Raw genomic sequence first — 72,089 nt, forward strand, 5'->3', positions numbered from 1 at the left:
GGTGGGATCCGTTACATCGTAAGCAAAGGTGTCGAAAATGACACCGTTGCCCAAGGGGGCGCGTGACATTGTTGAACGCGAAACACTTCCCCTTCGCCGGCGTCTGCTGCGGAGAACGGGCCGCGTTCCAAGGGTGGCGCGGTGGAGCCTCAACCGCTGGTCGAAACTGACTTGCCGTTGCGGCCTGGGCCACTGACGCCCCCTTAGCCACCATCTTCACATCCTGCGCTCGCGTGACCCGAAGCCATACCTCCACATCTTTACATCCGAAGTCAATGACGTGTAGGCAATCGTGCTTCTGACGGAACTGCTTGTCGTACTGCAGCCACGAATCGTCCTTAGACTGACGCTGCATGTCATGCATGAGGTGAATATACCTGATGATGTTCATGTGTTCATCAGGGCGATCCTCCAAGTAGCACGCCGCGAAAACACAGAAACCCGCCAACCAGTTGTCATACGAGCGAAAGGCCTCCGTCCCAATACCGCCGTTCGCGAGCGCTTCCTCACCTTCCCTCTTGGTGTCCTCCGTCAACGTGAAGAGGTCGACGTATTCCCCCCGTCTAATCTTCCTCCTGCAACTCTCCTGCAATCCCCGCAAGACTGCCGAGTACTCGCAGCGAACCACGCCCGGCAAATTACGCCTACTCCTTTCCCGGCGAGAACTACCACTACTCTTCCGAGACCACTTATCCCGGTGCCGCGCCTCACGCCGCGCGTACCTGATAGCCCTCTTCCTAGCCTTTGCGGTGCTACTAACCGCAGACTGGCACGACGAAGAAGAGGAAGATCTACTCGACCTACTGCCGTACGAGGAAGAAGAGGACCCTAACGACATAGCAACAGTATCGGCTTCCCACTCACCGGCGGGCCCGCTTCCGGAAGGCGATACGTCAGCCACGACTGGCTCCTCGTCCCGATCGCTATCCGGATCCGCACCAGAAAAAGAAGGGACAACCGCCCCCGGAGCCGAAGCCCCCCTGGCGGGAATGAAAGCAGACGCCCCCACGGGCGATGGGGTAGTGCTACCCAGCAACGCAGCGGCGGAGCCCAAACTGCGACACGCCTGTAGAAACTGCGCCATGGCTGGGTCAGACGCACCCGGGAAAACGGCAACGTCGACCGAAGAGGGAACCAAGGAAACGCCACCCGGGGACAAAGCCGCACAGGTCGGCCCCGCCGGGGACCGGCACTAGCCGCCCCGATAACCCCTGTTCTCTCCTGCGGTGCATCTCGAGCCACCGAGCCGCTCTGACCACCACTGGCCACGCCCACCGGGAGAACCCGCTGCCTTCCGCCACCAGACGTAACCCCCCCACCGGCCCCCCGCCATCACCACCAGAGGCCCCCAGGAGCCCCCCCCACCAGAGTGGGGAGAGCGCCCCGGGAGTCCAGCTGCCCCACGGGCGTGTGCGCACGCCCGCGATCCGGAATGCGCCAGCCCCACGGGACAGCCCGTGGAAGACTCACAGTCCCCCTCCATAGAGGCAATACCCTCATGCTCTGGGGAGCCTCTGGTGACTCTCAGCGGTGGAGGGCGCAGGGAACGCGCGTCCCCGCACCGCAGCAACCGGCGGGGAATTCACGCCAGCGGGCACCCCGGCTGGCTCTCCCTGCCGGCTGCCTGCTCCACCCCGCTCACGTCCGCCGCCTTGCCCCACGTCAGCCGCCGGCGCGCCGGAGGGATCCCCCGGCGGCCTAGCCGGTGAAGGGGCGGACGCACGCGCCGCCGCGTGCGCCCGAGAATGAGCGCCAACAGCAGCACCAGCAGCCACAGACCCGGCCGTGAGCAGAGTGCTCCGGCCCGAGGCACCGGACGCCGGCTCCCGAGTAGGGGCCGCATCAAGGTAGCGGGCAGGGGGGGGTCAGAGGAGCGGCGGGGATGGGGCATGGCAGGCTATAATGTAATCCCAGGTAATGGGGACAAAGGTGGCACAGTAACAGCACTTATGACCACAGCAGCAGCACTCAAAATTAAGATGGCAGCAGCACAGCAAGAGGCAAAAGGGGGGAAAGCACTCACCCTCACCACGACAAAAGCAGAAGAGGCTGACCCAGCCCCTTTCCCAGGCTTAAGAACCCATTCCACCAACCCCCAACATTCATTCCTATTGGCTAACCATAAAACTCCCATAATGCCTTACCGTCCTGCCCCCAGACTAGCTGAGGTTTAACCCACTCCTCTCCTATTCTGTCAATTCGTTCTCCAAATTATTAGTAAATAAAATGTAATATATGAGATGCAGTGGTATTAGGTCGCCCATGGTAGAGCAGGAGAACTGTTGTGTCCCTTTTCATCCATGATGATCCACGCCACTTGGGAAGGATAATCCGCAAGAACTGTGGAAGAGAATAGTATAGTATGAGGTTCCAGGTATTGGAAATAGCGTCACCCTTCTAGGAAAAGACAAGGTACAAGCGACACTTTGACACAAGCAGGTAACAGCGGCCTTTGTCCCAAATGCAACCCTACGGCACTTGAGAAACTACACATCCAAGCATGCCCTGACACAGCGTAAGCATTGCTGTCAGGGCATGACTGGATGTGCAGTTTTGCAAATGCCGGAGGGCTATACTTTGGACATGCCGGGTTGACTTGGACAGGAGGGAGTTTTGGGCAGTACATCTCACCTGAGGGGGTTGTCTGCTACATGGCGGAGGTTCAGGTCCACATCACAAGTAGGTCGCCCATGCCATGGTACATCAGAAGAACTGTTGTGTCTCTTCACATCCACGCCACTTGGGAAGGATACTCCGCAAGACCTGTGGAAGAGAATAGTATGAGGTTCCAGGTATTGGTAATAGTGTCACCCTTCTCTGGAAAAGACAAGGTACAAGCAACACTTTGACACAAGCAGGTTACAGCGGCCTTTTTGTCCCAAATGCAACCCTCCTGCACTTGAGAAACTACACATCCAAGCATGCCCTGACACAGCGTAAGCATTGCTGTCAGGGCATGATTGGATGTGCAGTTTTGCAAATGCCGGAGGGCTGCAACTTGGACATGCCGGGGTGACTTGGACAAGAGGGAGTTTTGAGCAATACATCTCACCTGAGGGGGCTTGTCTGCTACATGGGCAGAGGTTCAGGTCCACAACACAAGTAGGTTGCCCATGGTAGAATTGGATAAACGGGTCCAATATTTGCGGCAACCCAACAACATGAGAAAACAGGGGGTAACAGGTCGTCAACAGGACGAAACTTGGAAAACAGGCCTGGGAAGGTCCGTCGACAGGACATAAAACTCTGAAATACATAAAGATTTTTTTTTAGAATATTACAATCTCAGTTTACACGATAATACAAATGTTACAAGTATAATCACAGGCAGTGTAAAAAAAGCTTTGGATCAATGTCCGTCGGGAATCATCTCCTTCGTCAATACTGACCGATAGCGCTGAAGAACGGTTCCCGCGTCGGAAATCACTGCGACGAAGAGTCACCGGCAAACGGTTTGCGATACATATGTTGTGTAAAATACAACATGCATTTACCATGCCGCAAACCTTTGCCGGTGAATACAAAAGAGCACCACCGGAAGTGTCAAAACATCTAAACCGGCTTTTAAGTACATCGAAGGCACGCTCAATTATTTGCCTCGATGCTTTGTGTGTCTCTTGGTAACATTTTTCTGCTCTACCAACAGGATTAGACAATGGGGTTAAGAGCCACGATTTGTTGGGATAACCCGCATCGCCTATGGAAATGAAAAAAATGGTGGGTAATATAAAAAAAATAAAAAAAAATAAAAACAATTAAAATAAATACCTAACAGCCAGCCACCCGGCATGTTTCCTGTTTCGAACTTCTCAAACAGTGATGACTGGCTTAGGATGAAGGAGTCGTGAGACGATTCAGGAAATCCCACAAAAATATTCAAAAACTTCATGTTGACATCACAGACCGCCTGTATATTCATAGAATGGAAATGTTTTCGGTTCCGAAAACATTCTTCCGAATTCCGTGGCGGTCTGATCTGCACATGGGTACAGTCAATCGCGCCCAGAACATTGGGAAAATTGTATTTGGTAAAAAAGCTTAATTTGATCTCACGACATCCGCTGTCCGTATCTGGAAATGTGATGAACTGGATCGTCAATTTGCGAAAAGCCCTAATTACCTGGGTTATACAGCGCGACAGTGTCGACTGTGAAAAACCGCATGTTTGAGACAGTGTACGCTGGAATGTGCCTGACGCCAAAAAATGTAACGTAGCCAGCAGTTTCTGGAAACCGCTGACTGCGCGATTGGTCCATGCCCGAGGTTCCAGGTCGGCCTCCAACAGAGCGTACAGCGAATATATGTCGCGAGTCAATAAGCGATAATTTTGAATCACCTCGAACTCGCTGAGATCCTCCAGTTCACGCCTAGTGCGATACTGGCGTGGACGTGGAAATGAAACACGCACTACTGACTCACCCAATGCAGACATTTGCTGACTTTGATTCTGATGTTCACCAGCCCTTTCTTCCTCCATGCTTGCAGCCAGCATGAACATCACAATCTGGTCAGAAAAAGGCTCCATTATTGTAGTCTGTACAAAAAAAGGATTGTGTTTTAAAATGCAGGGATTGTCCTAAAAAAATGATTCCACAAGAGAGCTAACTGTACTGGCTCCTCTCCCATGAGTCTCAAAAACGGGAGTGAGGAGATAGGAGGGGCTTTGCAGAAGTGTATCCTGGGTAAAACTGTGGAATCATGGGTAAATTTCCCTCAGCAGAGTGAAGAAAAAAATATTCTTTTAAAAAAGCAATTAAATAGTACTTGTGAGTCAAAAAAAGACAAACCAAGTAGATAATCCCTTCAAATATAAATAGATATGCTATTAGCAATACAAATAGCAAAAAAAAATAATGAATTTTTTTTTTATTAGATCCCGCCAGCAAAGTGAGGCGTAATCAAATTGACGAAATTGCTGTCGAAAAGCACTGTTGTCGAATCGACATTCTTCAATTGAATATACTTTTGTCGAAAAGCCGCATTTTGACCATTGCAGACATGTTGAATTTTGAAAATGTCGATTTGAAAAAAGTCGAATCTGAAACGGAAGGAATTTTGACGAAAAGTACTGTATTGCATTGACGAATCCAATTCGACATGTTTTTTGTTGTTGAAAATGTCCCATTTTTCGACTTTCACGGCAATTCGACCGCAATTGCATATACCCCATAGCCATAATGCATGCATATGGGAATCTTCCGGAACTTTTTATAAGGTAAGACATGCGAATACGGTGTTCACTCCACGTTCATTATAGAACAGGTCTGGCCAAACTTTGGCTCTCCAGGTATTGTGAAACTTCAAGTCCCAGCATGCTTTACCAACTGATCAGTGGGAGAGTGTACTATATGTAATTGGCCACCCAACCAGCAGTCAGATGACAAATGGAAGTTGGTAAAATTTACAATGGGGCACCAATTATCTCAAAAATTAGAGCCAATCTAGCAAAACCAATGTCATATTGAAATCAGTACCACAAAGTTACCCCAAAAGTGTTCTAATATGTATGGCTATAAAATTAGTGTTATCCAGTGTAATCGGTAAATGGGTTTTGAATAGGAAAACATGTTCGGATACCAGCAGTGTCACACTGACTCATCTCAGAGCTGGAAATACAGTATAGCAGGTAGTGGGAGTTTAAGTGTTAAAATGTCAACACTTACAAAGGCAACAGTGAGGTCAAACATGGAATGCCGACATAATAATGTGATTTACAGAATGTTAAAGATCATATTTGAAATTGTAAAGTTAACAATGTTAAAATGCTTCACATTATTAATATGTTGGCATGTTGGGTTCGACCAAGCACAGTCTCTATTGTGGGGCTTGACATTTTAGCTGTCAAACTCCCATATCCAACCTGGAAGTAAGTCATTTGACATTCAAGGAAAAGAACACTCACGGCATAATTTCATGGATGCACCCCACTCCAGCTGGCCTGTCATGCCTAAATGTTACTCTTTTGTGTGTTCTGATAACTCTACATGAATCTAACAAGCAATGGGGAAATGAGGACAATCTTATAGTTTGATGCAGACCAGGGGCATTTTATCAGAGGAAGGGGCCCATGTGCACCTCCGGGTAGGCCCTCTCCTCTGTACATCGCAGTAGTCTCCAGCATTGAGCCAGAGTCTACTGCGCATGTGCAGGTCTCCGGAAACATTGCGCCCTCCATGTTCCAGAGACCAATTTGGCTACTGTGCATGCACGGCAGCCATTTTGGCAGCGATTTTCACCGCGACTGCAGTGCCAAATGCTGGACTCAGGAAAGGTAAGCATCAAAAATGGGAGCAGTGTGTTCGGTTTGGGCTCCCCCTGTACCCGAGGGCCCATGTGCACCACACACTTTGCACCAATTATAGAATCGCCTATGATGCAGACATTCAACAGAATTTTCCCATGTATAATTTGAAGCAGAAAAAAAGTATAAAACATTTTTTTATGTGGCACTTGTATATCACAAAGGGTTTGCAATAGAATATTTTGGGACTGTGGGAGGAAAGCACAGCGCCCAGAGCAAAATACTATACACAGGGGTGTTAGTAACCTACAGTCTTACCAAGTATCCTTTGTCTTTTAACTACTAAAGTCTTTCTTTTGGAAGCATTCAATTGTAGTAATCACCAACAGGCAACACAGCAGTATTTTACTACATTATGCTAGTAGTGTCCTCTTATTTCCTTGTGGCAACAGAGCATAATATTTTATCACTGCCTAAATAAATCTTTGTAAATTATACTTTGCTTTGATTTTATACTCGTGAAGTAAAAGGTCATCCTATTCGGTTTTTGCCTTAATGCCTCTTCACTAGTTTAACATAATGCTTTTCACTAAACTAATTGAATGTGGAGTAATTATACCACCTCAGGAGATTACCTTGAATGTTCTTAGGTGTGACAGTTTCCTATGACTAAAAGCTCAGCAGACATCTTGTAATTTTGCTTTGCAAGTACATTCAGCATGCACAAAGAGCATTTTAAATCAGAAGTTCACATAAAGCAGCCTCTTGAAAACAACATAGTGATTCTGGTTAAAGAAAGCAGACATATTCAAAGACAGTGGAGATTAACACAAAGTTTAACCTTTTACTTGATTCTAAAATGAAAAATGGAATATTAATACTAACATTCAACCACAAAGCTCTTTTGGTCTTTTAGGTTGTTATGCCGGATATTGCAAATTGTAGTATTTAGTAGAATGAAGATGGGTTATTGAATGAGATAATTTGAAGGCCTGAAAATCAAATTCCTATCATTTAAAAGAAGCCTATATAAAAAGATGTTTCTATCCACTTTAATGGATCCTTAATATTATATATATATATATATATATATATATATATAAATTATATATATATATATATATATATATATATAGGAAAAAGAGGTCGCACTCACGTGTAATAGTTTGACACAGCAGCTGGGGTGTCATCCACAGATCCCTTCCAGGGAATCCACTTATAGAGAAAGAAAATGGAGCACTCACCAGTCTTTTCTTGATTAAGTATCAAATAGAAATTTTATTTCCCAAACAGCATAGCATGACTGATTACTGCAGTCCAATGTAGTTGCATAAAAGCCCAAACGTTTTCGGTCATAGACCGTCATCAGGGGTTACAAAGGTCATTAGAGAGCTGTCACATCGTAGTTGGAATACCAGCAGCCGTCACTCCAGGCTGCTGGTATTCCAACTACGATGTGACAGCTCTCTAATGACCTTTGTAACCCCTGATGACGGTCTATGACCGAAAACGTTTGGGGGCATGGTGTATGAGGGGCTACACCTCAAAAGTGAATGGACGTACTGAGCTGAAATTTGGCATGGACGCGTAGAATCGTCACCCGCTGCTGCATGCCAAATTTCAGGGCAAAATAATAAAATTGAGGAATTGGGAGTAACCTAAAGTTTCAACTGTCAGTTTTTTTCTGTGACTTCCTGGTTGGCTATTTGACACCGTTTTCCCATATAGTGAATGAGAATTTTTTTGGAAAGGCATAACTCAGGATAGAGGACGAATTAAGACTTGGGGTTTGTTTTATTAGATAGATCTTGTCTCCTAATGGTTTAAATGAGAATATCTCTTTTGCAAGTTTACGTTGAAACAGGCCTTGCAGCTAGGATATATTGTGAGGCTTTGTATGTGATGTTGGTTTTACATGTAGTTAGGACCTCCTTACAGTCGGTACTTTCTGTATATGTCAGCATTGATTTTATACTATTACTATGATGGTGATTAACTTTGTACTTTTTGTATATGCCAGTATTGTTTATGCTACTATTGTGACAGTGATGTATTTTGTATGTTTAGCTTGTTTCCCGTTTCCATGGTAATGGTGTACGTAGTTGAATGCGCCTTACAGGTGACGTCAATGGATGTGCGGCGACGGGGAGGGTGTGCAGTCCCAGCCCGGGAACCGCTATCTTCTTGTTTGGTGAGCACTATAAAGGTATGTGTTGCACTTATTATTGTAATCCTGACAATATTCTCTAATATTGAAACGTTGATTGATTGAATCACAGTCTCCGCCTGTCATTTTTTGCTGCTAACCGTGGCCCGAGTGCCGCACCTGTGTTTGCTATATATATATATATATATATATATATATATATATATATTATAAGGGCACGGTTGTGCCCTAATATTAAGGCTGAATCGAACAAACAAAATTCTCCCATAGGGAACTTCTGAGATGGGGGCATGGTGTATGAGGGGCTACACCTCAAAAGTGAATGGACGTATTGAGCTGAAATTTGGCATGGACGCGTAGAATCGTCACCCGCTGCTGCATGCCAAATTTCAGGGCAAAATAATAAAATTGAGGAATTGGGAGTAACCTAAAGTTTCAACTGTCAGTTTTTTTCTGTGACTTCCTGGTTGGCTATTTGACACCGTTTTCCCATATAGTGAATGAGAATTTTTTTGGAAAGGCATAACTCAGGATAGAGGACGAATTAAGACTTGGGGTTTGTTTTATTAGATAGATTTTGTCCCAGTGTAGTGCCTTTTGGGGTTTTGGTTTTTCAGAAAGTTATAGTTTTTTTTAATTAAGTAAAATATGCCCCATTATAAATATGGGGCTTTACAATTTGTTGCGGCTGCGCAGTGGCCGCCAGCAGGGGGTGGACACAGATAGGCTACAATTGAGAGCACAAACATGGCCGACCTGTGGTCAGAATTGTGTGACTAAGAAAGTAATTAGACCTGTGTATGGTAATAAATATGGTTGGGGGGTGTTTTGGGGCTGGTTGGGGCTTCCTCAGAGGTGTAATAGGTCTGGCATAATTTGAATAAAAAGTTATTCCGTCAGTGCCTGCTGCGTGCGGCACTACTCAGTTCAAATGACCGCAATGCCACATGGGAGAGGCAAGAAGAGAACAGGAGGATCGCTGCCTGGCCCTCACGGAGTTGACTACTGCATGTAAGTCTGCAGTCCCCGTATACTCCGATAACCGGGACCTACAGCAGCAGCATTGCTCTTTCCTCCCAGCTCCCAGTAGCGGCAGCCATGCCCCCCGCTCTCCCCCCCTACAATGACAGCAACCGCAGCCATGCCGCCCCCCCCCCCCCCCGAGTGTCGGCCACAGTGACAGCAGTCGGCCGCAGACATGCCCCCGCACCCCCCCCCCTCGCACCCCAGAGTCCCGGCTACAGCTGCAGTATCAGGTGCCAACCATGCCCCCGCAGCCATGCCCGTGCACCCCCCCGTAGTCCCAGCCACAGTGACAGCAGCCGGCCACAGACATGCCCCCGCACCCCCCCCCCCCCTGGAATCCCAGCAACAGTGTCAGCAGACACCCCCGGGGCGTTCTCCTGACAGATGTCACTCTCAGGCACAGGCAGCTAATACCCGTCACTTGTAGCAGCAGCCGGGGGTGACGCGTCTCCTGCCGTGAAAATACTAGGGATGAGCGGGTTCGGTTCCTCGGAATCCGAACCCTCCCGAACTTCAGTTTTTTTTACATGGGGCCGAGCGACTCGGATCTTCCCACCTTGCTCGGTTAACCCGAGCGCGCCCGAACGTCATCATCCCGCTGTCGGATTCTCGCGAGGCTCGGATTCTATCGCGAGACTCGGATTCTATATAAGGAGCCGCGCGTCGCCGCCATTTTCACACGTGCATTGAGATTCATAGGGAGAGGACGTGGCTGGCGTCCTCTCCGTTTATAGAGAAGAGAGTGAGACAGTAGAGAGAGACACAGTAGTAATTTTGGGGAGCATTAGGAGGAGTACTAGTAGTTACTTGCTGAAGTGATAGATAGTGTGACTGTATTATCTGACTTGTGGGGGAGACACTGACAGTGGGGAGCAGTTAGAGTCTGAGAGCAGGACTCAGGAGTACATATAACGTACAGTGCACACTTTTGCTGCCAGAGTGCCACACTGCCATTGTGACCACACTGACCACCAGTATAATATATATTGTGATTGTCTGCTTAGGAGTACTACTTGCAAGTTGCTGATAGTGTGACCAGTGACCTGACCACCAGTTTAATAATCACCACCAGTGAGTTTAATATATATATATATATATATATATATATAATTGTATATAATATATATATAATATTGTATACCACCTACCCGTGGTTTTTTTCTTTCTTTCTTCTTTATACATACTACTATAGTAGCTTACTGTAGCAGTCTGCGGTGCTGCTGAGCTGACAGTGTCCAGCAGGTCCGTCATCAGTCATTACATAATAAATATATCTACCTGTCCGGCTGCAGTACTAGTGATATTATATATATATATATATTGATTTCATCTCATTATCATCCAGTCTATATTAGCAGCAGACACAGTACGGTAGTCCACGGCTGTAGCTACCTCTGTGTCGGCAGTCGCTCGTCCATCCATAATTGTATACCACCTACCCGTGTTTTTTTTTTTTCTTTCTTCTTTATACATACTACTATAGTAGCTTACTGTAGCAGTCTGCGGTGCTGCTGAGCTGACAGTGTCCAGCAGGTCCGTCATCAGTCATTACATAATAAATATATCTACCTGTCCGGCTGCAGTACTAGTGATATTATATATATATATATATATATATATTGATTTCATCTCATTATCATCCAGTCTATATTAGCAGCAGACACAGTACGGTAGTCCACGGCTGTAGCTACCTCTGTGTCGGCAGTCGCTCGTCCATCCATAATTGTATACCACCTACCCGTGTTTTTTGTTTTTTTCTTTCTTCTTTATACATACTACTATAGTAGCTTACTGTAGCAGTCTGCGGTGCTGCTGAGCTGACAGTGTCCAGCAGGTCCGTCATCAGTCATTACATAATAAATATATCTACCTGTCCGGCTGCAGTACTAGTGATATTATATATATATATATATATTGATTTAATCTCATTATCATCCAGTCTATATTAGCAGCAGACACAGTACGGTAGTCCACGGCTGTAGCTACCTCTGTGTCGGCAGTCGCTCGTCCATCCATAATTGTATACCACCTACCCGTGTTTTTTTTTTTCTTTCTTCTTTATACATACTACTATAGTAGCTTACTGTAGCAGTCTGCGGTGCTGCTGAGCTGACAGTGTCCAGCAAGTCCGTCATCAGTCATTACATAATAAATATATCTACCTGTCCGGCTGCAGTACTAGTGATATTATATATATATATATTGATTTCATCTCATTATCATCCAGTCTATATTAGCAGCAGACACAGTACGGTAGTCCACGGCTGTAGCTACCTCTGTGTCGGCAGTCGCTCGTCCATCCATAATTGTATACCACCTACCCGTGGTTTTGTTTTTTTCTTTCTTCTTTATACATACTACTATAGTAGCTTACTGTAGCAGTCTGCGGTGCTGCTGAGCTGACAGTGTCCAGCAGGTCCGTCATCAGTCATTACATAATAAATATATCTACCTGTCCGGCTGCAGTACTAGTGATATTATATATATATATATATTGATTTCATCTCATTATCATCCAGTCTATATTAGCAGCAGACACAGTACGGTAGTCCACGGCTGTAGCTACCTCTGTGTCGGCAGTCGCTCGTCCATCCATAATTGTATACCACCTACCCGTGGTTTTTTTCTTTTTTCTTTCTTCTTTATACATACTACTATAGTAGCTTACTGTAGCAGTCTGCGGTGCTGCTGAGCTGACAGTGTCCAGCAGGTCCGTCATCAGTCATTACATAATAAATATATCTACCTGTCCGGCTGCAGTACTAGTGATATTATATATATATATATATATATATTGATTTCATCTCATTATCATCCAGTCTATATTAGCAGCAGACACAATACGGTAGTCCACGGCTGTAGCTACCTCTGTGTCGGCAGTCGCTCGTCCATCCATAATTGTATACCACCTACCCGTGGTTTTTTTTTTTCTTTCTTCTTTATACATACTACTATAGTAGCTTACTGTAGCAGTCTGCGGTGCTGCTGAGCTGACAGTGTCCAGCAGGTCCGTCATCAGTCATTACATAATAAATATATCTACCTGTCCGGCTGCAGTACTAGTGATATTATATATATATATATTGATTTCATCTCATTATCATCCAGTCTATATTAGCAGCAGACACAGTACGGTAGTCCACGGCTGTAGCTACCTCTGTGTCGGCAGTCGCTCGGCCATCCATAATTGTATACCACCTACCCGTGGTTTTTTTTTTTCTTTCTTCTTTATACATACTACTATAGTAGCTTACTGTAGCAGTCTGTGGTGCTGCTGAGCTGACAGTGTCCAGCAGGTCCGTCATCAGTCATTACATAATAAATATATCTACCTGTCCGGCTGCAGTACTAGTGATATTATATATATATATATATATTGATTTCATCTCATTATCATCCAGTCTATATTAGCAGCAGACACAGTACGGTAGTCCACGGCTGTAGCTACCTCTGTGTCGGCAGTCGCTCGTCCATCCATAATTGTATACCACCTACCCGTGGTTTTTTTCTTTTTTCTTTCTTCTTTATACATACTACTATAGTAGCTTACTGTAGCAGTCTGCGGTGCTGCTGAGCTGACAGTGTCCAGCAGGTCCGTCATCAGTCATTACATAATAAATATATCTACCTGTCCGGCTGCAGTACTAGTGATATTATATATATATATATATTGATTTCATCTCATTATCATCCAGTCTATATTAGCAGCAGACACAGTACGGTAGTCCACGGCTGTAGCTACCTCTGTGTCGGCAGTCGCTCGTCCATCCATAATTGTATACCACCTACCCGTGGTTTTTTTTTTTCTTCTTCTTTATACATACTACTATAGTAGCTTACTGTAGCAGTCTGCGGTGCTGCTGAGCTGACAGTGTCCAGCAGGTCCGTCATCAGTCATTACATAATAAATATATCTACCTGTCCGGCTGCAGTACTAGTGATATTATATATATATATATTGATTTCAATTCATTATCATCCAGTCTATATTAGCAGCAGACACAGTACGGTAGTCCACGGCTGTAGCTACCTCTGTGTCGGCAGTCGCTCGGCCATCCATAATTGTATACCACCTACCCGTGGTTTTTTTTTTTCTTTCTTCTTTATACATACTACTATAGTAGCTTACTGTAGCAGTCTGCGGTGCTGCTGAGCTGACAGTGTCCAGCAGGTCCGTCATCAGTCATTACATAATAAATATATCTACCTGTCCGGCTGCAGTACTAGTGATATTATATATATATATATTGATTTCATCTCATTATCATCCAGTCTATATTAGCAGCAGACACAGTACGGTAGTCCACGGCTGTAGCTACCTCTGTGTCTTTTAGTTGTGCCTATTAAAATATGGAGAACAAAAATGTTGAGGTTCCAAAATTAGGGAAAGATCAAGATCCACTTCCACCTCGTGCTGAAGCTGCTGCCACTAGTCATGGCCGAGATGATGAAATGCCAGCAACGTCGTCTGCCAAGGCCGATGCCCAATGTCATAGTACAGAGCATGTAAAATCCAAAACACCAAATATCAGTAAAAAAAGGACTCCAAAATCTAAAATAAAATTGTCGTCGGAGAAGCGTAAACTTGCCAATATGCCATTTACCACACGGAGTGGCAAGGAACGGCTGAGGCCCTGGCCTATGTTCATGGCTAGTGGTTCAGCTTCACATGAGGATGGAAGCACTCAGCCTCTCGCTAGAAAACTGAAAAGACTCAAGCTGGCAAAAGCACCGCAAAGAACTGTGCGTTCTTCGAAATCCCAAATCCACAAGGAGAGTCCAATTGTGTCGGTTGCGATGCCTGACCTTCCCAACACTGGACGTGAAGAGCATGCGCCTTCCACCATTTGCACGCCCCCTGCAAGTGCTGGAAGGAGCACCCGCAGTCCAGTTCCTGATAGTCAGATTGAAGATGTCAGTGTTGAAGTACACCAGGATGAGGAGGATATGGGTGTTGCTGGCGCTGGGGAGGAAATTGACAAGGAGGATTCTGATGGTGAGGTGGTTTGTTTAAGTCAGGCACCCGGGGAGACACCTGTTGTCCATGGGAGGAATAGGGCCGTTGACATGCCTGGTGAAAATACCAAAAAAATCAGCTCTTCGGTGTGGAAGTATTTCACCAGAAATGCGGACAACATTTGTCAAGCCGTGTGTTGCCTTTGTCAAGCTGTAATAAGTAGGGGTTAGGACGTTAACCACCTCGGAACATCCTCCCTTATACGTCACCTGCAGCGCATTCATCATAAGTCAGTGACAAGTTCAAAAACTTTGGGCGACAGCGGAAGCAGTCCACTGACCAGTAAATCCCTTCCTCTTGTAACCAAGCTCACGCAAACCACCCCACCAACTCCCTCAGTGTCAATTTCCTCCTTCCCCAGGAATGCCAATAGTCCTGCAGGCCATGTCACTGGCAATTCTGACGAGTCCTCTCCTGCCTGGGATTCCTCCGATGCATCCTTGCGTGTAATGCCTACTGCTGCTGGCGCTGCTGTTGTTGCTGCTGGGAGTCGATGGTCATCCCAGAGGGGAAGTCGTAAGCCCACTTTTACTACTTCCACCAAGCAATTGACTGTCCAACAGTCCTTTGCGAGGAAGATGAAATAGCACAGCAGTCATCCTGTTGCAAAGCGAATAACTGAGGCCTTGACAACTATGTTGGTGTTAGACGTGCGTCCGGTATCCGCCGTTAGTTCACAGGGAACTAGACAATTTCTTGAGGTAGTGTGCCCCCGGTACCAAATACCATCTAGGTTCCACTTCTCTAGGCAGGCGATACCGAGAATGTACACGGACATCAGAAAAAGACTCACCAGTGTCCTAAAAATGCAGTTGTACCCAATGTCCACTTAACCACGGACATGTGGACAAGTGGAGCAGGGCAGGGTCAGGACTATATGACTGTGACAGCCCACTGGGTAGATGTATGGACTCCCGCCGCAAGAACAGCAGCGGCGGCACCAGTAGCAGCATCTCGCAAACGCCAACTCTTTCCTAGGCAGGCTACGCTTTGTATCACCGGTTTCCAGAATACGCACACAGCTGAAAACCTCTTACGGCAACTGAGGAAGATCATCGCGGAATGGCTTACCCCAATTGGACTCTCCTGTGGATTTGTGGCATCGGACAACGCCAGCAATATTGTGTGTGCATTAAATATGGGCAAATTCCAGCACGTCCCATGTTTTGCACATACCTTGAATTTGGTGGTGCAGAATTTTTTAAAAAACGTCAGGGGCGTGCAAGAGATGCTGTCGGTGGCCAGAAGAATTGCGGGACACTTTCGGCGTACAGGTACCTCGTACAGAAGACTGGAGCACCACCAAAAACGCCTGAACCTGCCCTGCCATCATCTGAAGCAAGAAGTGGTAACGAGGTGGAATTCAACCCTCTATATGCTTCAGAGGTTGGAGGAGCAGCAAAAGGCCATTCAAGCCTATACAATTGAGCACGATATAGGAGGTGGAATGTACCTGTCTCAAGCGCAGTGGAGAATGATTTCAACGTTGTGCAAGGTTCTGCAACCTTTTGAACTTGCCACACGTGAAGTCAGTTCAGACACTGCCAGCCTGAGTCAGGTCATTCCCCTCATCAGGCTTTTGCAGAAGAAGCTGGAGGCATTGAAGGAGGAGCTAAAAGGGAGCGATTCCGCTAGGCATGTGGGACTTGTGGATGGAGCCCTTAATTCGCTTAACAAGGATTCACGGGTGGTCAATCTGTTGAAATCAGAGCACTACATTTTGGCCACCGTGCTCGATCCTAGATTTAAAACCTACCTTGGATCTCTCTTTCCGGCAGACACAAGTCTGCTGGGGTTCAAAGACCTGCTGGTGACAAAATTGTCAAGTCAAGCGGAACGCGACCTGTCAACATCTCCTCCTTCACATTCTCCCGCAACTGGGGGTGCGAGGAAAAGGCTCAGAATTCCGAGCCCACCCGCTGGCGGTGATGCAGGGCAGTCTGGAGCGACTGCTGATGCTGACATCTGGTCCGGACTGAAGGACCTGACAACGATTACGGACATGTCGTCTACTGTCACTGCATATTATTCTCTCCCCATTGAAAGAATGGTGGAGGATTATATGTGTGACCGCATCCAAGTAGGCACGTCAGACAGTCCGTACTTATACTGGCAGGAAAAAGAGGCAATTTGGAGGCCCTTGCACAAACTGGCTTTATTCTACCTAAGTTGCCCTCCCACAAGTGTGTACTCCGAAAGAGTGTTTAGTGCCGCTGCTCACCTTGTCAGCAATCTGCGTACGAGGTTACTTCCAGAAAATGTGGAGAAGATGATGTTCATTAAAATGAATTATAATCAATTCCTCCGTGGAGACATTGACCAGCAGCAATTGCCTCCACAAAGTACACAGGGAGCTGAGATGGTGGATTCCAGTGGGGACGAATTGATAATCTGTGAGGAGCGGGATGTACACGGTGATATATCGGAGGATGATGATGAGGTGGACATCTTGCCTCTGTAGAGCCAGTTTGTGCAAGGAGAGATTAATTGCTTCTTTTTCGGTGGGGGTCCAAACCAACCCGTCATTTCAGTCACAGTCGTGTGGCAGACCCTGTCACTGAAATGATGGGTTGGTTAAAGTGTGCATGTCCTGTTTATACAACATAAGGGTGGGTGGGAGGGCCCAAGGACAATTCCATCTTGCACCTCTTTTTTCTTTCATTTTTATTTGCTTCATGTGCTGTTTGGGGAGTGTTTTTTGGAAGGGCCATCCTGCGTGACACTGCAGTGCCACTCCTAGATGGGCCAGGTGTTTGTGTCGGCCACTAGGGTCGCTTAGCTTACTCACACAGCTTCCTCATTGCGCCTCTTTTTTTCTTCTTTGCGTCATGTGCTGTTTGGGGAGTGTTTTTTGGAAGGGCCATCCTGCGTGACACTGCAGTGCCACTCCTAGATGGGCCAGGTGTTTGTGTTGGCCACTAGGGTCGCTTAGCTTACTCACACAGCTACCTCATTGCGCCTCTTTTTTTCTTCTTTGCGTCATGTGCTTTTTGGGGAGTGTTTTTTGGAAGGGCCATCCTGCGTGACACTGCAGTGCCACTCCTAGATGGGCCAGGTGTTTGTGTCGGCCACTAGGGTCGCTTAGCTTACTCACACAGCTACCTCATTGCGCCTCTTTTTTTCTTCTTTGCGTCATGTGCTGTTTGGGGAGTGTTTTTTGGAAGGGCCATCCTGCGTGACACTGCAGTGCCACTCCTAGATGGGCCAGGTGTTTGTGTCGGCCACTAGGGTCGCTTAGCTTACTCACACAGCTACCTCATTGCGCCTCTTTTTTTCTTTGCGTCATGTGCTATTTTGGGAGTGTTTTTTGGAAGGGCCTTCCTGCGTGACACTGCAGTGCCACTCCTAGATGGGCCAGGTGTTTGTGTCGGCCACTAGGGTCGCTTAGCTTACTCACACAGCTACCTCATTGCGCCTCTTTTTTTCTTCTTTGCGTCATGTGCTGTTTGGGGAGTGTTTTTTGGAAGGGCCATCCTGCGTGACACTGCAGTGCCACTCCTAGATGGGCCAGGTGTTTGTGTCGGCCACTAGGGTCGCTTAGCTTACTCACACAGCTACCTCATTGCGCCTCTTTTTTTCTTTGCGTCATGTGCTGTTTTGGGAGTGTTTTTTGGAAGGGCCTTCCTGCGTGACACTGCAGTGCCACTCCTAGATGGGCCAGGTGTTTGTGTCGGCCACTAGGGTCGCTTAGCTTACTCACACAGCTACCTCATTGCGCCTCTTTTTTTCTTCTTTGCGTCATGTGCTGTTTGGGGAGTGTTTTTTCTGGAAGGGCCATCCTGCGTGACACTGCAGTGCCACTCCTAGATGGGCCAGGTGTTTGTGTCGGCCACTAGGGTCGCTTAGCTTACTCACACAGCTACCTCATTGCGCCTCTTTTTTTCTTCTTTGCGTCATGTGCTGTTTGGGGAGTGTTTTTTGGAAGGGCCATCCTGCGTGACACTGCAGTGCCACTCCTAGATGGGCCAGGTGTTTGTGTCGGCCACTAGGGTCGCTTAGCTTACTCACACAGCTACCTCATTGCGCCTCTTTTTTTCTTCTTTGCGTCATGTGCTGTTTGGGGAGTGTTTTTTGAAAGGGCCATCCTGCGTGACACTGCAGTGCCACTCCTAGATGGGCCAGGTGTTTGTGTCGGCCACTAGGGTCGCTTAGCTTACTCACACAGCTTCCTCATTGCGCCTCTTTTTTTCTTTGCGTCATGTGCTGTTTGGGGAGTGTTTTTTGGAAGGGCCATCCTGCGTGACACTGCAGTGCCACTCCTAGATGGGCCAGGTGTTTGTGTCGGCCACTAGGGTCGCTTAGCTTACTCACACAGCTACCTCATTGCGCCTCTTTTTTTCTTCTTTGCGTCATGTGCTGTTTGGGGAGTGTTTTTTGGAAGGGCCATCCTGCGTGACACTGCAGTGCCACTCCTAGATGGGCCAGGTGTTTGTGTCGGCCACTAGGGTCGCTTAGCTTACTCACACAGCAACCTCATTGCGCCTCTTTTTTTCTTCTTTGCGTCATGTGCTGTTTGGGGAGTGTTTTTTGGAAGGGCCATCCTGCGTGACACTGCAGTGCCACTCCTAGATGGGCCAGGTGTTTGTGTCGGCCACTAGGGTCGCTTAGCTTACTCACACAGCTACCTCATTGCGCCTCTTTTTTTCTTCTTTGCGTCATGTGCTGTTTGGGGAGTGTTTTTTGGAAGGGCCATCCTGCGTGACACTGCAGTGCCACTCCTAGATGGGCCAGGTGTTTGTGTCGGCCACTAGGGTCGCTTAGCTTACTCACACAGCTACCTCATTGCGCCTCTTTTTTTCTTCTTTGCGTCATGTGCTGTTTGGGGAGTGTTTTTTGGAAGGGCCATCCTGCGTGACACTGCAGTGACACTCCTAGATGGGCCAGGTGCTTGTGTCGGCCACTAGGGTCGCTTAGCTTACTCACACAGCTTCCTCATTGCGCCTCTATTTTTCTTTGCGTCATGTGCTGTTTGGGGAGTGTTTTTTGGAAGGGCCATCCTGCGTGACACTGCAGTGCCACTCCTAGATGGGCCAGGTGTTTGTGTCGGCCACTAGGGTCGCTTAGCTTACTCACACAGCTACCTCATTGCGCCTCTTTTTTTCTTCTTTGTGTCATGTGCTGTTTGGGGAGTGTTTTTTGGAAGGGCCATCCTGCGTGACACTGCAGTGCCACTCCTAGATGGGCCAGGTGTTTGTGTCGGCCACTAGGGTCGCTTAGCTTACTCACACAGCTACCTCATTGCGCCTCTTTTTTTCTTCTTTGCGTCATGTGCTGTTTGGGGAGTGTTTTTTGGAAGGGCCATCCTGCGTGACACTGCAGTGCCACTACTAGATGGGCCAGGTGTTTGTGTCGGCCACTAGGGTCGCTTATCTTACTCACACAGCTACCTCATTGCGCCTCTTTTTTTCTTCTTTGCGTCATGTGCTGTTTGGGGAGTGTTTTTTGGAAGGGCCATCCTGCGTGACACTGCAGTGCCACTCCTAGATGGGCCAGGTGTTTGTGTCAGCCACTAGGGTCGCTTAGCTTACTCACACAGCTACCTCATTGCGCCTCTTTTTTTCTTTGCGTCATGTGCTGTTTGGGGAGTGTTTTTTGGAAGGGCCATCCTGCGTGACACTGCAGTGCCACTCCTAGATGGGCCAGGTGTTTGTGTCGGCCACTAGGGTCGCTTAGCTTAGTCATCCAGCGACCTCGGTGCAAATTTTAGGACTAAAAATAATATTGTGAGGTGTGAGGTGTTCAGAATAGACTGAAAATGAGTGGAAATTATGGTTTTTGAGGTTAATAATACTTTGGGATCAAAATGACCCCCACATTCTATGATTTAAGCTGTTTTTTAGGGTTTTTTGAAAAAAACACCCGAATCCAAAACACACCCGAATCCGACAAAAAAAATCCGGTGAGGTTTTGCCAAAACGCGGTCGTACCCAAAACACGGCCGCGGAACCGAACCCAAAACCAAAACACAAAACCCGAAAAATTTCAAGTGCACATCCCTAGAAAATACTTTGTATTTCAATGAGCTCTTTTCTGTCTGCAGGGGGGGGGGGGGGGGGGGGGGGATCTGTGCAGAGCTACATACACTGCACTGGCTCTCCAGCTGTCCATGCCCCGCTCCCCTTCCTTCCCGCTTCCTCCCCCACACAGACTCCTGTCCTCTCTGTGCCCTCACTCCTGCTACCCTACCCAACATCTGCTGTATCCCCAGATCCCCCATCTGCGGGACCACCTCTTCCCCCACACAGACTCCTGTCCTCTCTGTGCCCTCACTCCTGCTACACACCCCACATCAGCTGCACCCCCCGATCCCCCATCTGCGGGACCCTCTCCTCCCCCACACAGACCCCTGTCCTCTCTGTGCCCTCACTCCTGCTTCCCACCCCACATCCGCTGTACCCCCAGATCCCCCATCTGCGGGACCCCCTCTTCCCCCACACAGACCCCTGTCCTCTCTGTGCCCTCACTCCTGCTACACCCCCCACATCAGCTGCAACCCCCGATCCCCCGTCTGCGGGACCCTCTCCTCCCCCACACAGACTCCTGTCCTCTCTGTGCCCTCACTCCTGCTTCTTACCCAACATCCGCTGCACCCCCGATCCCCCATCTGTGGCACCCCATCTTCCCCCACACAGACTCCTGTCCTCTCTGTGCCCTCACTCCTGCTACCCACCCCACATCCGCTGCACCCCCCCGATACCCCATCAGCGGGACCTCCTCCGCCCCCACACAGACTCCTGTCCTCTCTGTGCCGTCACTCCTGCTACCCACCCCACATCCGCTGCACCCCCGATCCCCCATCTGCGGGACTCCCTCCTCCCCCACACAGACTCCTGTCCTCTCTGTGCCCTCACTCCTGCTACCCTACCCAACATCAGCTGTACCCCCAGATCCCCCATCTGCGGGACCACCTCTTCCCCCACACAGACTCCTGTCCTCTCTGTGCCCTCACTCCTGCTACACACCCCACATCAGCTGCACCCCCCGATCCCCCATCTGCGGGACCCTCTCCTCCCCCACTCAGACCCCTGTCCTCTCTGTGCCCTCATCCTGCTTCCCACCCCACATCCGCTGTACCCCCAGATCCCCCATCTGCGGGACCAGCTCTTCCACCACACAGACTCCTGTCCTCTCTGTGCCCTCACTCCTGCTACACACCCCACATCAGCTGCACCCCCTGATCCCCCATCTGCGGGACCCTCTCCTCCCCCACACAGACCCCTGTCCTCTCTGTGCCCTCACTCCTGCTTCCCACCCCACATCCGCTGTACCCCCAGATCCCCCATCTGCGGGACCCCCTCTTCCCCCACACAGACTCCTGTCCTCTCTGTGCCCTCACTTCTGCTACACACCCCACATCAGCTGCAACCCCCGATCCCCCATCTGTGGCACCTCATCTTCCCCCACACAGACTCCTGTCCTCTCTGTGCCCTCACTCCTGCTACACACCCCACATCAGCTGCACCCCCCGATCCCCCATCTGCGGGACCCTCTCCTCCCCCACACAGACCCCTGTCCTCTCTGTGCCCTCACTCCTGCTTCCCACCCCACATCCGTTGTACCCCCAGATCCCCCATCTGCGGGACCACCTCTTCCCCCACACAGACTCTGTCCTCTCTGTGCCCTCACTCCTGCTACACACCCCACATCAGCTGCACCCCCCGATCCCCGGTCTGCGGGACCCTCTCCTCCCCCACACAGACCCCTGTCCTCTCTGTGCCCTCACTCCTGCTTCCCACCCCACATCTGCTGCACCCCCGATCCCCATCTGCGGCACCCCATCCTCCCCCACAATGACTCCTGTCTCCTGTCCTTTCTGTGCCCTCACTGCTGCTACCCACCCAACATCCGCTGCACCCCCCGATCCACTATCTGCGGGACCCCCTCCTCCCCCACACAGACTCCTGCCTCTAGTCCTCTCTGTACTATCACTCCTGCTACCTATCCTATATCTGCGGCACCCCCGACCCCCCGCCCTCCTCCCCCACACAGACTCCTGTCTCCAGTCCTCTCTGTGCTATCACTCCTGCTACCTATCTTATATCTGCGGCACCCCCGACCACCCCTCCCCTCCTCCCCCACACAGACTCCTGCCTCTAGTCCTCTCTGTGCTATCACTCCTGCTACCTATCCTATATCTGCGGCACCCCCGACCACCCCTCCCCTCCTCCCCCACACAGACTTCTGCCTCTAGTCCTCTCTGTGCTATCACTCCTGCTACCTATCCTATATCTGCGGCACCCCCGACCACCCCTCCCCTCCTCCCCCACACAGACTCCTGCCTCTAGTCCTCTCTGTGCTATCAATCCTGCTACCTATCCTATATCTGCGGCACCCCCGACCACCCCTCCCCTCCTCCCCCACACAGATTCCTGCCTCTAGTCCTCTCTGTGCTATCACTCCTGCTACCTATCCTATATCTGCGGCACCACCGACCCCCCCCCCACACAGACTCCTGCCTCTAGTCCTCTCTGTGCTATCACTCCTGCTACTTATCCTATATCTGCGGCACCCCCGACCCCCCCCCCACAGACTCCAGCCTCTAGTCCTCTCTGTGCTATCACTCCTGCTACCTATCCTATATCTGCGGCACCCCCGACCACCCCTCCCCTCCTCCCCCACACAGACTCCTGCCTCTAGTCCTCTCTGTGCTATCACTCCTGCTACCTATCCTATATCTGCGGCACCCCCGACCACCCCTCCCCTCCTCCCCCACACAGACTCCTGCCTCTAGTCCTCTCTGTGCTATCACTCCTGCTACCTATCCTATATCTGCGGCACCCCCGACCACCCCTCCCCTCCTCCCCCACACAGACTCCTGCCTCTAGTCCTCTCTGTGCTATCACTCCTGCTACTTATCCTATATCTGCGGCACCCCCGACCCCCCCCCCCCACACAGACTCCTGCCTCTAGTCCTCTCTGTGCTATCACTCCTGCTACCTATCCTATATCTGCGGCACCCCGACCACCCCTCCCCTCCTCCCCCACACAGACTCCTGCCTCTAGTCCTCTCTGTGCTATCAATCCTGCTACCTATCCTATATCTGCGGCACCCCCGACCACCCCTCCCCTCCTCCCCCACACAGACTCCTGCCTCTAGTCCTCTCTGTGCTATCACTCCTGCTACCTATCCTATATCTGCGGCACCACCGACCCCCCCCCACACAGACTCCTGCCTCTAGTCCTCTCTGTGCTATCACTCCTGCTACTTATCCTATATCTGCGGCACCCCCGACCCCCCCCCCACACAGACTCCTGCCTCTAGTCCTCTCTGTGCTATCACTCCTGCTACTTATCCTATATCTGCGGCACCCCCGACCCCCCCCCCCCCACAGACTCCAGCCTCTAGTCCTCTCTGTGCTATCACTCCTGCTACCTATCCTATATCTGCGGCACCCCCGACCACCCCTCCCCTCCTCCCCCACACAGACTCCTGCCTCTAGTCCTCTCTGTGCTATCACTCCTGCTACCTATCCTATATCTGCGGCACCCCCGACCACCCCTCCCCTCCTCCCCCACACAGACTCCTGCCTCTAGTCCTCTCTGTGCTATCACTCCTGCTACTTATCCTATATCTGCGGCACCCCCGACCACCCCTCCCGTCCTCCCCCAAACAGACTCCTGCCTCTAGTCCTCTCTGTGCTATCACTCCTGCTACTTATCCTATATCTGCGGCACCCCCGACCCCCCCCCCACACAGACTCCTGCCTCTAGTCCTCTCTGTGCTATCACTCCTGCTACCTATCCTATATCTGCGGCACCCCCGACCACCCCTCCCCTCCTCCCCCACACAGACTCCTGCCTCTAGTCCTCTCTGTGCTATCACTCCTGCTACCTATCCTATATCTGCGGCACCCCCGACCACCCCTCCCCTCCTCCCCCACACAGACTCCTGCCTCTAGTCCTCTCTGTGCTATCACTCCTGCTACTTATCCTATATCTGCGGCACCCCCGACCCCCCCCCACACAGACTCCTGCCTCTAGTCCTCTCTGTGCTATCACTCCTGCTACCTATCCTATATCTGCGGCACCCCCGACCACCCCTCCCCTCCTCCCCCACACAGACTCCTGCCTCTAGTCCTCTCTGTGCTATCACTCCTGCTACCTATCCTATATCTGCGGCACCCCCGACCCCCCCCCACACAGACTCCTGCCTCTAGTCCTCTCTGTGCTATCACTCCTGCTACCTATCCTATATCTGCGGCACCCCCGACCACCCCTCCCCTCCTCCCCCACACAGACTCCTGCCTCTAGTCCTCTCTGTGCTATCACTCCTGCTACTTATCCTATATCTGCGGCACCCCCGACCCCCCCCCCACACAGACTCCTGCCTCTAGTCCTCTCTGTGCTATCACTCCTGCTACTTATCCTATATCTGCGGCAGACCCGACCACCCCCCCCTCCTCCCCCACACAGACTCCTGCCTCTAGTCCTCTCTGTGCTATCACTCCTGCTAACTATCCTATATCTGCGGCACCCCTGACCCCCCCTCCCTCCTCCCTCACACAGACTCCTGCCTCTAGTCCTCTCTGTGCTATCACTCCTGCTACCTATCCTATATCTGCGGCACCCCAGACCACCACCCCTCATCCCCCACACAGCACAGAGAGGAATAGAGGCAGGAGTCTGTGCGGGGGATGAGGGAGGGGTGGTCTGGGGTGCCGCAGATATAGGATAGGTAGCAGGAGTGATAGCACAGAGAGGACTAGAGGCAGGAGTCTATCACTCCTGCTACCTATCCTATATCTGTGTTAGGGTCTCCTGCTCTGTGCTGCCACGTCGTCGTGGCAACCGGGAGACAAGTGCTAGCGGAGTAACCTGAGCGTAGCTGATACTCCAGTTCGGGTCTTTTGCTGTGCAATGGTTACAGGCTCTGTGCACGGCAGGGGATCCGGTGCTGGTTTTTGTGCTCACAGTCTGTGAGGTCTGAGTGGGGCGTGGACAGCACCTGCTATATAAACCCTCTTCTCAGGTTAGGCAGATGCTGCTGAATCTTTGTTGGTTAGTCAGTTCCTGAAAGCTAGCTAGTACTGTGTAAACTTTGTATTTGTTTGTTGCTTACTGCAAATAGGCCTTGGGATTTGGTATTACACTCTGCCAATCCAGACCTAGCAGTAAAACTGGAGTCAGTCGTTTAACCTGCTGGGGTTCTTTTGCTACTCTGTGAACCTAGCAAGTTTGCGGCTGTATTCTCAGACTTGCCTGCCAAAATCCTTTCTCACTGTGCAAGGTGTTCAGGTGTCAGTTTAGTGGCAGTAAGCTGAACCAGTGCACTGCAAGTGAGGACTAGGATTGTGGAGACTCTCCTTGTGTCTATTATTCCATCTCTGACCATGGAGTTTACTGCCACACCCGTTGGTAACCCTTTAGGGTTTTGCTGTTGCCCTTAGCAACAGCATTTCGGGTTCTCTACGTATTAAATCACTACATCTCGCTTCTTTCCATCTGAGTATTCCTAATACTAGGGAGACACCCGGTTTCTTAGCCTTTGGGCTTCTCTGTTCACTTTGTGTTTATTTTGTTACCCTATCACCTTCTGTGTATGTAATGTCATATTCCCCAGTCTGTCTGTGAGTTCATTTGTTTTGCATCCCTCACCGTTCAGACACCAGTACATTCCTGCTGGCACTGGTGTGCATAACATATTCAGCAGCCCAATACTCCTGTTGAAATTTTGTAGGAATATGGAGCATACCCCTCAAAATACTTTGCAACAGGTGGTCAATCAGGTGCAGGTCCTGACATGACAATTTAATGATTTGTCCATTAAAATGCACACCTCGCAGGCCGCTGGCAGAGCTCCCGCAGCAGCAGTACCTTCAGGGGTTAAGGAGCCGAAAGTAAATCTCCCGGATCGTTTTTCTGGAGATCGCTCGCAGTTCTTTTGTTTCAAGGAGAGCTGCAAGCTATATTTCCAGCTTAGGCCTCAGTCTTCTGGGTCAGAGATTCAGCGGGTGGGCATAGTGATTTCCTTGCTACAAGGAGACCCACAGGTCTGGGCATATGGGTTGCAGCCTGACTGTCCGTCGCTTAAAAGTGTTGATGTTTTTTTTACGGCACTGGGCATGTTGTATGATGACCCTGACAAGACGGCCTCAGCCGAGGCTCAGATTTCGATCCTTAAGCAAGGGCGAAGGCCAGTTGAGGTTTATTGTACGGAGTTTCGGAGGTTGGCCCATGATACCCAGTGGAATGACCCAGCCCTGAGACACCAGTACCGAAGAGGTCTTTCTAACCAGTTAAAAGACCAACTGGTACAATATCCCTTGCCTGATAGCTTGGATCAGCTCATGCAGTTATCCATTCGGGTGGATAGACGGCTGAGAGAGCGCAGGCTTGAAAGGGAGACCGAGGTTTCCTTCTTTCCCAAGGGAACCTCAGACTCTGAGGAATTTTCTGAGGAGCCTATACAGATTGGGGCTACCCGCCTCTCCTCGCGTGAGAAGACGCAGAGGAGACAGCAGGGGTTATGTTTGTACTGTGGGAATAAGGGTCATGTGGTAGTATCATGCCCAGAAAAGCCAGAAAACTTCAGGGCCTGAGGGTGATGGGAAATATCCTGTCAGGTCAGAAGTCGGAATTTCCCAAGAAGACTTTTATCATTCCGGTGACCTTGAAGATCCTCGGTCAAACTGTCAAGACTGAGGCCTTTGTGGACAGTGGGGCCGACAGGGTTTTTATGGACCGCCAATTCGCCCTGAGACACTCTGTTCCCTTAGTATCCTTGGCATCGGAAATTGAGATTTGTGGGTTAAACGGGGAACCATTATCCCAGGGTAAAATTACCTCTTGCACTAGCCAGATTTCTTTGTTTATTGGAGCCACACACTCTGAAAAATTGTCCTTTTATGTGACTGTCTGTACTTTTGCCCCATTGGTGTTGGGGTTACCCTGGTTACACAATCCTCAATTTGACTGGGTCTCTGGGGAGATTCTTAGTTGGGGTACTGATTGTTTCAGGAGTTGCTTGAGCCTTCCAGTCAGGCTTTCGCAGCTAAGTTTGCCAGGATTGCCAGCATGTTATGCAGATTTTGCGGACGTGTACTCCAAAAGAGTTGCAGAGGTACTACCTCCCCATCGCCCCTATGACTGTGCCATTGATTTGTTGCTGAATGCTAAGCTTCCCAAGAGCAGGTTGTACTCCCTGTCACGTCCTGAGACTCAGGCTATGGCAGAGTACATTCAGGAGAACTTGGCTAAGGGATTTATCAGACCTTCACAGTCTACAGTTGGGTCGGGGTTCCTCTTCGTGGGTAAAAAGGACGGTTCGTTGCGACCCTGCATTGACTTCAGGGAATTGAACCGTATCACGATTAAAAACTCATACCCACTGCCTCTCATTTCGGTCTTGTTTGACCAGCTTCGTACTGCCACCATTTTTTCTAAGATTGACCTACGCGGTGCGTACAATCTAATCCGAATAAGAGAGGGGGATGAATGGAAGACTGCCTTTAATACCCACTCAGGGCATTATGAATATTTGGTGATGCCTTTTGGGCTCTGTAATGCCCCGGCAGTCTTCCAGGACTTCATGAACGATGTGCTCAGGGAATATTTGGATAGATTCTTAGTTGTATACTTAGATGACATCCTAATCTTCTCCCATTCCCTGGAGGAACATCGGAAGCATGTACGCATAGTCCTCCAGAAACTCAGAGACCACCGGCTTGGGGCGAAGCTGGAGAAGTGCGAATTTGAAGTTCAGCAAATCGCATTTCTAGGATATATTATCTCCCCAGAAGGTTTCCAAATGGAGGGTTCCAAGGTACAGACAGTCCTGGATTGGGTGCAGCCCACTAGTTTGAAGGCGCTTCAGCGTTTTCTGGGCTTTGCGAATTTTTATAGACGATTTATCGCTGGATTTTCGTCTATACTGGCGCCCTTGGTGGCACTCACTAAGAAAGGGGCGGATGTTGCTCACTGGTCTTGTGAGGCCAAAGCGGCTTTTGCCCGTCTCAAAAGGGCATTTGTCTCGGCCAAGGTGCTGCGACACCCAGATCCAGAGCGTCCTTTTGTGGTGGAGGTGGATGCCTCTGAGATGGGTATTGGGGCAGTGCTCTCTCAGATGGGGGTGTCTGATAATCGCCTTCATCCCTGTGCTTACTTTTCCCGTAAATTTTCGCCTGCCGAGATGAATTATGACGTGGGTAACCGGGAATTGTTGGCTATTAAGGATGCACTCGAGGAGTGGAGACACTGGCTTGAGGGGGCTAAGTTTGTGGTCTCAATTCTCACCTACCATAAGAATTTGGCATATTTAGAGTCAGCGAAGCGCCTCAATGCCAGGCAGGCACGATGGGCTTTGTTTTTTGCTTGCTTTAATTTTTTGATAACATATCGCCCTGGGACAAAAAACATCAAGGCTGATGCGCTCTCGCGGAGTTTTGCTCCAATCCAGGAGACCACCAAGGAGCCATTGCCCATTGTGTCCCCATCATATATTAAAGTGGGCATTACCCAGGACCTCTTGTCATTAGTCCTTAGAGCACAGGAGCAGGCTCCTCCAGACCTTCCGGTAGGTCTTTTGTTTGTGCCTCCTAGGTTAAGACAGCAAGTGTTCCTGGAATTCCATGCCAAGAAGTTGGCAGGTCACCCGGGTATTGCCAGAACTCGGGAGTTGCTATCTAGGGCGGTGTGATGGCCCTCGGTGGCTAGGGATGTGGATCAGTGGGTTCGGGCATGTGACATCTGTGCCCGAAATAAGACTCCTAGAGGGGTTCCTGTTGGCCCATTACATCCACTCTCTATTCCATCTAAGCCATGGACCCACATTTCAATGGATTTTGTGGTGGACTTGCCCAAATCCTCGGGGATGACAGCCATCTGGGTTGTCGTTGACAAGTTTTCGAAGATGGCGCACTTCATTCCATTGGTTGGGCTGCCATCGGCCAGACGCCTGTCTGAATTATTTATGCTGCATGTTGTGCGCCTCCACGGGTTGCCACTTGATGTGGTCTCTGACCGCGGATCCCAGTTTGTGGCCAAATTCTGGAGGGCATTTTGTTCCGATCTCCAGATTTCTGTCAGCTTGTCGTCAGGCTACCATCCGCAGTCTAATGGGCAGACTGAAAGGGTGAACCAGTCCTTGGAGCAGTTCCTCAGGTGTTATGTCTCCAAGTGTCAGACTGACTGGGTGGCTCATCTGTCCATGGCGGAGTTTGCCTATAACAACGCGGCTCACTCTGCTACAGGGATCTCTCCCTTCCTTTGTGTGTATGGGCATCATCCTAAGGCCAATTCTTTTGACCCCCTGGACTCCACGCCTGGTGGTTCCTCTGTGGTTTCGATCCTTAGAGGTATTTGGAGGAAAGTGAAGATAGCCCTTGTGTCTGTGTCATTAGTGACCAAAAGGGTTTTTGATAAGCGGAAAAGACCCTGCAGCTTCAAATTAGGAGACTTCGTCTGGTTGTCTACCAAGAATTTGAAGTTGAGACAGCCATCTCATAAGTTAGGCCCCCGGATCATGGGTCCTTATAAGATCACTAGGGTTATCAATCCGGTGGCATTTCAGTTAGATCTACCCCGTTCTTTGGGTATCAATAAAACATTTCATTGTTCCCTTTTAAAACGGGCGATTAGTAATCCTTCTTCCAGTGGAAGACCTTCCCCTCTTCTGATACGTGGCCAGAGGGAGTTTGTTGTTGAAAGTATTCTTGACTCCAATATGGTTCGGGGTCGGCTGTCATTTTTGGTGCACTGGAAGGGGTATGGCCCGGAGGAGCGGTCGTGGGTGCGCAGTTGTGATCTTCATGCCCCCAGACTGTTACGCTCTTTCTTCTCGCAGTTCCCCGGTAGGGGTTCTTTGACCCCTCGTCAGAGGGGGGGGTACTGTTAGGGTCTCCTGCTCTGTGCTGCCACGTCGTCATGGCAACCGGGAGACAAGTGCTAGCGGAGTAACCTGAGCGTAGCTGATACTCCGGTTTGGGTCTTTTGCTGTGCAATGGTTTCAGGCTCTGTGCATGGCAGGGGATCCGGTGCTGGTTTTTGTGCTCACAGTCTGTGAGGTCTGAGTTGGGCGTGGACAGCACCTGCTATATAAACCCTCTTCTCAGGTAAGGCAGATGCTGCTGAATCTTTGTTGGTTAGTCAGTTCCTGAAAGCTAGCTAGTACTGTGTAAACTTTGTATTTGTTTGTTGCTTACTGCAAATAGGCCTTGGGATTTGGTATTACACTCTGCCAATCCAGACCTAGCAGTAAGACTGGAGTCAGTCGTTTAACCTGCTGGGGTTCTTTTGCTACTCTGTGAACCTAGCAAGTTTGCTGCTGTATTCTCAGACTTGCCTGCCAAAATCCTTTCTCACTGTGCAAGGTGTTCAGGTGTCAGTTTAGTGGCAGTAAGCTGAACCAGTGCACTGCAAGTGAGGACTAGGATTGTGGAGACACTCCTTGGGGTAAATTTACTAAGATTCGTGTTTTCCCGTTTGAGGTCAAAGTTCAATCACGAATGACATCGAAAGTGTAAATATGCAACTTTTTGAATTGATTACGACTAATTAACTAAGCTACCGTATTCTGCATTTTCGGGTTTTCCGATGTCGATGTCATTTGTTTTTTTAGGCAGTGTTTTACGTGAGTGACTTGTAAAACACTGCCGACTTTAATACAATGATTCTCGGCCGGATCTGAGAGATCCGTGCTGGGCTTCATTGTGCACTTTGTTTAAAAAAAAAATAAAGTTTAAATGTTAAAAAAAATTTGCGTGGGGTCCCCCCTCCTAAGGCAAACCAGCCTCGGGCTCTTTGAGCCGATCCTGGTTGCAGAAATATGGGAAAAAAATGGACAGGGGTTCCCCCATATTTAAGCAACCAGCATCGGGCTCTGCGCCTGGTCCTGGTTCCAAAAATACGGGGGACAAAAAGAGTATGGGTCCCCCGTATTTTTAAAACCAGCACCGGGCTCCACTAGCTGGACAGATAATTCCACTGCCGGGGGTCACTTTTATACCGTGCCCTGCGGCCGTGGCATCAAATATCCAACTAGTCACCCCTGGCCGGGGTACCCTGGGGGAGTGGGAACCCCTTCAATCAAGGGGTGTCCCCCCCCAGCCACCCAAGGGCCAGGGGTGAAGCCCGAGGCTGTCCCCCCCCATCCAATGGGCTGCGGATGGGGGGCTGATAGCCTTTGTTGATAGTTATGAATATTGTTTTTAGTAGCAGTACTACAAGTCCCAGCAAGCCTCCCCCGCAAGCTGGTACTTGGAGAACCACAAGTACCAGCATGTGGCGGAAAAACTTGGCCGCTGGTACCTGTAGAACTACTACTAAAAAAATACCCCAAAAATGACAAGACACACACACATTGAAAGTAAAGTTTTAATACATCCATCCACACAAACATATACACATACTTACCTTATGTTCACACGCAGGTCGGTCCTCTTGTCCAGTAGAATCAATGGGGTACCTGTTGAAAAAATTATACTCACAAAATCCAGTGTAGATCGGTCCTCTTCAAATCCATTTGTAATCCACGTACTTGAGAAAATAAAAAAATGGAGTCCCGACCACGAACTGAAAGGGGCCCCATGTTTTCACATGGGACCCCTTTCCCCGAATGCCAGAAACCCACTCTGACTTCTGTCTAAGTGGGTTTCTTCAGCCAATCAGGGAGCGCCACGTTGTGGCACCCTCCTGATCGGCTGTGTGCTCCTGTACAGTATGACAGGCAGCACACGGCAGTGTTACAATGTAGCGCCTATGCGCTCCATTGTAACCAATGGTGGGAACTTTGTGGTCAGCGGTGAGGTCACTTTTGGTCAACCGCTGAGCAGAAAGTTCCCACCATTGGTTACAATGGAGCGCATAGGCGCTACATTGTAACACTGCTGTGTGCTGCCTGTCATACAGTACAGGAGCACACAGCCGATCAGGAGGGTGCTACAACGTGGCGCTCCCTGATTGGCTGAAGAAACCCACTTAGACAGAAGTCATAGTGGGTTTCTTGCATTCGGGGAAAGGGGGCCCCTTTCAGTTCGTGGTCGGGACTCCGTTTTTTTATTTTCTCAAGTACGTGGATTACAAATGGATTTGAAGAGGACCGATCTACACTGGATTTTGTGAGTATAATTTTTTCAACAGGTACCCCATGGATTCTACTGGACAAGAGGACCGACCTGCGTGTGAACATAAGGTAAGTATGTGTATATGTTTGTGTGGATGGATGTATTAAAACTTTACTTTCAAGGTGTGTGTGTCTTGTCATTTTTTGGGTATTTTTTTAGTAGTAGTTCTACAGGTACCAGCGGCCAAGTTTTCCCGCCGCATGCTGGTACTTGTGGTTCTCCAAGTACCAGCTTGCGGGGGAGGCTTGCTGGGACTTGTAGTATTGCTACTAAAAACAATATTCATAACTATCAACAAAGGCTATCAGCCCCCCATCCGCAGCCCATTGGATGGGGGGGGGACAGCCTCAGGCTTCACCCCTGGCCCTTGGGTGGCTGGGGGGGGGACCCCTTGATTGAAGGGGTCCCCACTCCCCCAGGGTACCCCGGCCAGGGGTGACTAGTTGGATATTTGATGCCACGGCCGCAAGGCACTGTATAAAAGTGACCCCCGGCTGTGGCATTATCTGTCCAGCTAGTGGAGCCCTTTGCTGGTTTCAAAAATACGGGGGACCCCTACTCTTTTTGTCCCCCATATTTTTGGAACCAGGACCAGGCGCAGAGCCCGATGCTGGTTGCTTAAATATCGGGGAACCCCTGTCCATTTTTTTCCCATATTTCTGCAACCAGGATCGGCTCAAAGAGCCCGAGGCTGGTTTGCCTTAGGAGGGGGGACCCCACGCAATTTTTTCCCGAAAATTTAGAACATTTCCCCCCCCCTTCCCACTGAAAAACATGCACGGATCTCAAGGATCCGTGCATGCCTATACAAACACGGGATAAAAAAGCAGGTCTGTTTTTTTTAGCACTTTTTCACGATTTGTATTTTATCACGGCAGTGTTTGGCTATTGTCGGCAGTGTTTGTGTTTTGCACTTTTTAGTAAATTCCCGATTTCTAGCAAATTGCAGGCGTATTTGACCGATGGTGTATTGATTCGTGATTTTTTCCTAGGACTTCCAAATTATTACGAATTACGAATGCCCTCATCACTGCCGTGATTATTGCTTAGTAAATTACCGAGATGACACTTTGATGAAAAAACGGCATCTCGGTCAAAATCGGGACCTTAGTAAATATACCCCCTTGTGTCTATTATTCCATCTCTGACCAAGGAGTTTACTGCCACACCCGTTGGTAACCCTTTAGGGTTTTGCTGTTGCCCTTAGCAACAGCATTTCGGGTTCTCTACGTATTAAATCACTACATCTCGCTTCTTTCCATCTGAGCATTCCTAATACTAGGGAGACACCAGGTTTCTTAGCCTTTGGGCTTCTCTGTTCACTTTGTGTTTATTTTGTTACCCTATCACCTTCTGTGTATGTAATGTCATATTCCCCAGTCTGTCTGTGAGTTCATTTGTTTTGCATCCCTCACCGTTCAGACACCAGTACATTCCTGCTGGCACTGGTGTGCATAACAATCTGTGGCACCCCCAACCACCACACCCCCTCCTCCCTCACACAGACTCCTGCCTCTAGTCCTCTCTGTGCTATCACTCCTGCTACCTATCCTATATCTGCGGCACCCCCAACCACCACCCCCCCCCTCCTCCCCCACACAGACTCCTGCCTCTAGTCCTCTCTGTGCTATCACTCCTGCTACCCATCCACAGCACCTCCAAAAAAAAACCTCCTCCTCCCACACAGGTTTCTCTCTCTGGTCCTCTCTGTACCTTACACTGCTCCTACCCATCCCCCACCCATTGGACCTCCAAGAAAAACCTCCCCCATCCCCTCTGTGCACCATTACCCCCTCCCTACTCCCCGACACTCCCCTGCACAGACTCCCCTCTCCTCTGTTACTTCGCAGCTCCAACACCCCCCCCCTCCACCCCCACACGGGTTCCCCTCTCCAGCTCTCATTCCGCTCACAGCTCCAAACTTCCACTTACAGAACAAAGGCAACCCCACCTCTCCCCCACAAAGATTCCCCTCTCCTGCTCCACTCACAGCAGCAAACACCAACCATCACCCCCATCTGCGGCACCTTTGCCCTGCCTCGCCTACATGAGTTCCCCTTTCCTGCTCTCTTCCCTCATAGCTTTAACCCCTCCATCTACAGCATTACCGATCACCCCCTCCCCCACACACCAGTTAGGGGTAGACTGCAGTTAGGGTGGGGTTAGTATGAGGCTGCAGTTAGGGTGGGGGTTAGGATTAGACTGCAGTTAGAGTTAGGCTGCAGTTAGCTGGGGTTAGGATTAGGCTGCAGCAGAGGCGTCACTAGGGTTGGTGTCACCCGGTATGGCAACTTATGGTGTCACCCCCATGGACCTCCTTCCGTATCACACTGTGTGTGTGTGTGTGTGTGTGTGTGTGTGTGTTTGTGTGTCTATATATAATCTGGCACTCCAAGCACTTCTTAAAAAGAATTTAAACAAGGAGTGTCGGCCACACAAGTTTCATATATATATATATATATATATATATATATATATACACATATATATCTCTTCGGGAAAGGGGGCATAGCCACTCAAAAGGGGGCATGTCCTTTAGTGTAGTTTACCACACTACGTACCCCTTATACACATTATGCACCACAATAGTAGGACCCCTTATACTGGTGCCCCTTTCACATTATACCACAAAGTTTGAGCCGAAATTCACATTATAGCATACGGTATGAGCCGAAATTCACATTATAGCACACGGTATGAACCAAAATTCACATTATACCACAAAGTATGAGCCGAAATTCATATTATAGCACACGGTATGAGCCGAAATTCACATTATAGCACACGGTATGAGCCAAAATTCACATTAAAGAACACGGTGTGAGCTGAAATTCACATTATAGCACACGGAATGAGCCGAAACGCCCATTATAGCACACAGTAGCCGAAATTAACATTATAGCACACGGTATGAGCCGAAATTCACACTATAGAATACAGTATGAGCCAAAATTCACATTATAGCACATGGTATGAGCTGAAATTCACATTATAGCACACGGTATGAGCCGAAATTCACACTATAGAATACAGTATGAGCCAAAATTCACATTATAGCACACGGTATGGGCCGAAATTCACATTATAGAATACAGTATGATCCGAAATTCACATTATACCACACGGAATGAGACAAAATTCAGGGAGAGTGACAGCAGGGACAGGGAGAGTGACAGAGGGACAGGGAAAGTGACATCAGGGACATAGGGACAGGGAGAGTGACAGCAAAGACACAGGGACAGGGAGAGTGACAGAGAGAGGACCAGCAAGGGCATACAGTAGGGACTAGGGAGAGAGAAGGGCAGCAGGGTAAGATTACCTATTTAGCAGCCGGAGCGGAGGATGATGTGGTCTGCAGTGCATGAGGAGGCTGTGGTCGGCAGGGGGCGGAGGAGGCTATGGGCAGAGAAGGACTGAGGGTGGCTGAGGAGGCTGAGGGTGGCGGCTGCGCAGCGGAGGAGGCAGAGGGCGGCAGCGGTGCAATGGAGGAGGCTGTGGTCGGCGGCCTTTGGTGGTGCGGCACTGGCTCCTATGACCCGGCGCTACTATTTCCAATCTGCCGCGGACCGGCAGCCAATGACTGGCTGCTGGTCCGCGGCAGATTGGATAGGAGTAATAGGAAATGTTTGGTTACACAACAAATTTGCATTATTTGAGGCAAGAACACATGGACTGACTACTAATACGAGAGTGCCGAACCAGCTGCTCACGACACACATATATATCTCTCTATACATACACACATGTACATACACAATGCATACACACATATATATATATATATAGATAGATCTGCACACATCATCGCCCCCCCCCCCCCTTACCCCTCATCATACTTTTCATGGCGACTGGAATGGCTGGCTCCCACTGTAAAGGATATAAGGTTCCTCCCAGGCTGCTCTTTTGCTCCAGCACATCCTGAGTCTGTCTCCACAGCTCCTGTCCCTCCTCCCAGGCAGCATTCAGCGCGCACTAGCAAGGAGAGAGGCAGCTGCTGCGGAGAGGGGAGGGTGGCCCCTCCTCCCCTCTCCCCCTGGCTGGGACACTGACTGGCGGCGGGCGCAGAGCTGACGGCGGCAATACAGTGAGTCAGTGTGACTCAATGTAATGCCGGCGGCTGTGGGCCCCTTGACAGCGGCAGGCTTCGGTACAACGCACCGCTGCTAGTTCCGCCGCTCTGTCTCGCCTCTCACGTTAATTTAATGGGATGCGGGTGCGTGGCTCAATTTAACGGGATGCGGGTGCGCAGCTCTATTTGGTGTCACCCCATTGAAGGGTGACACCCGGGTGCGTCCCGCACCCACCGCACCCCCCTCATGACGCCACTGGGCTGCAGATAGGTTTAGGCTGCAGTTAGGGTAGGGGTAGGATTAGACTGTGGTTAGGGTTGGACAGCAGTTAGGGTGGGGATAGGGTTAGGCTGCAGTTAGGGTGTTGGCTCCAGGGAGAGAGTGGGTGACATCCAATGTTTCCCTCCCTGTCACTCACTATCTCCATGTCACCCTCTCCCTGACAATGTATTCCTGTCACCGCCCATGTGACAGAAACTTTTCCAGGGCCACTTATAGTCTACAATCTGTCCCTGGACTCATAACTACACTGTCACGTTGCTCTATGGGCCATGACTAAAGACCCATGGGACTGACAGACTGATGCTGATGGGAGGCGGTGCCACCAGGGATGATGATTGAGGCTAGGCAGATAAGAAGAACAGCCTGGTCCCTGCCTGCAGAGAGAGACAGTCCATCTCACACCCGGCCCCAGAAGTAAGTAAGCTTACAATTATCACTCCTTGTAGCCACTTCACAGCTATCATACACTGCCTCCCCTGTCACCCACTATCTCCCTGTTACCCTCTTCCTGTCACCCACTATTTTTCTGTCACTCTCTGTTTCTGTCACTCTCTATCATCCTGTCACCCACTTCCTATCACTCGCTATCTCCCTTTCACCCTCACCATGTCACCCATTATCTTCTTGTCACCCTCTTCCTATCACCCATTATCTCCGTCTCCCTCTTCCTATCACCCAATGTCTCCCTGATACTCTCTATTTCCCTGTCACTCAATGTCTCCCTGTCATCCTCTCCCTCTCACCCAATGTCTCCCTATCATCCTCTATCTCCTTTTCATCATCTCACTGTCACCCTCTATCTCCCGGGCTCCCTCCTCCTGTCACCTAATGTCTCCCTGTCATCATCTCCCTGTCACCTTCACCATGTCACCATCCCTGTCATCAGCCATCTTGCTGTCCGCCAATGTCTCTCTGTCACCCACTATCTACGAAGCAGGGGGACACCAGCCCGAATATTGCCTAGGGCATCAAAATAGTCAGGGCCGGCTCTGCCTACCCGTGGTGACCTGTCGCTTCAGCTGAAAAAGTTTTTGAAACGACGAAGCTTTGTGAAACCTCTCCACTTTATCTCTCCCCAAGGGTTGGTACATCTCTCCCTAAGTGAGATTATGAGGACTTTATAACGTCACTTTTATGTGATTGAATATTTTTGTCATATGGATATTTGTGCGATATGAATGAAAATGATACTAGATGGTATATAAACAACAAAAAACATGCAATTGAAAGCATAGGCGATTGTCTACTCATTAAGGGGCATATTTACTAATTATTGGGTTTAGCGTTTCTTATGGCTGCTATATCGGGATCCGGTGCCTCTCTGCATATGCACGGTCAGCTGACCACAATTAGGCGCAGAGCACTGACATTTCCCCCTGATGGCGCTGCAGCACATAAAATTATGCAGTTGTGGCCGCCATAGCTGGGTGGATCCGATCCCCGGCCACAAAAGTATCCTGTTGAGTCTCTCACAACCCACCACCGGAAAATAGTTATTTTTATATGGCTATTAGGGGCCTATTTATCAAGTACTATTTGTGTTCTATGTTTCCCCCCCTGCTGTGTGCCTGGCTACCCCGCCCCTCCCCCGTGCTGTGTGGCCGGAAAACCCCGCCTCCCCGCTGTGTGCCTGGCTCCCCCGCTCCACCCCCATGTGCTGTGTGCCGCTCCCCCCCAACCGTGCTGTGTGCCCAACTCCCCCGCTCCTCCCACCGTTCTGTGTGGCCGGAAACCCCCCCTTCGCTGTGTGCCTGGCTCCTCCCCCCCTGTGCTATGTGCCTGCAAACCCCCCACCCCTCCCCCCCTCTATTCTGTGTGCCTAACTCTCCCACTCTTCCCCCCGTGCTTTGTGCCCGGCTCACCCCCCATTCTGTGTGCCTGGCTACCCCCCCTCCCGCCCCCCTGGTTCTATGTGCCCTGCTCCACCGCTCCTTCCTCCATTCTGTGTGCCCGGCTTCCCTGCGCCTCCTCCCTTCTGTGTGCCTGGCTACCCCGGTCCTCCCCCCGTACTATGTACCCTGGAATACCCCCCCCCCCGCTGTGTGTCCCCCATACAGTTCCTTGCACCCTAGGTATCACTCCCCAGTACAGTCTCCTGCACCTTGCGTGTTGTTTTCCCCAAGTTCTGTGCCCTGCGCGTCGCTTTTCCCGGCACTGTCCCCTAGTGTGCATTAAACGCCCCATGAATTTTTAAAAGTAAGAAAAATGATTTGTCCCCATGCTACATTTTTTAGAATTGCTAAGGATATATTGCATACAAATTTTGAAGACTCTGAGATGATATTTATGTGGCCCACCATGCCCCTGAAGATTAAAGATTTCTATTTATTTCTATTTTTCTATTTATTTTATTTTATTTCTATTTATTTCTACAAATTTCTATTTATTTTATCTGAAAAAGAAATAATGATTTGATTAATGATTTGGATGGGAACAGCCACGATAGGCCCATGAGGCTTCATGCTGTTCCCTTTCTTTGTTGTGTTCTTATGTTCTTAAATCAATGTAAGACACGCATTCATGGCACACATACAAAAGTTGGCTTCATTTTGCTAAAGTTAGTTGTTTTGTATAATACAATACACCTGCTTTAGTACCAAGATACAGACAATTTTTGGGTGTGGAGGTGGACCACCTAAGTCAAATCGTACATCCAAAAAAATTTGCACAGTTGTTTCTATGCTAAAAGGTACATTTTAAGAATAGGGACAGCAAGCATTCCGAATGTCGGAGCGTTTGATGCACCCTACTGTCCCCAGTGCCCTGCGTGCCACCCCCCCCTTACACGTACAGTACTCTGCGTCCTGAATGTCACCCTACCCCCGTACACTCCCCTGCGTGTTGCCACCCACGCATACAGTACTCTGTACCCTGCCTTTCGCCACCGTACAGTCCCTCTGCGCCCTGCAGGTCGCTTTCATCCAGTCCTGTGCCCTGCGTGTCACTTTCCCCTGGTACAGTCCATTGCGCCCTATGTGTGTCACCCCCACCGTACAGTCCCCTGTGCCCTGCGTGTTGCCCACCCCTGTACAGTCAGTCCCCTGCGCCCTGTGTGTTGCCCCCTTCAGTACAGTCCCCTGCATACTGCGTGTTGCTTTCCTCCGGTACTGTCCCCTGCTCCCCGCAATGTAACCCCCCCATGCAGTACCCTGAGCCCTGTGTGACACCTCATGTACAGTCCCCTGTGCTCTGTGTGTCACCTCCCCCGTATAGTCCCCATGTACCCTGCGTTTCCCTCCTCCCTGTAAACCCCCCCCCCCGCACAGTCCCCTGCGACCTGCCTGCCGTTCCCCCGCACAGTCCCCCCTTCAGTACAGTCCCCTGCTCCCTGAGTGTCGCTTTCCCCCGGTACTGTCCCCTGCACCCTGTGTGTCACCCCCCGTACAATCCCCTGTGCCTTGCATGTCGCCCCCCTTTAGTACAGTCCCATGCGTGTTGCTTTACCTCAGTACTGTCCCCTGCTCCCTTCAAGTCACACACACACCCCTGTACAGTCCCCTGCATGTCGCCCTACCCCTGTACATTCCCTTGTATGTTGCCCCTCCACCCGTACAGTCCCGTGCTGCTCCCCCCGTACAGTCCTCTGCATCCTGCATGTTGCCCTCATTGTGTACAGGCTCCTGCAGCCTGTGTGTTGACCCCCTCAGTACAGTCCCCTGCACCCAGCATGTCGCTTACACCCGGTACTGTCCCCTGCACCTGCGTGTCACAACTCCGTACAGTCTCCTGCGTCCTGCATTTTGCCCTACCCCCTCAGTCCTCTGTGTGTCGCCCCCTGTAAAATCCCCTGCACCCTGCTCCACTGTACAGTCCCCTGTGCCCTGCGTGTCACCCCCCATACAGTCCCCTGCGTCCTGCGTACCGCCTCCCCATACAGTCCCCTGTGCCTTGCGTGTTGTCCCCCCTGTACAGTCCCATGCGCCCTGAGTGTTGATCCACCGTACAGTTCTGTGCCCTGCGTGCCGCCCCCCGTCCAGTCCCCCAGCCCGGCACTCCTCTGGTAACTCATGCGCCACGGTGCCCTCAGTAAGTAACTTGTAATAAAATGGAAAAATAATGCGGCACTCGAGGTCTTTCAACAAGCGATGTGTATTTGAGAAAAATCACAGCATTTTCCACCAACGTTTCAGGGTATCCAACCCCTTTGTCAAGGCATGAGAAGTGAAAAAGAAGTGTAAGGTACATATATATAATTTTTATTTTTTTTATATAGGGAAGTGAGGGGAACCACTGATCTGCAGTCATACAAGCAGTGCATGCTGACTGGAGTCGTGGAAGAATGCTTACAGCAGAGCCAGTGACAGGCAGGGGAAAGACAACCTGCCAGCATCTGTGGAAGACGGGTGTAGTACGGGTGACCGGCGGTCTCCTGACCGCCCGTCACCTTACCGACGCCGGGATCCCGGCAGCATACCGACGCCGGGATCCCGGCGGGGAGGGGCGAGTGCAGCAAGCCCCTTGCTGGGTCGCTGCGCTCGCCACGCTGCGCTCGCCACGCTGCGCTCGCCACGCTGCTGGCTCGGTGGCGACCGCAGGTCGTCACGGGTTCTATTCCCACTCTATGGGTGTCGTGGACACCCACGAGTGGAAATAGTCCCTTTTGGTCGGCATGCCGACCATCGGGATAGTGAGCCGTCGGGCTCACGGAGGAGGTCATGTGACTGTCGGTCAGCCGACCGGCGGTCACATGACTACCACCCGTGGAAGACAGCGCTCCTCAGGAGTGAGAGCAGATCCAGAGAGCTCGGAATGTGTGTGGGACAGAGGAGCGGCATTTAACACACACGCAGCACCTGACACACATATACACGTGCAACACCTGACACACATAAAGGAAGCACCTGACACACACATACACACAAGCACAACATCAGACACACTAATATACACATGCAGCAACTGAAACACACACAAGGCATTTAACACACACAGAACCTAACACACATATACACTCACAGCACCTGACTCTCACACACACATATATACTCGCAACACCTGACACACACACACATATATACTTGCAGCACCTGACACACAATCACATACATACGCAGCACCTAACACACACATATACACATGCAACACCTGACACTCGCATATACACGTGCAGCACCTGACACACACACATATACACGCGCAACACCTGACGCACACAAATGCGTGCAAAAGCTGACACACTAATATAAACATGCAGTGCCTGACACACACAGACATGTAGCACCTGACACACACATAGACACCCAGCACCTGACACACACATAGACACCCAGCACCTGACACACACATACACAGGCAGCACCTGACACATATATACACGTAGCATTTAACACACACACACATCACACACACATACACTTGCAGCACCTCACACACACACACACGCGCAGCACCTGCCACTCACATACATATACACGTGCAGCACCTGACACAAACACATACACGCACAGCACCTGACACACACACATATACACGTGCAGCACCTGGCACACACACATATACATGCGCAACACCTGACACACACACATATACACGTGCAGCACCTGACACACATACACGCGCAACACCTGACACACACACGCACACACACGCAACACCTGACACACACAAATGCGTGCAACAGCTGACACACTAATCTAAACATGCAGCGCCTGACACACACAGACATGTAGCACCTGACACACACATAGACGCGCAGCACCAGACACACACACATACGCGCAGCACCAGACACACACACACATATACATGCGCAGCACCTGACACAGACACATACATGCGCAGCACCTGACACACATATACACGCGCAACACCTTACACACACATATATACACGCACAACACCTGACACACCTCCGCGCGCAGCAACCGATGCATACACACGCAGCACCAAAGACGCACATATACAGGCACAGCATCAGATGCACTAATATACACACAAAGTACTTGGTACACACACATATATATGCATGTAGCATTTAACACACATAAACTAGAGATGAGCGGATTCGGTTTTACTCGGTTTTACTCGGTTCTCAAAACCGAATCCTATTGGCTATCCAAAACACGTGACATCCGTGAGCCAATAAGATTCGGTTTTGAGAACCGAGTAAAACCGAGTAAAACTGAATCCGCTCATCTCTAACATAAACACGCACAGCACCTGGCACAAACACGTGGTACCTCACACACCTAACACACACACACACACGTATACGTATACACGCGACACCTGACTGACACACACACGCAGCACCACACACACACACACACACACACACACACACACACACACACACACGCACAGCACCTGATACACCCACATACATGCGCAGCACCTGACACTCACACCCACATACATGTTCAACACCTGACATTCACGCGGCAGCTGACACATACAAACACAGCACCAGACACACACATACACGCGCAGCACCTGACAAACACATATATACGCGCAGCACCTGACACAGACACAGACATGCGCAGCACCTGACACACATATATACACGCAGTACCTGAAACAATCATATATATGCGCAGCACCTGACACACACACACGTAGCATTTACGCAGCACCTTACACACATGCGCATATACACAGGCATAGCATTTAACAAACACACACACACACACATATACATGTGCAGCACCTGACACACACACACACACACACACACACACACATACATGCGCAGCACCTGACATACCATACACACACACACACACACACACACATACATGTGCAGCACCTGACACACACATATACATGCACAACACCTTACACACACATATACACGCACAACACTTGACACAAACCCGCATGTGGCAACTGATGCATACACACGCAGCACCAGACATACACATATACAGGCACAGCACCAGACTCACTAATATACACACGCAGTACTTGGCACACACACATAATAAACGCATGTAGCATTTAACACACATATACACGCACGATACCTGGCAAACACGTGGCACCTCACACAACTGACACACACACGTGTACGTACATGTGCGACACCTGACACACATGCGTACACGCGTGGCACCACACACACATAAACACACAGCACCTGACACACACATCTATACACGCAGTACCTGAAACAATCATATATATGCACAGCACCTGACACACACACACACACACACACACACACATAGCATTTACACAGCACCTGGCACATACACAGACGTAGCATTTAACACACACACATATATACATGCGCGGCACCTGACACACACATACATGCACAACGGCACCACTCACACACATGGGCACATGTACATGCGCGGCACCTGACACGCGCACGCGGCCCCTGAAACACGCATATATATGCGCGCCACCTGACACATATATGTGCGCGCCAATTGACACACACATATATGTGCGCGCCAACTGACACACATATATATGCGCGACACCTGAAACACACACACATATACGCACGGCACCTGATACACACAGATATATATACACACAGTACCTGACCCACATACCTATATATAAGCACGGCACCTGACGCACACACACACCTACACGCAATGCATTTCACACATGCCTCCAGCCTCAGTTACAGGCTGCTGCTGCCTACCCCCTCCCTGCATCATCTGCAAAGGCAGCAAAGTATTTTGACCAAAGTTAAAAGTATAACAATTCTGTTTAGTAAATAAAATTAATTTTGCATTTTGCACAGAACAGTGATGTTATACGAACATTTTCATTAAACATTTCAAAAAATCTAATTTTCATTCTTACAGTGAAATGTTTACATTTCTGAATTAAAAAAATAAATTGAAAAAAGCTATGAAATTCCACAGACAAAAAACCTTACGGTTTCACATGTCCGATTAAGGCTTCTTAGACCTGATCGAAATTTCAGAAACCTGTTGCAACTCTTCCACTCAAACTCCAAAAAGCAATGAAATTCCGATCATTAAGGCTGACGCCTTAATGGATGTGTTCCTTGCGCAATACAGATATGGTATGCCATCACAGCCTGTGGGTAAGTGCAGATTCAGCACTCTCACAGAGTGAGATTGCTGTCACTCACACAATGGTGGAGCTGCTAATTCACAGATTTGTGTGCTCATTGGAATACACACATGCAGTCTATGCAACTGAAGGTCGGAGCGGAAGACAAAGCTGCTCGGATGAGGTAAGAGTGTTGTTGATTGGAGGGAGGAGACAGAGCAGTCTGGATGGGGGAACAGAAGTGTGTGGATAGAGGTAAGACTAAGCAGCACTGTTGGAGGGGACAAAGAAACACGGGATAATTCAGACTGCAACGATTGCAGTCTGAATTAGTTTGTGGGGTGCGCACGCGCAATGGCCGCACTGAGTGTCCGTACCCCGGTAGCCCACAGAGCTGCTATCAGCCGCCATGCAATGCTTTTATACTTGTTGGGGGGGTAGGGCCTGACCTTCGGGGCGGACTAGCCCAGTGATGGGTGTTCCCCCACATGTTAGAGTAAATGATCGTAGATGTGCTAAATTTAGTACATCTACGATCAACTCTGAATTACCCCCACAGATGGTGGGAGGTAAGACAGAGTGCAACAGATGGGGGAAAGACAGTGGCACAGATGGTGGGGAGACAGAGCTGTGTAGATGGGTGGACAGTGCCGTGTGGATGAGGGGGAAAAAGCAGCACAGATGTGGGAGGGGTAAGAGCAGTACAGATGGAAAGAAACGGCACGGATGAGGAAGGCAGAGCAGCATGGATGAGGGGAATACAGTCCCAACATCGGAGGGGATAAGTATTTTTACCTCCCCTTGGGGGTGGCAGCTAGGCCTAATCCTTGGGTGGGTTGGATAGGGAAACCCCCCCCCCCCAATAGTGACCCATGAAACTTCCCTTCAGGATGACAGCTACATGAATAGGGTAAGAGTGGTGTGGATAGGGGGTAGATTAAGCAGCAAGTATGGGAAGGGAGACAGCGGTGCAGATGGGGGAAATGGTGCAGATGGGTTGAAAACACTGGCACGGATGGGTAGAAAACTGGTTCAGATGGGAGAGAAGACAGTGTACCATGTATTGGAGGAGGCAGAGTGACGTTGAAGAGGGAAATACTGAGCAGCACAGAGAGAAGGAAACAGTGGTACAGACAAGGCACAGGTGCGGAAAGGCAGATGATACAGATAAATTAGTACAGACTAGCACAGATGGGAGAACACAGCAGTAGGGATTGGGGAAGACAGCAGCATGGGGGCGTATAGGGGAAGCAAGTGTAGATGCATAGACCGTAGATGGGGTATTATAGTTTTAGCAATTAACCAAGATGTTTTGAGGGAGCTAAATGTGTATACTAAGTGAGATGGATGTATGGAGTGAGAAGGGAGGGATTGTTGTGGTGACCGAATGGGATGTTTGTGGGCACTGTGTGGGATGGGAGCACCATAAAACTGCTCAGACCTTCAGCTTTGTCTTCCGCTCAGACCTTCAGTTGCATAGACTGCATGTGTGTATTCCAATGAGCACACAAATCTGTGAATTAGCAGCTCCACCATTGTGTGAGTGACAGCAATCTCACTCTGTGAGAGTGCTGAATCTGCACTTACCCACAGGCTGTGATGGCATACCATATCTGTATTGCGCAAGGAACACGCCCATTAAGGCGTCAGCCTTAATGATCGGAATTTCATTGCTTTTTGGAGTTTGAGTGGAAGAGTTGCAACAGGTTTCTAAAATTTCGATCAGGTCTAAGAAGCCTTAATCGGACATGTGAAACCGTAAGGTTTTTTGTCTATGGAATATATATATACTGCTGTAACCTCCTTAAGGTAAAAGAGTGGGTGACAATCCCCTATGCTTTGTGAATAAAGGTGATGCCTTTACAGGCATAAAGAGAGCACACATGACATAGAATTGACTTGCAGGAAGGCATTTCTGATGTATTAGGCTTTGAGGAACTGATCAGAAGTGGACATAATGCCTAACACTGGTGCATCTCTATACATAGTGGTTCTGAGAAGACATGCTAATCCCACAACCGCTGGGATTTGTATTGAGATGACCATTGCTGCTTGCATACAAAGAGGTACCATTGGATGCACATCTGTGGTTCCTTTGGACATTTTTTTTCAGAATGTCCATAGCAACTAAGATGCTGGGGCTAAAACCGCTGCCTATGAGGACACAGTTGCCGGCTCTGACTTACCCTAGGAATGGTCATGACAAACCTATGTTTTAGTAGCCACTCCACCTTTACCTCACTCAATGTTCACTGCCTTTTTATCACTCTGCATCCTAATCCACACTACACATTGTTGCCATCGCAAGACTATCGCAGCACATGCAGTGTGACTGATGCATGTGCAATAGAAAAAACATATGCCAACTGCTCAAACATTGGCATTGCATCCACCTCTAAATCAGGCCCTAAATTAGGCTGTTCTCTTCTGTGTGTGGATATGGTAGCAGAAACTGGTGACTGAGATAACACAGTCATATGCTTACTTGTCATGCAAGAGTAAAGAGTATGAGTATTTATTCAACTAAGCACCCAGTTAACTGCAGAAATGCATTAACTTGTTCAGTAGATGCATTTCTATCCAGAGAGGGTCAAAGATTGAGAGCATGGGTGAGGACTGTATTGCAGATGAAGTAGAAAGAGAGCAGAGAGGGAGAGAGGCAGGGAGAGATAGAGAGAGAGAGAGAGAGAGAGAGAGAGAGAGAGAGAGAGAGAGAGAGAAATAGTTATTTGAAAAGTCAGATATTTCCACATATAAAATTACCAGTTAATTAATACTTTCATGTATTGCAATGTAGAATCCACAGGGAACTGTGGTGGTAAGAAAGAATGAGCTACTGTGGGTAGTTAACCGAAGAATACTACAAAATAGGAGTAAGGATATCACTCTAGCACCACCAGTCACTAGTAATAGGGTTACAATTGTGTAAATGATGTATTTAGAAACATAGGGCCTAATTCAGACCTGATCGCTGTTGTGCAAAATCGCACAGTGGCCGATTATCGAACGACGGTGCATGTGTACAGATCATAATGTGCAGGCGTGAGGCCAAACTACAGAAAAAAAAATCCTGCGACTTTTTTGATCGCTTCGCGAACCCAGGCTGATTCACAGGAAGCAAACTTTTGTGAGTAGTTACTGCCCATTTTCTGGGAGTGTCAGGAAAAACGCAGGGGTCCCCAAGCATTTTCAGGGAGTGTGTGTAACGTCAGCTCCGGCCCCGATCAGCCTGTTTGTGTCGCACTGTGGGAGTAAGTCCTGGGCTGCTCACAGACTGCACAGTATAGAAAAATCATTTGACAGTGAGTGATTTGCGAACAGATTTGCAGATGTCCACTATCTGGTGAAGTTTTTGCACGGCATACGCATGCATTCGCACACTTGGACGGAGCGGATTTTCACTCTCTATGGGTGGTGACTTTCTGATTGCAGACTCTGCAAATTTGCAGAGTTGGGATCAGGTCTGAATTAGACCCTTATTACGATATGCATACAATTACGATGAATAATATGGGCTGCATGTAAGATCAAAGGATGTGACATTCGACCCCCAGGACCGCACATTTTATCGTAATTAATATTATACCCAAATAAAGCATGATGTGCACACGATGCAATGACCGAGGCGTTGAAATCGTGTATTCGTACCCAATATGATCTAGTGTATGGCCAGCATAAAAGAAGTAGCAGTTAACAACCAGCAAAGAAAAAAACGAAAACCATGTGCAAAATAGCAACACAGACATGGATGCTAGAGATGTGCACTTGAAAATTTTCGGGTTTTGTGTTTTGGTTTTGGGTTCGGTTCCGCGGCCGTGTTTTGGGTTCGACCGCGTTTTGGCAAAACCTCACCGAATTTTTTTTTGTCGGATTCGGGTGTGTTTTGGATTCGGGTGTTTTTTTCAAAAAACACTAAAAAACAGCTTAAATCATAGAATTTGGGGGTCATTTTGATCCCAAAGTATTATTAACCTCAAAAACCATAATTTCCACTCATTTTCAGTCTATTCTGAACACCTCACACCTCACAATATTATTTTTAGTCCTAAAATTTGCACCGAGGTCGCTGGATGACTAAGCTAAGCGACCCTAGTGGCCGACACAAACACCTGGCCCATCTAGGAGTGGCACTGCAGTGTCACGCAGGATGGCCCTTCCAAAAAACACTCCCCAAACAGCACATGACGCAAAGAAAAAAAGAGGCGCAATGAGGTAGCTGTGTGAGTAAGCTAAGCGACCCTAGTGGCCGACACAAACACCTGGCCCATCTAGGAGTGGCACTGCAGTGTCACGCAGGATGGCCCTTCCAAAAAACACTCCCCAAACAGCACATGACGCAAAGAAAAAAAGAGGCGCAATGAGGTAGCTGTGTGAGTAAGCTAAGCGACCCTAGTGGCCGACACAAACACCTGGCCCATCTAGGAGTGGCACTGCAGTGTCACGCAGGATGGCCCTTCCAAAAAACTCTCCCCAAACAGCACATGACGCAAAGAAAAAAAGAGGCGCAATGAGGTAGCTGTGTGAGTAAGCTAAGCGACCCTAGTGGCCGACACAAACACCTGGCCCATCTAGGAGTGGCACTGCAGTGTCACGCAGGATGGCCCTTCCAAAAAACACTCCCCAAACAGCACATGACGCAAAGAAAAAAAGAGGCGCAATGAGGTAGCTGTGTGAGTAAGCTAAGCGACCCTAGTGGCCGACACAAACACCTGGCCCATCTAGGAGTGGCACTGCAGTGTCACGCAGGATGGCCCTTCCAAAAAACACTCCCCAAACAGCACATGACGCAAAGAAAAAAAGAGGCGCAATGAGGTAGCTGTGTGAGTAAGATAAGCGACCCTAGTGGCCGACACAAACACCTGGCCCATCTAGGAGTGGCACTGCAGTGTCACTCAGGATGGCCCTTCCAAAAAACACTCCCCAAACAGCACATGACGCAAAGAAAAAAAGAGGCGCAATGAGGTAGCTGTGTGAGTAAGCTAAGCGACCCTAGTGGCCGACACAAACACCTGGCCCATCTAGGAGTGGCACTGCAGTGTCACGCAGGATGGCCCTTCCAAAAAACACTCCCCAAACAGCACATGACGCAAAGAAAAAAAGAGGCACAATGAGGTAGCTGTGTGAGTAAGCTAAGCGACCCTAGTGGCCGACACAAACACCTGGCCCATCTAGGAGTGGCACTGCAGTGTCACGCAGGATGGCCCTTCAAAAAAATACTCCCCAAACAGCACATGACGCAAAGAAAAATTAAAGAAAAAAGAGGTGCAAGATGGAATTGTCCTTGGGCCCTCACACCCACCCTTATGTTGTATAAACAGGACATGCACACTTTAACCAACCCATCATTTCAGTGACAGGGTCTGCCACACGACTGTGACTGAAATGACGGGTTGGTTTGGACCCCCACCAAAAAAGAAGCAATTAATCTCTCCTTGCACAAACTGGCTCTATAGAGGCAAGATGTCCACCTCATCATCATCCTCCGATATATCACCGTGTACATCCCCCTCCTCACAGATTATCAATTCGTCCCCACTGGAATCCACCATCTCAGCTCCCTGTGTACTTTGTGGAGGCAATTGCTGCTGGTCAATGTCTCCACGGAGGAATTGATTATAATTCATTTTAATGAACATCATCTTCTCCACATTTTCTGGAAGTAACCTCGTACGCCGATTGCTGACAAGGTGAGCGGCGGCACTAAACACTCTTTCGGAGTACACACTTGTGGGAGGGCAACTTAGGTAGAATAAAGCCAGTTTGTGCAAGGGCCTCCAAATTGCCTCTTTTTCCTGCCAGTATAAGTACGGACTGTCTGACGTGCCTACTTGGATGCGGTCACTCATATAATCCTCCACCATTCTTTCAATGGGGAGAGAATCATATGCAGTGACAGTAGACGACATGTCCGTAATCGTTGTCAGGTCCTTCAGTCCGGACCAGATGTCAGCATCAGCAGTCGCTCCAGACTGCCCTGCATCACCGCCAGCGGGTGGGCTCGGAATTCTGAGCCTTTTCCTCGCACCCCCAGTTGCGGGAGAATGTGAAGGAGGAGATGTTGACAGGTCGCGTTCCGCTTGACTTGACAATTTTGTCGCCAGCAGTTCTTTGAACCCCAGCAGACTTGTGTCTGCCGGAAAGAGAGATCCAAGGTAGGTTTTAAATCTAGGATCGAGCACGGTGGCCAAAATGTAGTGCTCTGATTTCAACAGATTGACCACCCGTGAATCCTTGTTAAGCGAATTAAGGGCTCCATCCACAAGTCCCACATGCCTAGCGGAATCGCTCCGTGTTAGCTCCTCCTTCAATGTCTCCAGCTTCTTCTGCAAAAGCCTGATGAGGGGAATGACCTGACTCAGGCTGGCAGTGTCTGAACTGACTTCACGTGTGGCAAGTTCAAAGGGCAGCAGAACCTTGCACAACGTTGAAATCATTCTCCACTGCGCTTGAGACAGGTGCATTCCACCTCCTATATCGTGCTGAATTGTATAGGCTTGAATGGCCTTTTGCTGCTCCTCCAACCTCTGAAGCATATATAGGGTTGAATTCCACCTCGTTACAACTTCTTGCTTCAGATGATGGCAGGGCAGGTTCAGGCGTTTTTGGTGTTGCTTTAGTCTTCTGTACGTGGTGCCTGTACGCCGAAAGTGACCAGCAATTCTTCTGGCCACCGACAGCATCTCTTGCACGCCCCTGTCGTTTTTTAAAAAATTCTGCACCACCAAATTCAAGGTATGTGCAAAACATGGGACGTGCTGGAATTTGCCCATATTTAATGCACACACAATATTGCTGGCGTTGTCCGATGCCACAAATCCACAGGAGAGTACAATTGGGGTAAGCCATTCCGCGATGATCTTCCTCAGTTGCCGTAAGAGGTTTTCAGCTGTGTGCGTATTCTGGAAACCGGTGATACAAAGCGTAGCCTGCCTAGGAAAGAGTTGGCGTTTGCGAGATGCTGCTACTGGTGCCGCCGCTGCTGTTCTTGCGGCGGAAGTCCATACATCTACCCAGTGGGCTGTCACAGTCATATAGTCCTGACCCTGCCCTGCTCCACTTGTCCACATGTCCGTGGTTAAGTGGACATTGGGTACAACTGCATTTTTTAGGACACTGGTGAGTCTTTTTCTGACGTCCGTGTACATTCTCGGTATCGCCTGCCTAGAGAAGTGGAACCTAGATGGTATTTGGTAACGGGGGCACACTACCTCAAGAAATTGTCTAGTTCCCTGTGAACTAACGGCGGATACCGGACGCACGTCTAACACCAACATAGTTGTCAAGGCCTCAGTTATCCGCTTTGCAACAGGATGACTGCTGTGATATTTCATCTTCCTCGCAAAGGACTGTTGGACAGTCAATTGCTTGGTGGAAGTAGTAAAAGTGGGCTTACGACTTCCCCTCTGGGATGACCATCGACTCCCAGCAGCAACAACAGCAGCGCCAGCAGCAGTAGGCGTTACACGCAAGGATGCATCGGAGGAATCCCAGGCAGGAGAGGACTCGTCAGAATTGCCAGTGACATGGCCTGCAGGACTATTGGCATTCCTGGGGAAGGAGGAAATTGACACTGAGGGAGTTGGTGGGGTGGTTTGCGTGAGCTTGGTTACAAGAGGAAGGGATTTACTGGTCAGTGGACTGCTTCCGCTGTCGCCCAAAGTTTTTGAACTTGTCACTGACTTATGATGAATGCGCTGCAGGTGACGTATAAGGGAGGATGTTCCGAGGTGGTTAACGTCCTTACCCCTACTTATTACAGCTTGACAAAGGCAACACACGGCTTGACAAATGTTGTCCGCATTTCTGTTGAAATACTTCCACACCGAAGAGCTGATTTTTTTGGTATTTTCACCAGGCATGTCAACGGCCATATTCCTCCCACGGACAACAGGTGTCTCCCCGGGTGCCTGACTTAAACAAACCACCTCACCATCAGAATCCTCCTGGTCAATTTCCTCCCCAGCGCCAGCAACACCCATATCCTCCTCATCCTGGTGTACTTCAACACTGACATCTTCAATCTGACTATCAGGAACTGGACTGCGGGTGCTCCTTCCAGCACTTGCAGGGGGCGTGCAAATGGTGGAAGGCGCATGCTCTTCACGTCCAGTGTTGGGAAGGTCAGGCATCGCAACCGACACAATTGGACTCTCCATGTGGATTTGGGATTTCGAAGAACGCACAGTTCTTTGCTGTGCTTTTGCCAGCTTGAGTTTTTTCATTTTTCTAGCGAGAGGCTGAGTGCTTCCATCCTCATGTGAAGCTGAACCACTAGCCATGAACATAGGCCAGGGCCTCAGCCGTTCCTTGCCACTCCGTGTGGTAAATGGCATATTGGCAAGTTTACGCTTCTCCGACGACAATTTTATTTTAGATTTTTGAGTCCTTTTTTTACTGATATTTGGTGTTTTGGATTTTACATGCTCGGCACTATGACATTGGGCATCGGCCTTGGCAGACGACGTTGCTGGCATTTCATCGTCTCGGCCATGACTAGTGGCAGCAGCTTCAGCACGAGGTGGAAGTCGATCTTGATCTTTCCCTAATTTTGGAACCTCAACATTTTTGTTCTCCATATTTTAATAGGCACAACTAAAAGGCACCTCAGGTAAACAATGGAGATGGATGGATACTAGTATACTTATGGATGGACGAGCGACTGCCGACACAGAGGTAGCTACAGCCGTGGACTACCGTACTGTGTCTGCTGCTAATATAGACTGGATGATGATGAGATAAAATTAAAATATATATATATATCACACTAGTACTGCAGCCGGACAGGTATATATTATGTAATGACGGACATGCTGGACACTGTCTGTCAGACTCAGCACTGCAGACTCCTAAAGTAAGCTACTAGTATCAAGAAGATAGAAAAAAAAAATAAACCACGGGTAGGTGGTATACAATTATGGATGGACGAGCGACTGCCGACACAGAGGTAGCTACAGCCGTGGACTACCGTACTGTGTCTGCTGCTAATATAGACTGGATGATAATGAGATAAAATTAAAATATATATATATATATCACACTAGTACTGCAGCCGGACAGGTATATATTATGTAATGACGGACCTGCTGGACACTGTCTGTCAGCACTGCAGACTCCTAAAGTAAGCTACTAGTATCAAGAAGATAGGAAAAAAAAAAAACCACGGGTAGGTGGTATACAATTATGGATGGACGAGCGACTGCCGACACAGAGGTAGCTACAGCCGTGGACTACCGTACTGTGTCTGCTGCTAATATAGACTGGATGATAATGAGATAAAATTAAAATATATATATATATATATATCACACTAGTACTGCAGCCGGACAGGTATATATTATGTAATGACGGACCTGCTGGACACTGTCTGTCAGACTCAGCACTGCTGACTCCTAAAGTAAGCTACTAGTATCAAGAAGATAGAAAAAAAAATAAACCACGGGTAGGTGGTATACAATTATGGATGGACGAGCGACTGCCGACACAGAGGTAGCTACAGCCGTGGACAACCGTACTGTGTCTGCTGCTAATATAGACTGGATGATAATGAGATAAAATTAAAAAATATATATATATATATATATATATCACACTAGTACTGCAGCCGGACAGGTATATATTATGTAATGACGGACCTGCTGGACACTGTCTGTCAGCACTGCAGACTCCTAAAGTAAGCTACTAGTATCAAGAAGATAGAAAAAAAAAAAAACACGGGTAGGTGGTATACAATTATGGATGGACGAGCGACTGCCGACACAGAGGTAGCTACAGCCATGGACTACCGTACTGTGTCTGCTGCTAATATAGACTGGATGATAATGAGATAAAATTAAAATATATATATATATCACACTAGTACTGCAGCCGGACAGGTATATATTATGTAATGACGGACCTGCTGGACACTGTCTGTCAGCACTGCAGACTCCTAAAGTAAGCTACTAGTATCAAGAAGATAGGAAAAAAAAAAAACCACGGGTAGGTGGTATACAATTATGGATGGACGAGCGACTGCCGACACAGAGGTAGCTACAGCCGTGGACTACCGTACTGTGTCTGCTGCTAATATAGACTGGATGATAATGAGATAAAATTAAAATATATATATATATCACACTAGTACTGCAGCCGGACAGGTATATATTAGTAATGACGGACCTGCTGGACACTGTCTGCAGAATGCGTTTATAAAAACACCACACGACGAGTGTTTAACTTTTTCAGGCAGACAATCACAATATACTGGTGGTCAGCAGACAATCACAATACTGGTGGTCAGTGGTCACTGGTCAGTCACACTGGCAGTGGCACTCTGGCAGCAAAAGTGTGCACTGTACTTAAAATATGTACTCCTGCTATAACTGCTCCCCAGTCTCCCCCACAATTAAGCTGTGTGAGCAGTGAGCACTCAGCAGTCAGATAATGATATACAGTATATGATGCAGCACACTGGGCTGAGCACAGATATGGTATGTGTGACTGTGTCACACTGTGTATCGTTTTTTTTCAGGCAGAGAACGGATTAATTAAACTGGTGGCACTGGTCACTGGTCACACTATCAGCAGCAAGTAGTACTCCTCCTATATGCTCCCCAAAATTTGTGTCTCTCTCTAGTACTAGTCACTCTAAACGGAGAGGACGCCAGCCACGTCCTCTCCCTATCAATCTCAATGCACGTGTGAAAATGGCGGCAACGCGCGGCTCCTTATATAGAATCCGAGTCTCGCGATAGAATCCGAGCCTCGCGAGAATCCGACAGCGGGATGATGACGTTCGGGCGCGCTCGGGTTAACCGAGCAAGGCGGGAAGATCCAAGTCGCTCGGCCCCGTGTAAAAAAAACTGAAGTTCGGGCGGGTTCGGATTCCGAGGAACCGAACCCGCTCATCTCTAATGGATGCCCCCTACACACAAGTGCACATGTCCCCAGCACATGCCTATTCTCAGTGCCAAGTTGTAGCTCCCTCCTGGGGGCCCTGGGTCACTGGTCACTGATCACTGACACTTTGTGGCAATTAAAAGTACTGATCAATTAGCCTTTTTGTCTAGCAGCTCCCCAAAATTGCCCCAATCACAAAAAACAGCATTCTGTACCTGTGTCGTATAGTGCGGAATACTTTGGGACATACAGTTGAATATTGACCAGGTTATATTGCTGGTCCGATACAGTGCGGGTTGGATACAGAGCGGATTGAATACAATGCAGATCGGATACAATACAGGTTACAGTGTGGGTCAGATACAGTGCAGGTGGATACAGGGCAGGTAGGATACAGTGTAGGTGTAATACAATGTGGGTTGTATATAGTGCAGGTCACATACAGTGCGGGTTGGATCAGTGTGGGTTAGATACAGTGCAGGTTACATAATAAACAGGTTACAGTACAGGTTGTATACTTTTACTGTGTGGTCAGATACAGTTCAGGTCAGAAACAGGGCAGGTCAGAGTGTGGGTTGGATATAGTGCAGTTTACAGTGCGAGTTGGCTACACTGCAAGGTTAGATACAGTGCGAGATACAGTGCAGGTTGGATACAGTGCAGGTCGGAGTGTGGGTTAGATACAGTGCTGGTTAGATACAGTGCTGCTTGGATACAGTGCGGGTCGGACATAGTGCAGGTTACAGTTCGTGGGAGGGCATTCCACAGTGTGGGTGAAGCCCGTGTAAAGTCTTGTAATTTTGGGTGGGAACAAGAAATAAGTGTGGGTGAGCAACGCAGATTTTGTGCAGAGCAGAGATGTCAGGTAGGGAGATGTTTTGAGATGAATAAAGAGATATTGGTGCAGTTTGGTTAATAGCCTTGTATGTAATTAAAAGTATTTTATAGTTAATACTGTAGAATATATATATATATATATATTTATATATATATATATATATATATATATATATATTATTATTATTATCCTTTATTTACATGGCACCACAAGGGATTCGCAGCACCCATTACACAGTACATAATCAAATGAGCAAACAAGAAAACAGCACTTACAGTACAGGACAAGATAGGACAGGTATAGAAAACCCGGGATTAGGTGCCATCAAAGGGAGAATAGAGTATAAGATAGTGTAAGTAAGAAAAGGAAAGGCACATGAGGAAAGAAGTCCCTGCTCTTGCGAGCTTACTATCTAAAAGGTGGGGGGCTAACAGACCAGAGTGACACAGAAGGGGTATACAGTGAGCATAGACAAGAGGGTTAGGAGGAGAGTTGGCTGGGTTTGGTGAAGAAGTGGGTCTTGAGAGCCCATTTGAAGTTTTGTAGAGCGGTGGAGAGTCAGATGGGGAGAGGTAGAGCATTCCAGAGATAGGGAGCAGCACATGTAAAATCTTGTAGGTAGGAGTGGGAGTAGGTAATCAGTTGGCAGGAGAGACGGCGTGCATTAGCAGAGCGAATAGGATGGGTGGGAATGTAAAGAGAGATAAGGTCCGAGATGTAAGAGGGAGAAGAGTGGGTGAGGTCTTTGTAGGTGAGTGTGAGAATATTGAATTGGATTCTGAATGGGAAGGGTTGCCAGTGAAGGTCCTGCAAGAGAGGGGATGTGGATGTAGTACATTTGATGAGGAAAAAGAGATGGGCAGCAGCATTGAGGATAGATTGAAGTGGAAAGAGCATTTTTGAGGGAGGCCAGATAGGAGGAGATTGCAGTAGTCCAATCTGGAGATGACCAGTGAGTGGATGGGGGTCTTAGTAGCATCCTGGGTGAGAAAGGGTCTGATCCCGGAGATGTTTTTGAGATGGAAAAGGGCAGGTTGTTGAGAGGTACTGAGAGGTACTGAATGTGTGGTTTGAAGGAGAGGGAGGAGTCAAGGATGACTCCAAAACATTCGACCTGGGGGCTAGAGGAGATAGTTGTGGAATCAATGGATAATGAAATTGTGGAAGTTGAGGTTATGCGGGAGGGAGGGAAGATGATCAGCTCAGTCTTAGACAAGTTTAAGAAAGCGCTGGGACATCCAGGAGGAGATAGCAGAGAGTCAGTTGGAGATACGAGTGAGGAGAGCAGAAGAGAGGTCATGGGAGGAAAGGTAGATTTGACTATCGTCTGCATAGAGATGATATTTTAAGTCAAAAGAGCTAATGAACTCACCTTATGAGGATGTGTCCTTATCCTAAATTTATTCAGTGTATATAACCTTGACCTATTAACTCCAAAAATGATGGCAAATATATAACCTAACTATAAACTGTCTTATAAATACTTGTATGCAGCATTTCAAATTCATATAAAATAAAACTAATGTTCTCTTTTTTTTGTAAAAAAAAAAAAAAATTAATACAGTCGTTCTAAACTCCAGACGTCAAGCTGGCATAACAGTACAGATTTTGGTAATGTTCACACATAAAGGTGGTTTAATAAAAATGAATAAGACATTAGTTAAATCTGTTCTACTGAACCATAAATATCCATCAATTTTTCAGAATATCAACACAGAATGTCAACATGGTGAAAATGCACTCTGTTGACGTCATTATGTCGGCATTGTGAATGTTGATACAGTGTTGACATTACAGGTTTACTGTAAGATTAGGGTTATGTTATGGGTTAGTCTGCAGTTAGGATTAGGGTTAGGTTGCAGTAAGGATTAGGGTTAGTCTGCAGTTAGGATTAGGGTTAGGCTGCAGTTAGGATTAGGGTTAGGCTGCAGTTAGGATTAGGGTTAGGCTGCAATTAGGATTAGGGTTAGGCTGCAGTTAGGATTAGGGTTAGGCTGCAGTTAGGATTAGGGTTAGGCTGCAGTAAGGATTAGGGTTAGGCTGCAGTTAGGGCTAGGTTTAGGGTTAGGCTGTGGTTAGGTTTAGGATTAGGGTAGGATTAGGGTCCTGACAGTAGAAAAATTTTATGATGACCTGCTGACTGTCAACATTACGACCACTTTGACACTGTGCATGTGATATATGGTTCTACTACAGTAGATGGAGTATCTTTTCTTTCAGTAAATTCAGAGGTCTCCTGTTCCTGAAACAGATTCTTGCTCCAAGATATTTATTTGTGTTTGTCTCACCTCCCCCATCCCTATTGCTGTGACGATAAAAAACATGTCATGTCTTGGCATTTGTCTTTGTGTACCACGCTATCTATGACTTGCTGCAGCACATTTCTTTATAGAATTGCATGATCTCCTCTCAGTTTTTCGTTTCCCAGCTCATAAACTAGCCTGGCTTTTTAGGTCAGCCCCCTAGTTCTTATGAAAGTCTACCTGAGGAAGATACGCTTCACTTGCTGTAGCATACAAGTTATTGTCTTGATACAGCTATGAATTATTCATCCATGCCTTATCCTGTGGAATATTGTGCGTTACAAATAAACATACACTTACTGCTCCAGTAACCTCATGTAAAATCTTCCCACGAGATAACCCAATGAAATTCAAAGTAAATACGATACAATAAGGCACAAAATCAACACCGCTAACAATAAGATCCATGTAACAAGTAAGCAGTATTTTCATGTTTGCTCGAAGATTAACTTGGGAAAGAGAACCGTGGTGGGTGTCTTTGAATATTTTTGATCTTAGCATTTGGCAGGTTTACAAAGAACTGCTTTGGTTTTCTTTTTCTCCAAAAAAGCTTTTTTTTTCTAGCTCATTCGAGGCCCTAATCTCTAAACAACAAAACACCCTCCAGTATTAAAAATTCATAAGACAAAAAGCCTGGAGTATCTGTTAAATCAGCTTCTCTAGTCTGCAGTACTTTCATTGTTTTCCAATGTATGCTGTAATGTTGATCTCAATCATTATTTTGGATAAGTAGCAAGCATTGTCTTAGTATCAAGGGTCCTCCAACCTTCCCTTGTGTTTTATACATAAACCAAGTGTTACATGTTTTATATTTGTACAGAAATTACTTTATATTTGATTAATAATGAACAACTTTAATTGTACCAGAATAAATGAATGAAAACTGACATAATGTATTCAATTTAACAATGCAGATTACTTGTGCTGTAGCTTTGCACAGATGATATACAGTATTTAAAGCCTCTTTTGTTAAAATTAACACTATCCTCGCACTGCTCCTGTATCAGCATACAGCAATTTATTGTTGAGTCTATATTTTGTTTTGTATTTGTTTTGCACAACTGCATTATAACAAGCATCTGAGATCGGATAGCCACAATTCAGCATTTGGAAATAGATACAATAAACAAATTTGACCTAATACAGAGTTAAATGTTTGCCTGTTGACAGAGTTGTATTGTGCATATTTTTGCTACAAATGTTCTCTGGAATGGAGCATGTGCAAGTACGATGATGCCGTGTTGTTCAATCTCATCTGTACTTGTGACCGAGGAGGATTACAGTACATTCTGTACATACATACTTACATCATACTAGTGTTGATAAATGTATTATTTTTTTAAGTACTGTACAGTATGTCCTAGGTCACAGTTTTGTATTGTGTCATCTACTTTGCTTTAACCCATCCTACCTCACTTCAGTTTTGATATTTACATACAGTAACTTGCTCTCTATTCCATACTAGCTTTACACTAAATCTTCAGAGCCTGAAAATGTTAATAGGCATACTTATCTTTGTACCCACATTGACAAATAAATATTATGATACTTGATGACCTGCATTTAATTAACTAGCACACAACTATAGGTGAGCAATATTGTAATCATACTGTAAGTCATGCAGAGCCAGATACATGACCTTGTTTTACCTAAAATAGCATGCTTTAGGTAGGATGTACTAAAGGGAAAATGCTGTAAAAAAGGTTTTTACAGCATTTCCATATGTACAAATCCCGGCAACGGCAGCTTCAGTGCGGAGGGTAGCGCCATTTTGCTGGTGTTACCCTATCAAAGCCCATGTGCTTATTTATGCCTCTCTCCACAGAGCATGTCCAGCACCGCACACTGCCTCCCCTCACCCCCTGCTGGCAGCCTCGCGGCAGATGCGTGTGCCCAGCCACCTGATGCTCAGCGCTCCGGATCCCCCAAGCTCACCTTCCCTCTGCAGGGTAGGAGGAGCCCATACACATGTGGTCTGCTAATATGACTGTGGCCTATTTATCAAAAAACATTTGCAGGATATTCCTGGAAAACAGACATTTTCGGGGTACCCGTAAATATTACGTCTCTCCCAGATGTACTATGAATTGATTACAACAGATATCTCTGATATCTGCCGTGATCCCTACATTTTTGTTTGCAAACACAACCCCATTTACTTCTATTGGGGCTGCTGTGCTGACGGGTTTACCAAGCAGTTCTGGAGTTTGGCTCAAATAGATACCGTCATCTCCAGATAAAGAGTTCATGTGTAAAAAAGAAAAATGTGCGGGATATGTACAGTATGGTGGTTGTGGGGTTAATGTGCAAAGAGTAGATAATAATATTGTTCTGTACATGTGGATTATAGGTACCAGCATGCCTGAACCGGCAAGTTGGCTCTTGAAGAACAATAAATCAGAGCATCCCTTGACATAAAGGGACCACTGGCACTATTAATCTGCCTGTAAATAAAATATTTAAGAAAAGGACAGGACATACACACCAAAAGTTTAAATCCTTTAATTATTATTTTTTTTAAAATGTACCATATCCATGTATGTACTCCTCTTGTTTACAAGTAGGCATGCAATGGTCTTATGAAAATAACAAACCAAAAACACAAGGTCCAGGGACAGCACTGTATATACTGTTGCATTTTGTCAGTGGGGCTCGTGTTTTACATTTTTTATTTTCAAAAGACCATTGGACAATCCGGGATTCCACCAGAATTCTGGACAACTCGGTCCAGAGTCCATAGGTAAAAATGCTTGATGTGGCCTTGCAACTTCATTGCAGGAAAGATGTTCTTTACAGCTCTGCCATCCTGTCTGCCTGTCCCTACACTCCAGAACAGAAGAAACATCAGTGCAGAATCATGGAGGGGATGGACTCACAGACTGAAGATACAAAATGAACAGGGAGAGTCATCTGGATGACTTTTTTAGTGAGTAATTTACACGGTGGGGGGCTCTGTGTTGGTATGTATGACCATAAAATGGGCAATTAACTATTATATATATATAGGCATGAAAGGGGCTCTGATCTTTTGTATATGGGTATGAGCGGGACTCTGAATTGTTAAAAATTAAAATGGGGGGGGGGGTCTGAGGACTGAGGCATGTATGGGATCATGACTGAGGGGCCTCAGAACATATTACCAGGTGGGAGGATTGCTGTGTGTAATATTATTAAATGTGGGCCCCACTGTGTGCCATAGTAAATTCATTTGGAGAACAGTGGGTTTATTATGGTGTATATTATCAGTTGCGGCATTATAATGTAGCATATTATCAATTTGGGCATTATGGTGTGGCATATTATTAATTGTGGTCATTAGGGTGTGACATTATGAATTGGGGCATTACTATATGGTATATTCTAAATTGGGGGTGCTGCTATGAAGCATATTATGATTTGGGGGCACTGATGTGTGTCTCATCGTAGTGAACAAAATTATCTAAAATCATTAATTATATTCAACATTTCAAGATAGTTTTATTAGTTTTAGTGTTTGTCAGAATAAGATTTATTCAGCAAAGAAATGTCATGGCCCTCTGTCCAGAGTCATTTTTTAAAACAGCACTCCAAGGAAAAAGTCTGGGTGCTCCTGCTTGACCTGAAATATGGTACACTATTGGAAGTCATCAGGGTCATCCTTTCACCTCTGTCAGGATAGAGCCATAATACTTGACACATACTGACCCAGGCCTTCAGCCTGCCACCCCACTGCTATTCAGTTCATTTTCTACCCTCTTTCCATACCATATATATGGAGGGGACATTTTTTTCCTTGAAGAAAAAGATGTTTGTAATTATAAACCTGGAGACATACAGTATGTGCTCTCAGGGAAGACACAGATTCCCATGTGCTGAAAAAAAGATGACCCATGTTAAATATAATATGAGGAAGCAAGTGAATGGTGCAAAAGGACAGCCACAGATCAAGAGATAAACGGTGAAAGAAACAGAGCACTCCCGCAGAACAGGAAATTAATGTGAGGCCCTTGTCAAATGTATAACTTGTGTCATACCGTATGCACCTTTACACAATACAAGGATCTCCAGTTCTGGTACACTACTTTGCATTGATATATATTTCAATCCAAGTGATTCTTTAAGTCGAAGCAATATACTGTACAATGTTCTGTATGTTTTTATTGATAGAAGTATAACTTCCAGATTTTAGTTTCAATTACTTCAAGCATCTCACAAAATCTTTTTTCACATATACAATATGTCCTGAACAGAAACTAGCATAAAAACAATATATGATTCAATATAGTGAAACTAATACTTTGCGGAAGCACCTTTAGCTTTTATTACAGCAGTGAGTCTTTATATAAAAATAATAATAATAATAATAATAATAATAATAATTTTATTTATATAGTGCTCTTTCTCTAGGGGCATTACGTTGTCATGGGTGGGACATTTGCACTAAGGTTTTATTATCAAAAAGAGGCTCTCTCTCTCTCTTTCTCATATTATAAAGTAGTTGTCAATAGGCTCAAGGCGCTTGACACATTTATATAAAATACAGAGAGCATGGAGTTATTAAAGGGACATTACAGAAATGTTTCAGTAAACAGGAAAGTCATTAGTCCATTTCTGAAGGATTCTAGAGTTGGGGCCTCTCCAACTGTGTGGGGAAGTGAGTTCCATAGAGTCAGAGCTGCATGACTAAAAGTTCGACCCCCAGAAGAATTACGGGAGATTCTAGATACTTCAAAAAGTCCTTCATCTACAGATCTTAGTAATAAGGTGGGGCAGTATGAAATCAGTAGCTGCTTCAGGTGCCTTGGGGCCTTGTCATGTAGTACTTTGAAAGTCAGTAAGCCAATCTTTAATATTATTCACCATCTCAAAGGCAACCAGCAGAGGGAGTAGAGAATGGGTGTTATGTGGCTAGAAAGGGGCTGGTTGGTTAACAGACTGGCACTTGCATTTTGTACCAACTGTAAGCAGTGCAAATCATTTGCTGAGAGACCAAGGTAGAGGGCATTGCAGTAGTCTAATTGAGATGATACAAATACTTATATGACTTTTGACAGATCCTCTGAGGGAATTAAGTGTTTGATTCCTGAGATAAAAGAATGAGGAATTGCTTGTGGCTGATATCTGATGTTTATGTGTTAAGCCACCATCCAGGACAACGACAAGATTCTATCAGGAACCACAGTTCACGCACTGCTCGCACATGCCACTTACCGGTACGCTGGTGTATTCTGTGCCACAGATCACCCACTGGTGCTTTCAGTGGTCACTAGCATGATTTCCACTGACTCTGGCAGAGTCACATGATCCAAAGTCACATGATCCAAAGTCACATGATACAGGTATCCAGGTAATTACTTCCTGGTTCTGTGCATGCTGCTGCTGCTGCCGGCAGCAACCAATCAGCCTCCTTCTTGGGGAATATAAGCAGGCTTCCCAGAGTCCTCATTGCCTTGAACAACTTGTCAGTTCTCCTGCAAGTTCTCCAGCGTCGCTCTCAAGGCTCCAAGCTTGCTCCAGAGATCCGTTTACCTGTGTCCTGCTGTACCTGCCTTTCCTGGTTACTTACTTGCTGCCAGAGACTTCCACTATCTCCATCTCAGTGTGTTACCAGTCTGCGGTGCTCAGCCCAGGATTCCCCTCACAGGCTCCGGATATCCTCAGCTACCCAAGAACTCCAGACTTCACCATCTCCGATATATATACCTTTTCATGTCACCATCGGACTCATCATCGATGGTTAAGCACTTCAGTATAATCCGGTATTAAGCATCCCTGTATACCCGAGTGTCTCACAGCCTCCACAGAGGAACCTGAGCAGAGGGCCGCGACCTGCCCGTCAGGCGCAGCGAAGACCATAACCCCTGGCGGGGGTCACTGGTGAAAACCCCTGGCGAGTTAGACTCCGCGCCTCTGCTTCAGGTCTCGCCAATTCTCTGTGCTCACTGTGTAAACTTCCGGAGTGCTCCAGGATATGACTTGTCCATATCTCAAGCCACCTAACTTCTGCCTCCCTGCGCCCTCTACTGGCTCACCCAGGTCATTACCGAGAACACAATCAGACCAGCCCGTGACAGATTCCACACATGATCAGTGTTTCGTAATTCTGTATCCTCAAGTGTCAGTCCAGTTGGGTGGCTATGCTGCAGTCTTGTCATTTGATGTTGAGGTCCCATTGTAAGGACGTCTGTTTATAAGAATTCAGTCTCAGCCAACTGACACTCATCCACTCCTGCTGCTCAGCTTGACAGCCATTTAGGGATGTCATTGGGTTCTCAGTGCCCAGATCAAAGGATAGTTACAGTTGTGTATCATCTGCATAGCAATGTTAGACCAGCCCATGGCGCCTAATTATTTCACGCAGTGGTAGCATGTATACTGCAAAAAGCATGGGGGATAATCTAGAATTATGTGGAACACCACATGACACTGGCACCGATGATGATGAGTATACAGTACTCCAGACGATACTCTCTCTCTTCAATCAACTTTGAACACCTGGATCTTACATTATATATATTTCTGCCCTTCACATCTCTCTCTATGGGAAAAATGTATCAAAGCTTGGAGAGAGATAAAATGGAGAGAGATAAAGTACAAACCAATCAATTCCTGTTAGTTTTCAAACAGAGCCTGCAAAACAACCAATCAGTCTCTAACTGTTATTTTACAGGCTGTGTTTGAAAAATGACACAAGCTGATAGGTTGTTACTGTATCACACTACACTTTACTTCTCTCCAAGCTTTGATAAATGTCACCCTAGATCATTCCATACTGTATGTTTCCAGTGGAACTGAGATCTGGGCTCTGACTGGTCCTTTCATAGACTTTGATCTGCCTTTTTTTAGAGCGATTCCTTGGTTAACATTGATGTGTGCTTTGGTTTGTTATCATATTGGAAGATTAAAATTATTTTCAGTTTTCTGACAGTGGCCAGCAGGTTTTATGTCAAAAATATCTTGATATAAGGAGCTAATCATTGTGCCCTATATTCTGACTATATACCCTGTCCAAGCTGAGAAAAAGCAGCCACAAACATGCTTCTTCCATTGCTTTGTTTGTCAGTAAATATGTTGATGTTGTGGTCATGAGCTGTTTTCGTTTTGTAACCCATATATCTTTTAGAATTAACTGAATGTATGAGTCATAAAAAAGAATACACAGGCTTGTAATTTGGGGATCCGGACTGAAAGTCGACAGTAACTAGGTCGACAATGTCTAGGTCGACCACTATTGGTCGACAGTAACTAGGTCGACAGGGTGTCTAGGTCGACAGGGTCTTTAGGTCGACATGTTCTAGGTTGACAGGTCAAAAGGTCGACATGAGTTTTTCACAATTTTTTTCTTTTTTTGAACCTTTTCATACTTAACGATCCACGTGGACTATGATTGGAATGGTAATCTGTGCCGAGCGAAGCGGTAGCGGAGCGAAGGCACCATGCGAGGGGACGCGGTGCACTAATTGGGGTTCCCGGTCACTCTACGAAGAAAACAACACCAAAATAACATTTAAAACTCATGTCAACCTTTTGACCTGTCGACCTAGAACATGTCGACCTAAAGACCCTGTCGACCTAGACACCCTGTCGACCTAGTTACTGTCGACCAATAGTGGTCGACCTAGACATTGTCGACCTAGTTACTGTCGACTTTCAATACCACACCCTGTAATTTGTGTAGTGATAGGCCTAAATGGTTTCTATCTTTTCACCATACTGTAGCTGAGACATGCAGAATACAAAAAACTGTTGTCATATTCAGACAGTGACCAGTTCCTGCAAGAAATTTCTTACATTTTTCAGTAGATATCTTGTAATCCGCAAGGAGATTTCTCCCAGTCCTGAATTGCCAATGTCACTATTGTGTCTCACTTATGCAGGGCTAGACTAGTCATCTACACTTCTGGCAAATGCCTAATGGGCTGGTCTGGCCACACAGAGAGACCAGGGCTGACTGAGAAGCTGGTTGACAAAGAGATGGGGGCATGCTGCGAGGCCAGGCCCCCATGACTTGTGGCACATCCCCATGAGCTGTGACCATGTAATATGCCGGGGCAGTTTTAGAGACCCAGTCATTGATGCTGATGAAGGCAATGAAATGAAAATGATTCATACAGCACACCTGACCTTGTATATAACATTCTATCCTGAAGATGTTTTGCAACTAACTCCATATTCAAAGGTGTGCTTCTATACAGTATTTACCTTTAAACATGATTTGCACAGCTACAGTACAGCCTCATAATGAAAGGGTTTGCAGTCTTATGACAAGAATATTGTAGGTTTTTTATTTCACTTCTTTTTTTCCCCAAAAAATTTATTTTGTACTTGACTATTTTGCTGATTCCAAGGTCACATTTAGGTGGCAAAAACAATCTAAGATGGTTTATCTTGATTTCAGGTTTTATAGTGTAAAAACCTGCAATTTCATTAAGGACATTCAGGCTTTTTATATCCACGGTATACAGTATATCTATACATGCACTGTGTTGCACTAAAAATAATTCTTCAAGAGTTCATCATCCTACATTCATAATTATGAAGCCCCCAAAGTGACATCTTGCTTTCACGCATGAAATACATTAATTAAATTTCAATAGAATTAGAAATTCAATCTTACTATTTTTTTCAAGTTTGTTGTAATTTTACTTTTTTATATATTATTATTTTTAATTAAAATTTGTGGGTAAAAGAAAACCTGAAGGAATTTTATAATCAAATTAAAAAGCTCAATTGGTTCATTTTTAATTTAATGATATCATTTTAATTTCCTTGGCCAAAATGACACTTGGGGCACCCTATAATTTAATTAGCAAGAATTTCAGAAGCATATTAAGAGAGCAGTTATACTTTTTTCTACTTAACCCTTTGCCATCTTTACCCTAATAACCAAAAGTACAAAAGTGATCAAATAAAAAGCAATACAAACTTTACTGAAATAGGTATACTGTAAGGTGTATAAGGTAGGATACTAATACAATTTTCTCCTCAATCAGCTGTTACTGTAGTGTATGTCTTAGTTTTCATGTGGATTGGATAAAAGCACATCACCAATCAGATAATTTGACTGTTCATAGCAGAGCAGAGCATTTGCAAAGGTGAAAGTGGTGGGTTTGCTGCACACAGTGATCTGTTAACATGTTTCATTATGCAACATGGACGTATCTATCAATTAAAAATATAAGCGCTAATAAAACTTGTAAGTGGCACATATAAATAGAAAAATAGTGGTTATTTATTAATTATATGTATAACTTTTTATTGAGTATGAAAGTGGAGTCCAGCATGTGCATGTGATCATTCTCTAAACAGTCATCGCTCTCAAATTATGGTCTCTAGTGAGAAATTGACCTGGGTCCCCCTCTAGATGACAATACTGTACATTAGAGACAGAGTCCCCCGAGCTTCTATTTCCTCATTAGTGAAGTAAAGTGCTTACGAGGTATATTATAGATGGTAACTGGCCTCCACTAGACTGCATAGGATCTTTGTGTTTGTCCCCCCTAACTGTTGGAGTGGTTGTGGGAAACAGGGTTCCTACACCCATGTCTCGTTTACCTACCATTGTGTCATTTTTACCTTTTGTACTTCTCTGCAAAAATGATGACTAAAGATTTTTTTTAAATCCATATATTAAAACAACGTGGTCAATAAAAAATATTGATGATAAATCATAAAATGAAAAAATAAAATAAATAAAAAATAGAAATGCATTTCTCACATGAATTAAAGTGCTTGTGTTTCTGCAATGCTTTTTTCAGTGCGACAGACTGCTTCCTGAGGAAGCTGAATGAGGGCTCATTCCTTTTTAAATGAGATGTGCCCCTTGCTCAATTTATCTTATGTAGACTCAATGGGTAGATTATGAAAGCAAGAATGCAATAAATTGAATAAAAGTAATAATTAGGGTTGCACGCCGGCCCCCGTCATGGGGTTTGGTTTTTTATTTGTATCTTCCTTGTGCTTTGGAGCTGTATTTTGTTTTGCTAAAACCACCCTTGGGGTTTTAGATCTGTAATTTATTTTTACAAAAATCATAAAACCATCTAAATCACAGAATTTGGGTCTGTTTTTGTTCCTGCAATATTATTGACCTCAATAACATTCATTCCCAATCATTTTCAGTCAATTTTGACCACCTCACAGCTCACAATATTGTTTTCATCCAGATTAGGCCAAAAGGTTGCACAGAGGTAGCTGGATGACTAAGCTAAGCGACAGCAGTGGGCGGCACAAACATGTGACACTTAAACTTCCAACATGGCACATCTAGGAAATAGAATGGAACTGCAGTGGCAGACATCGTGGCAGTATAATAAACTATAAAAATGTTGTCTATACAAGAAGACAGTCAGCAATGCTCCAAACAGTGCTTAATGCAAAGAAAAGTGGTGCACAATGGAATTGTCCTTGGGCTCTCCAAGTTATAACAAACAAATTTCTTGAGCCACTTGTGACTGAAATGATTGGTATGTTTGGGCCCTCACAAAACAAGATACCAGTGGTCTCTATGTACACAGATTGGCTCTACATAGTCAAGATGTCACCATCATCATCATCATAATCATCATTTGATTCCTCATCCCCATCAGTGTGTACATCCTCTTCTTCACACACAATGAATTAGTCCCTGCTGGAATCTACAGTACCATTACAAGTGCCTCTGTATTTTTTGGACATAATTGCCAGTAAAGGTCTTCCTCGTGGAAGTTGTAATTCATGTTAATGAACATCATCTCTTCCACATTTTGGGGAAGTAACCTCCAATGACAATCACTGACTAGGTTCCCTGGCTTTGCTGAAAATTCTTTCTGAGTACCCACTGGAGGGTGGCCAACTTAAGTAAAGCAAAGCCAGTTTGTGCAAGGGCCTCCAAATTGCCATATTTTCTGCCAGTTGTGAAACGGACTGTTTGACATGCCTATTTGGATGCTATTACTAAAATAATAATCAACTATTATTTGAATGGTGACCATATCATAAGCAGTCACGGTGGACATGTCATTAATTGTAGGCTGTTTCTTCAGTCCAGACCAGATGTCAAAAGTATTTGCTGACTTATCTGCATCACCACCAGTGGGTCTTTTAGGAAAATTTAGTTTTTTTCCTGGCAGCCACAGTTGCCAGAGAAACTAAAGGAGATGTTGCCGTGTAATGTTCTGCTTATGCTGACAATTTGCTCTTGACAAATGCACTTTCTCGTCCATTGGAAAGAAAGACTGACACATGGCACCTGCAGATACACTTAGGGGGAGATTCAATTGTTTGAAAAGTCAGTTGAGTTTCTGTTTTTTCCTATCTAATAGACAGGAAAAAACAGACACCCAACCGACTTTTTAAACATTTGAATATCCCCCTTAGACTCTCCTCAGGGATTTGTGTTGTTTCTGAGCACACAGTTTGTTTCTGTGCCTTAACGCGTTTCATTTTTTGACACTTTTACAGGACTTATATCATCATAAGAACCACCAGTCACTAATAAAGGCAAAGGCCTTAACCTTTATTTATTTACATATTATTACCAGTTATTTATATAGCACACACATATTCCACAGCATTTAACAGAGAATATTTTGGCCATTCACATCAGTCCCTGCCCCAGTGGATCTTTCAATCTATATTCCCTACCACATGTACACACACACAGTCACGCTACAGTTAATTTTGTTGGGATCCAATTAACCTATCAGTATATTTTTGGATTGTGGGAGGAAACAGGAGCACCCGGAGGAAACCCATGCAAGTACAGGGAGAATATACACATCGTGTGGTGATTGGCATATTGCCAATTTTATATCTTTCTGCAGCTACGATGCCTCATAAAATGTGAAACAGCTCATGAGTAAATGTAAGCAATGATCCCTTCCCATTGGTTTGTGATTATGGCAGAGCTACGAGACTTGGATGCTCATACTGTACAATACAGTATACAGTATATCCCCAACGTCAATGAACCATACAGTAGTTTGCAACACGTTCTATAGCTGTAGAACTAACATGTTCATTTGTGTCGGTATTATTTTTATTAATTGCTTATTCTATGGGACCTCATTGTCGCTGTGTATATTTTAACTAGTGTATCGAGATGCTCCTTCAGAATTGCCTTGATTTTTGTAAAACTGATGCCATCGCTTGCTTCATATCTCTGGTCTTCTGTGAGGTGCTGCGTCACAAGCGGCAGCCATTTTGTGAACCCGCTCTGTGATTGAGTCTTGTCTGCTACTGTACTACAGTATATGTGTACCATACTGTGCATAGAGCTCACTTATCCCAATAGCCACTGTGTATTTTAGATAGCGAAATGAGATGCTCATTGCGCTATGTCTTGATTTATGTAAAACCTGTGTGCACACTTCTATTTAATGTGATGGTACAGTATATTACAATAGATGAAAACATTTTTTTTAATAAGCTGTCAGGAAAAAATAAACATGTATTTGCACTTTGGGAATTGAACCTGGGACTCTTAGCATGGGAAGCAGTACACTTCACCACTCAGACATGACGCCTCATAATAAACAAGCTCATGTGTAAATGTGTAAATGTACTGTAAGCAGTGTTCCCTTCTCATTGGTTTTTGTTTACGGGACTTGGTTGCTCATATTGAACAAATCACATACTGTACATACTTTAACGTTCATGCACTACAGTATTGCTTTAACACATTAGTTGCATCTGCGTCTGTATACACTATTGGGACTTGGACGCTCACATATAGTAACATGGTAATAGTTAAGTGTTGTAACATGTTCGTTTGAGTTTGTATAAACTTTTTTTTTTTACTCTCTCCGTCTAACCATTGGTCTGTGTGTACAGTATACAGTACGTACATTTGTCATGGACCATTTGCCAGAGTTTGTAGATCAATCCACTGCTATTCGCTCTAAAGTACTGGATTAGTGGAGCATTAACCGCCCAGTGGTGATGTCTATTGCATGCTGAGTATGTAGTCATGCCTCAATGCGCCTGTCCGTGCATAAACTCAACAACCTAAGCTATCACCTAGGTGCGACTAAACCTCTGTTTAGGCATAGAAATGGCAAAAATAAGGAAGGCTCCATCTGTACCTCAATGGGTCCATGCCAGCAGGATGGACACTGTTTACCTCCACCCTCCATACCCGTCAGCAGCTCTGAGGAGTGTCCGGAAGCCCAGGAGGACCACTCCTGTCTCCCCCACCACGTTAACACTGAGGTGACAATCCCATATAGCATCATATACTCATATTTTGTTACTAACTAGGGAAGTAGGG

Source organism: Pseudophryne corroboree, chromosome 2, assembly GCF_028390025.1.
Source record: "Pseudophryne corroboree isolate aPseCor3 chromosome 2, aPseCor3.hap2, whole genome shotgun sequence".
NCBI lineage: Eukaryota > Metazoa > Chordata > Amphibia > Anura > Myobatrachidae > Pseudophryne > Pseudophryne corroboree.